The sequence below is a fragment of the Dipteris shenzhenensis genome, chromosome 3 (assembly GCF_047967505.1).
Source record: "Dipteris shenzhenensis isolate YYH24624 ecotype China chromosome 3, Dip_SZ_1.0, whole genome shotgun sequence".
Lineage (NCBI taxonomy): Eukaryota > Viridiplantae > Streptophyta > Polypodiopsida > Gleicheniales > Dipteridaceae > Dipteris > Dipteris shenzhenensis.
In genome coordinates this window covers 46,631,854-46,703,942 of record NC_141598.1, presented here as the reverse complement: position 1 = coordinate 46,703,942, position 72,089 = coordinate 46,631,854, and the positions used below count along the sequence as shown (strand labels likewise).

General features: G+C 44.5%; 1 protein-coding gene across 1 annotated transcript; it reads left to right on the top strand.

Annotated features, from left to right (window-relative positions):
• Positions 1-17,993: 17,993 nt before the first annotated feature.
• On the top strand, positions 17,994-47,465 carry LOC147903894 (uncharacterized). The gene is made up of 6 exons (XM_087372357.1): positions 17,994-18,074; positions 18,162-18,227; positions 19,017-19,073; positions 41,569-41,613; positions 45,611-45,667; positions 47,319-47,465. The coding sequence occupies exons 1-6, from the start codon at positions 18,024-18,026 to the stop codon at positions 47,463-47,465; spliced, it is 423 nt and encodes a 140-aa protein (XP_087228483.1). The 5' UTR covers positions 17,994-18,023.
• Positions 47,466-72,089: the final 24,624 nt, after the last annotated feature.

Here is a 72,089-nt window from a genome sequence, read left to right as displayed (position 1 = left end):
CTATGACATAGGCCCAATTGTGAAATTTTAACCCTTTCAGTTTTAGAATGGTTGTTTCAAACAATGTACATGTTCTTGATGAAAGAAGAGCCATTGGAGAGATAGCGCGATTGATGATGTATTGAAAGTAGAGTAATCTTCAAAACAATGTTGGATGTGAAGTGAAATGATCTTACCTTGGTCACGCTAAGTGATGATATATGTCCCATGCATCAATAGATGTGGAGAGACAAAAGATATCAACCAATTATGTGAAATTGCTCCTATAGTGATGCAGTACAATATGAAAATTGTTCAACAAAATAGTGTTGGTATAGTAATACTGAAGAAGACCATTGGCAGCATGTGGATTCAATAATATGGAGGTAGAGCACAAAAGTGTTAAATAAAGAGAGTGCAGTTAGAATGTGAGGTTTCTAGGAGAGAGAAATTTAATGGGGGGTGCAGGGAGGTGACGAGGGGGTGCCGAGGGGGGGGGGGGCAAATAAGAACTAGAAATGAAAGTAGAGTAAAATAAAAAATGGAGAGAGAGAAAGTTAAGCTATGCAAGGAACAGATCACATTAGGGATGGGTAAAGTGAAAACCATTAGGATCGTTAGAGGAGAAAAGCAATTACAGGAGGCTAATTAGCCCTTCTTAATAAAATAAAAGTAGGAAGCGGCTTTCTCCTCCCCCACCACCCTAGCACCCAAAAAGGAAACAAGAAAAACTAGAACAGTAGCAAAAGGGTATTTCAAACATTATGGTTTGGGAGACGTATCCTAGTAGCCACACCAAAAATGTATGTCATTTGCAAGCCATAAGATTCTGTAGATAGGATGATCATGTTTGCCCATTTGTATTTGCCCATTCATCGTGGCATATTTCAAGAGAGATGATGCAAGAGAGGCTCATGTGGAGGAAGAGAAAAAGACGAGGATAAATATAATGTGAGAGAGAGTGAGAGAAAAGTAAAAGACATAGATGGAGGAAGAGAGAAAAGATGTAGCTTGCCAATCAAATGTTCTAGGTGTTGATCTTGGTTAGTCTCCCAAATGACTCTAGCAAGTAATTTGGATTGTATTGAGAGGTTGGACCCCTATGATGCCACATTACTCTCTTCCCATCCAACCAATATGCTAGAGAGATCATGTCAATGGAGGCAATGTGCCAACCCTTTGTCGAGAGAGATCATGTCAATGGAGAAGATGTGCCAACCCTTTGTCAAGCAAGAAAATATAGTACAAGTGGAAACCCATCAAATCCACCTCAATCATGCAATAATGTTGAGGAAGCATTGCTATCTCCAATGAGCTACCTAGAATCCCCATAGTTAGTGCAAGATAGTCTCCATTTCCCTACTCAATAACAATGGCAAATACCATCTACTCGCATCGGCTTCAACCAAGAGCCCACTTGTAGGCATCTGTGTGCTAGTAGACCAAAGGATTAGGAGATCTGCCTTGGCTAGAAGCTTTTTAAGCGGCATGAACAAAACCTACTAAGAGCCTGCTAAGGTCTAAAGAGATGCTAGTATCTAGGATCCTCCTAAGGCACTTGCTACTAGAGCTATTATCTAGCTCACGATGAGGTCTAATATCAGCTGAAGATGCATGCCAATATATGTAGTGTGGGAGAAGAATGGAATTTGATCAACGCTCTCCTTCTATCCTACCCTTGATGGCTAGCACCACTCTCTTGGGTCCCACGATGACTCCCTCAATGGGTAGCCTTCTTAGAGCTAGAGCCTACACTGAGTGAGCTCATGCATGCATAGTTGGGGATCTATGTTCCATCTCCTCCACAACTTTCTCGCTACTTTGATCCTTGTCCACTCAAGGGAGTGCAACTTTGTGAATATTCACCTGTAATTTTTTTTAAAATTAATTATTATGTGTTTCAAATTGCCATTTATCAAGATCAATCTATAAAATTTTCCTTTTAATAGGTCAACACCCTTTAAAAACTTGTTTTCTTTCTCTTTTGGATCCAAAAGTGCTTGCTTTATCAATATACTAGGAGGTAGTTCCTTGTGCACTTGTGCACTCTTGTTTCTTGTTGATATTACTTTCTATGTTTTGATTTTTGTTACTGTAGAGAATTTCCAATTTTCATGGGATGATCCTAAGAACTTGCTTTTTGGATGGTAATGGGAGAGCAACGGATAGCACACATTTGAGGAATATGTTTGAAAGTGATATTGACACAAGATGTGAGTTTTTCATATAAGGAATGATCTATGAGAGAGTTTATCAAACTAATATCTAGGGATACATTTCTAGAAATGGGAGAAAAGACAAACATATATTACTTAGTCTCATTGAGAATCCCTCTAAGAATAACGAGATCTTGTGCTCCATATTCATTGACATATGGGTAATCACCTCTCTTTGTGAGACATAAGTTTGTGTACTTGATTATCAAAGGTACCTATGATTTAGTACACAGCCACCATTTGACCGTTTTGCCATTTTGTGGCTCTCTTTTGGACATGTATTCAAAATTTACACATAATCTCTTTTGAAGGGAACTTTTGTAATATATGATGTGAGATTTTATGTAATATTTTTGTAAGGCAACCAAAGACCATGGAATAATCCACATGGAACTTGAAATTGATTTTGGCTTTTAATTTAGAAGTGGACTCCCTAGGAACTTGTAATATCTTTGATTTCTTACCTCACATCAGGATAGTATTCGCAGCCATGTTTGGACATTTCTCGCAAAATGACCAACCTTCTTGAATATGAAATATGCATCGGGGAAGGGTCTGAACCTGACCTATTGCACAATGGAAGAACTTGATCCCCACAAACTCCCAAATTGTCTCTGAGAGGATCTGCGCCCTACTACAATAACAATTTGCTTGCGCACATGGAGGCTCCAACAAAACCATGCCCAATGATGAAGCGATGCTATGAACCTTCTCCCCAAGCCACTGCAGTCTCAATGAAAAAGACTTGCCAGATTATTATTGGGCTGAAGCAGTTGCTACAGTAGTCTACATAATGAAGAGGACTCCCACTGTAGCAATACATGGCATGATGCCAGAGGAAAGCTATACTGGTAGGAAACCAGGTATTTCTCATTTGAAAGTTTTTGGTTGCATTGCCTATGTTCATGTGCCAGATGAGTTGAGATCCAAGTTGGATCCAAAAGCTGAGAAGTGCATCTTTATTGGTTATTCTCTGCAGCAGAAAGGGTATAGATGCTATAACCCTTCTAGTCATAAGTTTACAGTGAGCAGAGATGTTGTTTTTTATGAGATGAGCAATTGGTATAAACCAGTAAATGTGATTGATGATGTAGATGCACAAAATGGTAATGCTGCATAGAATTCACTGCAGCAATCACAAAATATTAGTGGACCTGTAGTGTCCTCTTGCAGTGGTTCACATACCTCGCCATGGACAGGCCGATTGAGAATAGGAGGATCTCCTTAAAGCAATGCAGATAGTGGTATGCAAGTATCATAAAAAGGAAAAGAGAAAGTAGATCAGCCCATGGTTGATGTGAATGCAGGCCACTCTTATGTGGATGGTGAATCCAGTGGCTTAGAATAGAGCCTGGATGATGAGTTGGGTATTCCTTCTATTGTTACAATTGGAGTAAGTAAGACAAGGGATGTTTTGGGAGCACCTGGTAGTGAGCCTATTTTGCGTAGGTCTACCAGAGCTAGGTATCTTGTGGATAGGCTGAAATATGATGGATTTACAGCCATTCACTATGCCTATATGGTCAAAGTGATACATGAACCAGAACCCACTTCTTTTGAGCAAGCCATGGGAAAAGAAAAATGGGAGAAAGCCATGGATGAAGAAATGGATGCCTTGGAAGCAAATGCTACATGGGAATTGGTGACTTTGCCTAAAGACAAGAATGCAATTGGCTGCAATTGGGTTTATAAGGTGAAGCACAATGCAGATGGTTCTGTGAACAGATACAAGGCAAGATTAGTTGTCAAGGGGTATGCACAGACATATGGCATTGATTACGAAGAAACATTTAGTCCGGTTGCAAGGATGGCAACTGTAAGAGTAGTCATTGCTATGGCTGCATCGAAGGGATGGTCTTTACATTAGATGGATGTAAAGAATGCTTTCTTGCATGGTGATTTGCAAGAAGAGGTCTATATGGACCAGCCACCAGGTTATGTTCATGTTGTTCATCCTGAGTTTGTTTGCAGGTTCAAGAAAGCCTTGTATGGCTTGAAGCAAGCACCCAGAGCATGGTTTGACAAGATAGGACAGTATCTTGTCACTATTGGCTTTCAGATTTCCAAGGTAGATTTCTCACTTTATGTGAGAATAACAGAGAAAGGCATTATGCTCCTTGTCATTTATGTTGATGATTTAATCATCACAGGTGATAGTGATGAAGATATCCTTCATGTGAAAATGCTATTGAAGCAGAAGTTTGAGATGACGGATTTGGGAGAGCTGCGTTACTTCTTGGGCATTGAGGTGATTAGATCCACAAGTGGGATATGGCTCTTGTAGAGGCAGTATGGATTGGACATGCTGTCCAAATATGGGATGACAGGCTATAAGCCTATTTCAGTTCCTCTGGAGCAGAATGTGAAGTTGAGCGTAGATGCAGGTGAGCTTTTGGAAGACCCAACTATGTACAGACGCATAGTAGGAAGTTTGATTTATATGACTATTACCAGGCTAGATTTGAGCTATGTTGTTGGGTTGGTAAGTCGGTTTATGCGGGCTCCAAGGAAACTGCATTTGGATGCGGCTAGATGCATATTGAGGTATGTGAAGTCCACATTGCAGTATGGACTATTTTATGAGACTCGGGTTCAAATACAGTTGCATGGATACACTGATGCTGATTGGGCTGGTAGTATTTCTGATAGATGATCTACAAGTGGATATATGTTCTCTTTTAGGAGTGCTGCAGTCACTTGGAGTAGCAAGAAACAGCCTACAGTTGCCTTGTCGAGCATAGAGGCTGAGTACAGGGGTGCAACAATGGCTGCATGTGAGGTAGCTTGGTTGCATAAGCTACTTTATGATATGCATCAGTCTACAAATGGGCCAGTTGTCATTTATTGTGACAACATGAGCAGTATACACTTAGCAAATAACCCAGTCTATCATGCTAGAACAAAGCACATTGAGGTGCATTATCACTATGTGCGGGAGAAGGTTTTAGTAGGTTTTATTGATCTAGTTTATGTTAGCACAGAGGATCAGGTAGCTGACATATTCACGAAGGCATTGGGTGCAGAGAAGCTACGCAAGTTCAGAGACCTGCTCGGTGTGCAAGAATTGGGATTGAGCTCGAGGGGGAGTGTTGAGATATCGAGCTCCACTCGTGATATGCCAGGGTGACCGTTGTGCATTTATGTCACTGACTTGTTAGCTGCAGATGTGGTTGGTACACCGCCCATGAATAATAGCTGGATGATAGCTATCTTTATGTACTCTAGTTAGTGGCTCAGTTAGTATGCCACCTTAGTTAGCTGAGTTTGGTTTTAGACCCACATATAGGGTTCACCTATTCTTTTGTACTTAGAGTTCTTTTGGCTTTCACAACTAAGGAGGAAAACTGTTTTCAGCCTCCACCTTTGTGTATATTTCCCCATTATGTATGTGAGAAAGCTGCAAGTGAGACTCCTTCCTTCTCTCCCACTCTCTTCACAATATATATAAACACACACAAACATACATATACACACGCACGCGCACACACACACACATACACTCTTGCTCTCTCATTACCATCCAAAAAGAAAGCTCCATAGGATACGTAGCATTGAACAAATGAACATTTTGAATATTGTAGAATAACTCAAAATAAAATTATAAATCAAGTAATGGTGAACCAGAAATAAAAAACAAGAACTTGTACAAGATAAGGCTAGGTATCTATAAATATTCATAACACTTTAAAGTAGCTAGATGAGGACACCCAATAATGAGTGAGAGGACCTAAACAAGAACTAGTGCTAGCAAGGAGATGGAGGCTAGGTTTGTTTAGGTATAATTTGGATCAAGTGAAAGTCTTACTTAAAGCTCTTTTTGAAACAAAAAACATGCAAAAAAGTTGTTAGAACAAATTGATGAAGGTATACCTATGGTTGTGCATGTGTGCTTGTGTGTCCATGTGTGTGACCACCTGTGGGGTGAGTGTGCCTGTAGTAGGTGTGATTGATGATGTGTTAGTCAGTAGGTGTGAGTGTGGAAGGTTCAAGTGGATGATTGAGAGATTCATGGAGAGATCAATGGAGTGATTTGTGGATCTGATGTGCTCTGTGTCTTGAGCTCACATACAATGTATCACTGGCCTATATATTGGAACTTCCTCTCATGAATAAACTACCCTTTCTCCTTCATTGTTGATCTCATCATGACTTCTTTTCAATTCCTTCATTTGGTATCAGAGCCACATCCTCCTTGAGCTCCTAGCCTCCATTTTTTGCCATGTCATCACTCCTACCACCTCCTTTCTTCTTATTCACTAGTTTGCCCTCTTCTCATCCAAAATTGCAAGAGCTTGTTCTCCCTCTACATATGACTATTACACAAACCCTTTGAGTTGAAGAACCATCTTCCTAGGGTGCACTCCCATCTCAAAGCATTTTCCAAGATTTTGCTCCTGCTACCCATGCCAGTAGCTTCTTCACTTGGCAACTTTCTACAAGATTCCACTTGTAGACTCAACCATTTGCAAAACCCTCTTAGGGGAGGCTGGGCGATGTTATGAGCTAGCATCTAACAAAGTTTGAGTGCATTTGGTCCATAGGAGAAGGAGAAAAGGCAGAAAAACTAGTCAAAATTAGCAACACTCCCACAAACCATGTTGCGTGAAAATGCACCTCTTCTTCATGCTGGACATTCTCCATAGTAAGGGCTTCCATTCCACCAGAAAGCCCTTTGTTTTCTGCTCTAGAAGTCTTCAATTGAGTCCTCCAACTTCAAACTATTTAGTTTAGGGGAAAACGGTCAAATATATGGTCAAAGGTCAAAACTCTAAAGGGGCAAGGTGGTCAAAAGTTTCCTTGTTCATCATTTGTCAGTTTTGCTTTCGATCATCTGCTCATATAATGTCTTCTAGCATTGATTCAAGATTGATCTTTGGGTTTTTGTCCAGTTTGACTATGTTTGGATGATGAGCTTCATTGACAACAATGATGTAGCCTATTCAATGCTTGAAGGTGACTCAGTTTGATGAATGTAGTTTCTATCATGATAGTTGAAGGCTATTTGCCCTTGGATGGTCATATTTTGCCTTACATTCATGTATTGCCTTATGAGTCATATGAGCCTTACCTTTAGTAGACACTGCCCTTGCAATGACAAGTGGTAAGACCCTCTTCATATTCAATCTATTTGAAGGCATATGGGATGCATGAAAGATCAAAGAGAAAAGGAGTTACAAGATTGGCTACACCAAGAACCTCTCCAATGACCATGAACCTCACATTATGGTAACTTGGAAGAGAAGAAGGAAAAGGACAAGACATGCCATCAAAGGGGGGTATTTCCCCACATCTTCAATTTAGATTTTTTGTGTGTGTGGTCAATAAGGGTTCTCAGCCTTGGGATGTCCCCCTGAAAATATTGTATTGGGTTTTGTAAGGGTTGCTAGTCATTTTGTCAAGAAACCTCCAAGAGAGATTGTAAACTAGGGGCCAAAATTGGAGTAAGATCATGTTGGAGCTAGGGTGTCCAAATGAGTCTGAACCCTTTAGCAACCAAACATGCCTTCTTAGGCACATCATCACCTGTGACCTTCATGTTGTAGACCCATTTACATGGCAATGCTTTCTTTCCATGTGGCAAAGAAACAAAGTCCCAAGTCTTATTCTTCATGAGTGAACTCATCTCTGATTGCATAGCATACTCCCACTTGCAGTGATCCTCACGCATCATAGCCTCCGTGTAGAAGGAAGGCTCCCCACAATTAGTAAGTATCACATAGTTTGCCCTGCCCTTGGAACAAATCTATCAGGCAGTCTACACACTCTAGTTGATCTTCTCAAGGGAATTTCAACTTGCTGTCTTACCTGCATATCAGCCACATTTGGTTCATTATTTCCACCAATAGATGATCCATCATCTGCCCTTGATTGTGTACCTGTATGAGTACATGGTGGCACCATTTCTTGCACATTCGGTGCATGGATAGCTTGCTTTGTCTATCAACATTTGCAGGTGGATTCACATCTTGAAAAGTGATTCTTCTCATTTTCACATCCCTCATGGGTGTCTTATGCATCTTTTTCTCATTAAAGACCACATCATAAATTCATATGATCTTCTTTGCTTCTGGATCCTAGAGACGATAGCCCATCTCTCCACTTTCACCATAACCCTAAAAGATGCATTTCCTAGACTTAGATCTAGCTTCTTCCGAATCTCTTTTGGCACATGTGCATATGCCTCACATCCAAATATATGCAAATGAGAGTAAGAGGGCTTCTTGCCACTCCATGCCTCTTGAGGAATACCACCATCCAAACTCTTACTAGGTGATCTATTGATTAGATGCACTGTAGTCTTCATTGCCTCAGCCCAAAAACCACCAGAAAGACTTGCATTGGAAAGTATACATCGTAACCTTTCCTGAATGGTGCTATTCATCTATTCTGCAACTTGATTTTGCTCTGGAATACGAGGAGACATGAGCTCCCTCTTGATTCCATGTGTAACACATAAATATGTTGAAAGTCATGAGAGAGATACTCTCCACCATTATCAGTAAGCATCACATAGTCTGCCCCTGGAACAAATCTATCAGGTGGTCTAGACACTCTAGCTGATCTTCTCAAGGGCATTTCAAGTTGTTGTCTCGCTTGCATATCAGCCACATGTGGCTCATCATGTCCACCAACAGACGATCCATCATCTGCCCTTGATTGTGTACCTATGGGAGCACTTGATGGCACCATTTCCTAAACATTTGACACATGAACAACTTACTGTCTATCAACAGATGCAGGTGGATTCACATCTTGGAAAGTGATTCTCCTCATTTTCACATCCCTCATGGGTGTCTTGTGCATCTTCTTCTCATTGAAAACCACATCATGGCTTTGTATGATCTTCTTTGCTTCTGGATCATAGAGACGATAGACCTTCTCTCCACTTTCACCATAAACATAAAAGATGCATTTCCTAGACTTAGGATCTAGCTTCTTCTGAAGCTCTTTTGGCACATGTGCATATGCCTCACACCCAAATATATGCAAATGAGAGTAAGAGGGCTTCTTGCCACTCCATGCCTCTTTAGGAATACCACCATCCAAACTCATGCTAGGTGATCTATTGATCACATGCACTACAGTCTTCATTGCCTTAGCCCAAAGACAACAAGAAAGACTTGCATTTGAGAGCATACATTGCAACCTTTCCTAAATGGTGTGGTTCATCTGTTTTATAGCTAGAGTTTGCGCTCCCTCTTAATTCCACGTGTATCATAGAAATGCTGAAAAATCATGAGAGAGATACTCTCCACTATTGTTAGTCCGTAGGCATTTAAGCATTCTACCTGATTGATTTTCAACCAAATCCAGCCATTTCTAAAATACCTAGAACACATCACTCTTTCGAGCTATAGCATAAGCCCACACTTTCCTAGTTGCATCATCAATGAATGTCACATAGTATTCAGCCCTGCCTAATGACCGTGTAGGCATGGGACCACATACATCTAAATGCACCAAACCAAGATTTTCAAGCTCTTTCTTTCCCCTTATTTTATGGGCTGATTTAGTATGGTTCCCATAGAGACAATGCTCACAAAATTCAAAGTCAGATAAACTCAAATGGAGTACATAGCCCAAACGGGATAAGAGTTTCATTCCATTTTGGCTCATGTGCCCCAATCAGCAATGCCACAAAGAAGTACTTGGATGCTTGGTTATTACAACAACATGATCAGACACCCTTGATTCATGTAAGGTATATAAGGTCTCACACTTGGTACCTCTTGCCAAAACCATAGATCCCTCTTGAATTTTCTAACTCTTGAAGCTAAAGGTGGTCTAAAACTAGCATCATCTAGCTAACCCTCTGAAATGAGACTGTTGGTCAGCTTAAGCACATGTCTCACATTTTCCAAAACAAAAGTAGACCCATTTGCAAAAGAAAACTTTATGCAATGCATAATTATTTCCAAGATGCACATAACCTGTCTTTCCACTGTCATAAGTGGAGAACCATCCCCTATGGGAAGTAACATGAAATGAAGCATCATAATCTAATATTAAATCCTCGGAATATGCATCATTATATTAGATTTAAAACCAAAAATTTATGACTCTCTATGTGTGACTGTTTCTTTTTCAGAAATTTTTCCCCCCCCAGTCCTACATTATGAGCCCTCCACATGGGATGAGATTAAGTTTCCTAATCCTCCCCTAATCCATTCCTTATGAGGCCCTTTTGAGACTCCATTTCTCCCCTAATTCATAGGTTGCCATTTTGGATTCCATCTGTTCCGGTGGCTTGGGAACTGGACAAAACTTCTACTTGCAAAGTTCGGAGCAGTTTCATTAACTGTGTACAAAGTTAGAGTTCTCTGTGTACTCGAGCTTTTCTCTATTCATCTCTATTACGTGGTTTTACCTTCGTAGGGTTTTCAAACCTTAGTTTTATGACACATGGCAATGGATAAACCTTACCCCTTGGTGTTATTTTACCTAAGGTTAAATTGCACGATTAATTGCAAGGGTTGACTCCCTGTTTCTCATTCATAGGTTGAGATTTCAGAGTTTCAGTAGAAGAGAGAGATTTGCACATTGTCTTGCTGAGTCCGATTATGTAGTGATGCCTATGTTTAGAGGCATCGCAGGTTCTATTTTCACTACCTATCAGTGCCATGGGGCCGTTATTTTTTTGATATACCTTATGGAGATCACTCTGGTTGTAGTTTGACTCGTTTGTGCTCATTCATGGTTTGCATTAGGTTGCAGTGGATGCTTTACAGGCCATTTGGATGCATTTTGGTCCTTGTTGGATGCATTGATAGTCCTAGATTGCCTTGTGGGATGCTTTATTGATGGATGCTTAGCACACAGATGCTATTTTATGTTGAGAGATAGCTTTGACACAATACAGTTGATGCACTGATAGTGCTATGATCTCTTGGATGAGACATTGATGATGCTTATGCCCATGGATGATGTTTATGCTTGAGGCATTTGGCTCTTATTAGCATTGGGTTTGCCATTGTTTTGTCATTGCAGATTGACACTTTCTTTTGGGTCAAATTTGCTATATGGATGCATAGTATATGCACGAGTCAGTTGCATTTTGATGCTTCGATCTTGTAAGGTTTGGTGATATTACCTTCCATTATGGCATACATATTTGGGTGCACCTAGTATTGGGTGTGATTTCTCTATTGTAGGCACTAGCATTTGGGATTTTGCTTTATTTGCATCATGGCATCCTCTTCCATGTCTGAAAAGGAGTTTTTCAGCATTAAAATTTTTGATGGGACAAACTTTTCTTTGTGGAAAGAACAAATGAGGGATGTGCTTATTCAAAAGAAGCAGATTAAACCCTTGGAAGGGATTGTAGCTAAGCCTATAGCTATGTCTGAGGATGATTGGAATGAGTTGGATGCATTAGCAAAGTCTACTGTTAGACTTCATCTTGTAGAGTCAGTTTATTTCACAGTAGTAAATGAGAATACTACAGAAGATTTGTGGAAGAAATTATGTGCCACTTATGAGAAGGAAACTGCCTGTGATAAAGTTTACCTCATGAAGAAGTTGTTCGAGCTGTAGATGAAGGAAGGGGAAGCTGAATTTTGATGCGGAGACTAAGGCAATATTCCTCTTGTGTCCATTGCCATCCTCATCATGGGATACTGTCTGTACATCTGTCAGTAACTATGTACCTGGTGGAGTACTAAAGTTTGATGATGTTGTGGGTAGCTTGTTGGTTGAGGAGATTAGACAGAAGTCTATGGATGGCAACAAGTAGGATGCAGCCTTAAATGTGTAAAGGGGCAGATCACAATTCAAGGGGAAGTCCCAAGAAAGAGGGAAGTCTCGTAGAAAATCCAAGGCACGAAACATTGAGTGTTACCATTGTGGCAAGAAGGGCCACATGAAAAAGGATTGCTACAAGCCAAAAAGAGAGCAAAAGGATAAGAAAAAGAATGCAAATTGGGGTACAAATAAGAAGGAAGAGAGTCCAACGGAGGACAAAGGAAAAGTGAAGATCGAGGAGATGAATGTAGTCATTGATAATAGTGACAATGACATTTTCTTCATGTCTAGTCTACCTGCAGAGTTGCTTACCACTTCAGAGGATACATATTTTGATCATGTTGTTGCGATAACTGAGCAGCCAAGTACTTCTTTATGGCATTGCCAGTTAGGGCACGTGAGCCAGAATGGAATGAGACTCTTATGCCATTTGGGTTATATACCGCATTTGAGCTTTTTTAATTTTGAATTTTGTCAACATTGTCTCTATGCGAAGAAGACTAAATCAACCCATAAAATAAGGGAAAAGAAAGAGCTTGAAAAGCTTGATTTGGTGTATTTAGACGTAAGTGGTCCCATACGTACATGGTCATTAGGTGGGGCTGAATACTATGTGACATTCATTGATGATGCAACTAGGAAAGTGTGGGCTTATGCTATAGCTCGGAAGAGCGATGTGTTCCAAGTATTTTACAAATGGTTCGCTTTGGTTGAAAATTAGTCAAGTAGAACAATTAAATGCTTACGGACTGAAAATGGTGGAGAGTATCTCTCTCATGACTTTCAGCATATTTATGTGATACATGTGGAATCAAGAGGGAGCTCACATCCCCTCATATTTCAGAGCAAAATCAAGTTGCAAAATAGATGAATAGCACCATTCAGGAAAGGTTGCAATGTATGCTTTCCAATGCAAGTCTTTCTAGTGGTTTTTGAGCTGAGGCAATGAAGACTGCAGTGCATCTAATCAATAGATCACATAGTAAGAGTTTGGATGGTGGTATTCCTAAAGAGTCATGGAGTGGCAAGAAGCCCTCTTACTCTCATTTGCGTATATTTGGATATGAGGCATATGCACATGTGCCAAAAGAGATTCGTTAGAAGCTAGATCTAAGTCTAGGAAATGCATCTTTCAGGGTTATGGTGAAAGTGGAGAGATGGGCTATGATCATTGGGATCCAGAAGCAAAGAAGATCATGTGAATCCATGATGTGGTCTTCAATGAGAAGAAGATGCATAAGACACCCATGAGGGATGTGAAAATGAGAAGAATCACTTTTCAAGATGTGAATCCACCTGTAGATGTTGATAGACAAAGCAAGCTATCCATGCATCAAATGTGCAAGAAATGGTGCCACCAGGTACTCCCACAAGTACACAATCAAGGGTAGATGATGGTTCATCTGTTGGTGGAAATGATGAAGCAAATATGGCTTATATGCAGGTGGGACAGCAAGCTGAAATGCCCATGAGAAGATCAGCTAGAGTGTCTAGACCACCTAATAGATTTGTTCCAGGGGGAGGGCAGACTATGTGATGCTTACTAATTGCGGGGAGCCTTCCTGCTATAGGGAGGCTATGATGCGCGAGGATCATTGCAAGTGGGAGTATGCTATTATGCAATCAGAGATGAGTTCACTCATGAAGAATAAGACTTGGGACTTTGTTTCTTTGCTACATGGAAAGAAAGCATTGCCATGTAGATGGGTCTACAACATGAAGGTCACATGTGATGATGTGCTTAAGTACATGGCCCGGTTGGTTGCTAAAGGGTTCAAGCAAGAGAACGGTATGGGCTTTGATGAGATCTTCTTTGTGGTTGTGAAGATGACTACACTTAGATGTGTACTTGGACTTGTGGCAGCAAAGGATATGGAGCTTATGTAGATGGATGGCAATGCAGCGGGGATCTGCATGAGGAAATTTACATGGTACATCTGGAAGGCTTTGAAGAAAAGAGCAAAGAGAATTTGGTTTGCAAGTTGAAAAAAAGTCTCTATGTCCTTAAGGAAGTGCCTAGAGAATGGTATTCGAAGTTTGATGCTTTTATTTGGTCCCAGGTTTCATAAGAAGTGAGATTGATCACTGCCTCTACACTAAAAGGGCTAAGGATAATAGCCTGATACTCCTGGCACTTTATGTGGATCATATGCTATAGGTTGGCAAGAACACTTATGAGTTGGATGCATTGAAGGCCAAGTTGCATGAGGCCTTTGACATTAATGATTTGGGACCTGTAGGTCATATTCTTGGTATGCACATCACGCATGACTAGAGTAGGAAAATCATTTGGCTTTTAGAGAAGGAGCATGTTACAAAAGTATTGTAGCGTTTTAATATGGAGTGGGGGAAAGCTGTAAGTACTCCATTGCCTCCGTATATGGAACTAAGTGAGGCAAATAGTCCCAAATTAGATGAGGAGAGGGCCATGATGGCCAAGGTTCTTTATGCATCAACGGTTGGGGAGTCTTATGTATGCAATGATAGCTACTAGACCGGGCATTGCATTTGCAGTGGGAGTTGTTAGACGGTATATGGCTACTCCAAGAAAGAGGTATTGGGAGGCAGTTAAATGCATCATGAGGTATATGAAGGGTACCAAGGAGATGCATATTTTTTTTGGTAGAGGAGAGATGTGTGTACTTGGGTACACAGATTTAGACTATGCAGGGCATAATGAAGATGGCAGGAGATCCACTTCACCTTTGCAAGTGGTGCAGTGTCATGGATGTCTCGCACACAAAAGTGCATTGCTTTGTCTCTACCATTGAGGCCGAGTATGTTACAGCCACAGAGGGTTGCAAGGAGGCTATATGGCTTGATTAACTAGTGGGAGATTTAGGCATTTATACAGGTGTATCGGCATTGCATAACGATTCCATAAGTGCTATTCAACTAGCACGAAGTCTGGTCTTTCATGCAAAAACCAAACACATTGAGATCAGGTACCATTTCATCACGGAGGTACTTGAGAACAAGTGCATAGATCTTGCAAAGGTTCATACAAATGATAACCCTATAAATATGCTGACAAAGAGTCTCCCTAGTCAGCCGTTTGAGTATTGTCATGTATTGATGGGCATTGGAGAGTATGCTCTCTGACTGTTCTCCCTTAAAGGCACATTGGCCTTTAAGTGGGAGGCTATGTGGGTTAAAGGCCATTGTGCCTTAATCCCGGTTATGCACAATACTCAAACACATATATATATGGATGTCATAGAAGATTAGGGTGTTCTGCACCCACCAAAACTTGTGTGAGTCTCTTTTGGGTCTCCCTCTCTCTCACCCTCTTCCGTTCTGCTTTCACTGAGAGCACTCTCACTCCCCCCCCCGGCTTCCTCACTCCCTCTGTCCCTCCCAACTATCCCTCAAATATCATCTCTCTCTCTCTCTCTCTCTCTCTCTCTCTCTCTCTCTCTCTCCAACTATCCCTCAAACATCATCTCTCTCTCTCCCTCCAACTATCCCTCAAACATCACCTCTCTCTCTCTCTCTCTCTCTCTCTCTCTCCAACTATCCCACTCATTTCTGTCCCTCCCTACCTCTCTCTCTCTCTCTTTCTCTCTCTCTCTCTCTCTCTCTCTCTCCCCCCCCCCCTTTATTTCATATCCTATCAAAATAAATCAATAGTCCTTATTGTTAGTGTTATTGCACCATGACATTCTCTTTGTTATTGCACCATGACATTCTCTTCGTTATTGCACTATGACATTCTCTTTGTCACTCTATCACTCCCTCCTCTCTACCCCCTCTTCCAAATACACAATTGTATTATGTCACACCTTCACATAGCAAAGTTTATTCATGATCATTCATAGAAACAAAAGCAAATGCTAGATGTAAATGGGGGGGGAAACGATGAAAATGCAGCAACAACCAACATGTGAGAGCCACTCATGGGTAACTTTTCCGCCATCAATAGCATGGGTTGATGGACAAACATATGATTATTTTGATGGAGACCCTCACACTTAAAAAAAACATGAATCGGATGCTCTTGCATGCTAACTATGGTTTTAAGGACTAAAGCTATTTTTAAAAGTATAGGAATGTACACATAGGCCTCACACATCTATGCATGTCATAATCCATTACATGCAATGAATAATCCATAGAGTTAGTACCAACACCTTACGCTATGCGTCATCAAACCACTCTCTTGATGAGGATCATGCCTCATAAGACAATATGCAAAGGATATGCTCATGTTCTGCTTGTAATATACCACATTTACAAGATCTTCCTTGAGGCAGGGCCCATTATGGACATTTTCATGACAAAGAGCTTGCCCTTATGTGGCCCCTCGATGTGCTTCCACATGCATCAACTTGATTTTGTGATGGCCTACATTGTATATAGTCACCATAAATGCACCAATTCACCATACTAAAGCATTGAAATGATGTACTTAATAAGAAAGGGAGAATAGAAAACAATGAACGTGGTGAATGTTGTTGTAGAAAATCAGTTTTTAGATGCATGGGTATTGCCTCATACCTTCATTGATGATGTAAGAATCCTTGCCTTTCATGTTGCGGTATAAGGTTAGGTCTTGCATGAGTTAATCCTTCCCGTTGCCTTGTATGACCACCAATGTAGTGAACGTTACTTTTTTCTTGCTAGTTTTTTGTGGTATGTTTTACTTATGGTGGCTTAACCATTGTCTAGAGCAACAAAAAAATAGGATTTAATTCAAGGGTACAACATTACAATGGTGGTTCAAATATAGACAATGGAGGCATTAGCTCCTATGAGAGGGGGAAGCTGGCCTAAGAGAGTGGAGGATGGAAACTACTAGAGGGGAAAGCTAGCCTAAGAGAGTAGAAGGAGAGAAATTACTAGCAAACAAAAGAGGAGAGCAAGTAGCAAGAGATAAGCTTCCATTTTCCCTATAAGGGAAAATACATTCAAGTTGAATTTGTTGCTACGTCAGGGCCAATAGTCCTTTTTCATGTGAAGCTTACGCTATCAAAAGTGGCTTAGACTACCTTAATTATACTAAAAGGTTTATTTAGTATTAATGGTGACTTTAGCATGAGAATGTATGAAAATGAGCTCCATACCTTGGTCCTTTCTCTCTTTCACCTCTCTCCTCCCCTCCCTTTTCACTCATCTTCCCCTCCCCATATGTATTGACCTTCGCTTGGTCTTTCCTCTCTCCTCTCCTTCCAATCTACATAGTCCTTTGGTCTTTCTCTTTTACAAGTTATTGGACGATTTTATTTTGGTGTCACTTTACATTTTTGTTATAGGGGGACTTAGAGGCCATTCCCGCTTCGCGTCTGCTAAGCGTAAATGCCACAAAATGCCAAGGATGCTTACATTCCCACCCACTGTTCTGCAATCTTAGGTGCTAGAATTGAATGCTTGTTTGGAGACTAATGTTTTCTGTCCATGAGCTGCCCTGGGGCTACATTGCCATTTGTCAATACCAACATTAGCTTTTGTTAGAGTTTGTCAGCTTCATAAGTAGGTTAGGTCATCCTTACAAGGAGGCAAGATGGGCACACAACCATGGAAACACTAGAGAAGCATTTCCACTAATGGGCATTTCCGTTGAATTGTTGAGTGGGAACACTCTGTTTGGATGTGTGCACACACGTTTGACAGGCCATTGTCGATCTCCACTCAGGTGGCGTTAATTTTGCGCCTCCTTAAATCGAGATGCTAATTGGAGGGTTTTTCAAGCCAAATGGGGGGTAGAGGGGGCCAAGAAGGGGGGGGTAGACTCTACAGCCTCCTCAATTGACCATTTGGAGTGGCAAGACGGCCCCTAAAAAACCAACCATAAAAGGGCGTTTGAAAGGGGCAGCCAATTGCAGCAACCAGTGCGCCAACTAGTAGAGCCACGCACAAACTGGTTGGTGTAGAGTGACTCTTAGTGGTTGTGCTAGTTTTTGCGCTGGTTTGTTGGGTAAGGTATAAAGACGATACTCGAAGGTCTATAGGGGAAAGCATGAGTGTGAAGACGTTTAAAGGAAGGACATTCCCGCTGTGCTGAAAGGAGTTACCGTTGGGGCGAGCTTTCCCACCTTCATAACCAACTGCACACTCACTCACTCTTTTGCACACTCCATTCTGTTTGTTATGGCTTCAGCTCCTCGCGAGAGACCCGCCTTCCTCAAACCTGAGGATGGGGTCAGCATTTCCTTTTCCCCCTTTTGCCTCTCTCTGCTCTTGCCTACCTCTCTTTGTCGCGCTCACTTTGGATTGCTCGCTCTTTAGGTTCTTCTTTCAAGCCCCGAAGCAGACTACATGGTGGAACATCTTAAGGCATTCGACATCGAGCAGGTTAGTTCCCCCCCCCCAGCTAACGCTGTTGTCAAGCCCCTTTGCACCTCACGAGCTCACTGCATACATTGCGTTGCTTAATGTACGCTTAGCCTGCTGTATAAGAGTGAATTAATTTTGAGCCCGTTTTAATTTCACTGCGGCACGCCTACATCAATTCGCACAAAAAGGTTGTGTGAGAGTAGTAGTCTTATCAAATCACGTTATACGTCACGTTTGATCAAGATATAAGATTCCCAAAGTGAACTATGCTACCGACCGTTTATCGCCACAGCCATCTAAACCTATGTAGAATAACCTGCAGTTCATATGCTGGAGATGTTCTTACTAACATTGTGAACATCTCCTTGGAGCCGAGGCTTCAAGTTTCTGAGATAATTAACCTCCTTAAAGAAGAAGTAACGCTTATTTTGTGACATTCTTTTATGAAAAGATTGTGGAGCGCTCTGCTATGACACTTGCGAGTTCACACAGAAACTGCAATTTATGAGTTCATGTTAGAACTCTATTCTTAAGCGTAAAACGCTTATTTGTTCAAGGACGAACAATCGAGTCGATTGGCCATATTCAATCATAGTCAAGAACCAAACTGTAGAAAGAACAAGTCATCTCTTTTCTATATAAAAATTTTCTCCTAGTATCTGTCATGTGAGCTTGGAGGCATAAAAACATGTTAGAGATGCTAATTCCACCTGTATAATATAATAGGTGTGTGTGTGTGCGCACACACACACAAGCAGGATTGCGTGCTTGCAAAACTGTAATTAAGAATGTTTAATGCTTGAGCAGGTGGGGAGCGTGGACTGGTTGACACAACATGAAAATTTGGAAAAACTCAACCTTCAGGTCTGTAACCCTACGTTTTCTTGAAAGAAATGATCTTCTCCCTTATTTGTTTAGTTTGAGATTGGTTGAAGAAAAATTGGGATTACTCAGCTCTCTTAGTAGATGCAAAAAAAGAAGAAGTTATTATCTGCTTTCCAGTTTTATAGATAGAGTTCTTTTACCCAAAAATTATAGACACAATTCTTGCTGGTTAGCAGAATGCTCACAAGTTAAACGTTATCCTTTATGTTCTAGCTTTCTATAAGTCCATGTTCCCAAGACTCAAAATATACTCTTGAGAGTTGCTTAGCAGGCTCTTGTTGTTGATAAGAATCACAAGATCATTGAAAAATCTCTTTCAACATTCATGAGTCCACGCAGGTTGACAGTAGGGTCTTTGTGCACTGAGTGTAAATATTTGGAAAGGTGTTGAGAAATGGGAATCCCAAAGTTGTAAAAGCAGCCTTTTAATATGTTCTCCTTATTTTCTTTCACCCATTGCTCCCAACCTGCTTACTACTGCGTAAACTGCTCCTCCCATCTTGCTCCTCTATCTCGACTTACCCAGAAAGTGCTCTCTGGGTATGCTTGCAGCTCTCCCTGCCTCAATCCTCAATCCTCGACTCACATCTATCCAATAGCAATCCTCAATCAAGGTATTGGGGCTTGATGATCGGAGTCCATACTCCGATACTCTCAAGAAATGCTCGTGGTAGACTGGATCTTGGTAGGGAACTCCTGGTCCCCCCAAGTTCAAGACATATTGAGCTGGAGGAGGTCTAACGAGATGAGATTGACTCTAGCAGTGCATCCTATACTAAAATGGGGGAAGCCAGTTGTTGGAATATGAAGCTTAAGTGAGTAAAAAATGAGTGTACTAGGTGTCTAGTAGGTGTTTTATAGTCTAGTGAGTCCTATGGATGCCACGTGTCATATTGGGAGCTATCCCATATGCATAGGTGTTCAAATGTGTGTGTGTGCTCTTATATAAGAGCTGTACTTGTCTAGTGTCAAATCAATCAAGTATCAAGCTACAAGCGCTTTGGTCTACATGTGAGTACTTTCATTTTGGTTCATTGCTCTATATAGTCATTTCATTTCCATTTCATTATGTCGAGATCTTTGAGTATCACTTCCTCTCTCCGTAGTCTACTCTGTCTCTCTCTCTCCACCATGTTCCTTCATATGGTATCAAAGCCTCACCATGGTTCCTCGCCATCAAGTACCCTGGTGTCCTAGTGATTGCTCATGGTCCTCGTTTGTGAGTTCAGCTCACTCCTGCATCAGTTCGTGGTTCTCCCTCAGCATTGGCGGACATTCCTCGTCAGTTGGTCGCCAAAAACTCAGTCCAGCGGTTGTTTTTTGACCTTTTGAGGTTCGATTTATCGGAAGGCGATTCCGTGCAGTTTTAGGCTACCTTTGGTATTTTTTGCTTAGATTTGGACTCCCGTGACCTCCACCAGTGATTTGAGCTTCTCGAGCTTACCCACAAGTCATTTCAACTGTATGGACACTCCGGTACATAGACTTGAGGCTTCCGATAGCGGGGAATAGTCTTTCCACACCTCGTCATCTCCTACAGTAGTACATTTTCGCTCATTTTTTTGAGCCTCTTCTGCTCATTCGGTGACTCTCTGATCGGCACATTGGTACATAGACTTGAGGCTTCCGATAGCGGGGAATAGTCTTTCCACAACTCGTCATCTCCTACAGTACATTTTCGCTCATTTTTTTGAGCACTTTTGCTCATTTTTTTGAGCCTCTTCTGCTCATTCAGTGACTCTCTAATTGGCACATTGAGAGTCATGACGTGATCTCCCTTGGTAGTTGCTCCTATGGTCTTCATCGACACATCTTTTGGTACATGGACTTGAGGCTTCCGACAGCGGGGAATAGTCTTTCCACACCTCGTCATCTCCTACAGTACATTTTCGCTCATTTTTTTGAGCACTTTTGCTCATTTTTTTGAGCCTCTTCTGCTCATTCGGTGACTCTCTGATCGGCACATTGAGAGTCATGACGTGATCTCCCTTGGTAGTTGCTCCTATGGTCTTCATCGACACATCTTTTGGTACATAGACTTGAGGCTTCCGACAGCGGGGAATAGTCTTTCCACACCTCGTCATCTCCTACAGTACATTTTCGCTCATTTTTTTGAGCCTCTTCTGCTCATTCGGTAACTCTCTGATTGGCACATTGAGAGTCATGACGTGATCTCCCTTGGTAGCTGCTCCTATGGTCTTCATTGACACATCTTCCGAGGCATCCTCGACATGAGCATCTTCGACACATCATCGACGAGTAAGATGTGCACACTTTTATGCGGCAGCTACTTCGGGCACATGGGTTCTCTACCCTTTCTATGCGTAAAATGAATGAAATATATCTTTAGTACTTTCTTGTTTTAGTCAAGTGTACTCTATCCTAGGTTGTCCCCCTCGAGGCATCCTCGACATGAGCATCTTCGACACATCATTGATGAGCAGGATGTGTACACTTTTGTGCGGCAGCTACTTTGGGCACATGGGTTCTCTGCCCTTGCTATGCATAAAATGAATAAAATATATCGTTACTACTTTCTTGTTTGAGGCAAGGGTACTTAACCCTAGGTTGTCCCCCTCGAGGCATGCTCGACATGAGCATCTTCGACACATCATCGACGAGTAAGATGTGTACACTTTTGTGCAGTAGCTACTTTGGGCACTTTTTTTTTTTTTCCCAAAAAGAGACTTCTATTAAGTAAGAAAGAAACTCGCTAGAGCAAGCTCTGTGCGGAAATACAACATGCTAAGCATGTAATAAAAAACACCTCAGAAGAATGAGGTAGAAAGAAACCAAGACTGAGGCTGAAAATGCCAACTCAACCCTCTAGATGTCTCAGCAAAGAAGGGAGAGTCTCTCCAATCTCTGAGAAAAGCAACTCTCTTGGAGGAGGCTGCTCGAGAGGAGCCTTGCATGGTCGCCCAAATGGCCATCAGAGTGTGTACCATATCTGTCCAAGTACTGGCCAAGATCTGAGAAGGGTGAACCTGTCCAAGTACTGGCCAAGATCTGTGCGGAAATACAACATGCTAAGCATGTAATAAAAAACACCTCAGAAGAATGAGGTAGAAAGAAACCAAGACTGAGGCTGAAAATGCCAACTCAACCCTCTAGATGTCTCAGCAAAGAAGGGAGAGTCTCTCCAATCTCTGAGAAAAGCAACTCTCTTGGAGGAGGCTGCTCGAGAGGAGCCCTGGTCGCCCAAATGGCCATCAGAGTGTGTACCATATCTGTCCAAGTACTGGCCAAGATCTGAGAAGGGTGAACCTGTCCAAGTACTGACTGGCCAAGATCTGAGAAGGGTGAACCTGAGAACCCTCCAAAGCCTCAGTGCATCTCTCCAAATGTGCCATGCTGCAATGCTAGCTAAGATCTCCCATGGAGAGTCAACTGAGGAATGAGCAGCCCTAAAGAGAGTGGCCGGAACATCCTCTAGAGAGCACGACTCTACAAGGTGTCATCGGATGTGAAGAGCCCAAGAGGAGTCATGTCTCTCAAAGAAAACCTGGGGCCCTGAGAGAGTGAGCCAAGCCACTAATCCCCAGGTCATACCCTAGGTCATATAGAAGGGGAGGCGAACAAAAGTGCTGAAAAGTCTTGCAATCCCCTTCCATACGATTCTCGCATGTCTGCAATCCCAAAGGCAGTGCTGTATTGTCTCCGAAGCAGAAAGGCAACGAGGGCAAGTAGGGTCAGCCCCGAACTTGGATCTCCAATGAATGGTTCACTGCTATCCCACCATGAATAGAAAGCCAAAAGAAGAGAGTGATTTTTCTATTCCGGTGGGATTTCTAGAGCCTCTGCCAAAAAATTTTATGCAAGTCAGCAGAAATCTGAAAGTTCTCCCAATGAGGAGCTCTGGTAGGCCTCCAACCCCTAGAGATGAGCTGGAATTTCCTGGCATTACTGACCATGTAACGAAAGAAGGGGATGTCCTTCTCTCGGTGCCCTTCATCTATCCATTCCCATTCCCTAGGGTCCCACTACAAAAACTTAATTGGGACACCTTCATAGAGCCACAGCCTCCATGAGCCCAGTCCAATGAGAAGTAGGTCAGGATCCAAGTACCACTATGAAAGAGAGCCATGCTCCATGAAGCCCACTATCCTGACTGGCTGAAACGGTACCTCCAACAAGATATCTTCTGTGGATCTGGACAGCCTCCCCCCCAAAGAAACATCAAAGACTAAGGCATCCTCATGTGTGTCATGAAAAGCAATCACCTATAAAGGAACTCCCAATCTGGAAAATGCCCCCATCCAGGTGGAGCAAGAAATAGGCATGTCATTTGTGTCCACCCAATCCAAGGGCAAGGCTGCATCAAGCTTGCACTTCCTCTGAGATTAAGAACCATCTGTGCCTGTTGGTCTGCAGGAAGCTTCTTGAATGCTTTCCATGCTCCCACGGTAGAAGCAGGGCCCCTCTCCCATCTTGGCCACTGCATGTAAGGAGAAGCTCCAAGTGGTTTGCCATGCTCATCCAAAATACTATCATTCCACATGATAGCCGCCTTTCAATCTCTTCACGGGTGGATGGGGGAATCCTGCGAAGTGTACTCCTGAAGCTGGCCCATGCTTTCAGGATAGCAACCATAAGAGGGGAAGAGGGAGATCTGAGGTGGGCTGTGGTGAAAACCCATCTGGTGCTATGTGTCCACTCCTATCCTGAAGTGTGCGTGTGAGACTGTATGCATCTGATAAAGAAATCCTTCCAAGGCTCTTGCCCTGGCATAAGTCCTCTCGCAACAACCTTGCAGAGTAAGGCTCTGCACTGTAGATCCGGGTCGATGATATTCAAACCCCCTTCTCTTGTAGGAAGAATCAAGGTCTCCCAAGCCACCCTAGCTGTAACATTAGTCGTGCCATCTAGACCACTCCATAAAAAGTTTCGTACGGGCTGTGGTGAAAACCCATCTGGTGCTATGTGTCCACTCCTCTCCTGAAGTGTGCATGTGAGACTGTATGCATCTGATAAAGAAATCCTTCCAAGGCTCTTGCCTTGGCATAAGTCCTCTGCACTGTAGATCCGGGTGGATGATATTCAAACCCCCTTCTCTTGTAGGAAGAATCAAGGTCTCCCAAGCCACCCTAGCTGTAACATTATTGTGCCATCTAGACCACTCCATAAAAAGTTTCGTACGGGCCTCTTAAGCTGAGTGATACAATCCCTAGAGTGGCACCAACAAGAGCAAACAAACCATGCTGTGGCTAGAAGAACCTGATTAACCACCACCACCCTCGAAGCCAAGTCAAGCTTGGCTGAGCTCCAGAAAAGGAGCTTTCTTCTGATGCTCTCCAACACCGGAGTAAACTGTTGTGAGGGAGAGATGCCCACCCGAACCTGGCAGCCAAATATCTGATAGAGACGCCCCTCTTTACCCAAGTGAAGGCAATATCATTACCCCAATCTGGGGTGTCACCATCACAAATCCTAAAACCATTGGATTTATGCCAATTAATGTGTGCACCCTCAAAGCCAAGTCAAGCTTGGCTGAGCTCCAGAAAAGAAGCTTTCTTCTGATGCTCTCCAACACCGGAGTAAACTGTTGTGAGGGAGAGATGCCCACCCGAACCTGGCAGCCAAATATCCGATAGAGACGCCCCTCTTTACCCAAGTGAAGGCAATATCATTACCCCAATCTGGGGTGTCACCATCACAAATCCTAAAACCATTGGATTTATGCCAATTAATGTGTGCACCTTGTTAGAAATGACCCAACAGAGGGTACACGCAACGGAAGACTTATAGTAATGCCCAGGAGCTCACACAGTGTGCGGTGTGGGTGTGGAATCACAAACTTCTTTACTTATGTGCATTCAATAGATGTGCAGACTCATCAATAGACAATGAACCGGCCAGATAGAGAAACCACCAAAAAATATATATTTTTGTCCAAAACTATGGACACAATACAAAAGAGATAGATCCAGAGTCCCACCAATGGTGTGGTCCTCTGATCTTACCACAAGGTCCTTCTCCTATCAGCTGGCTATCTCTAGACTCGAGCCCGCATGCTCCACCTCGAGCTTCTGTAGACTTTCCGTCCAGATCCCTTCCACCTTGCTGTCTTTGCACCACTGCCTAGGTGGGCAGCTCTTCCAGCTCTCAGTCTGCAGCTCCTTGTCACCTTCTTCGCCTCTTGATATATAGGCCCAAGAGAGGGTTCCTTGGCTGCTCCAATCTGCTGGTTCCTGCTGCTGCAAGTGATGTGAAGTGAGGCCTCAAGGACCTCCTTTTATAGGGTCCCAAGGGGTGGTAAAAATACCGACCAGCCTGCAGCAGACTGGCCGACTAGACTGGCCGACCAGTCTGTGGCTGGTCCAACCCTATAAGGGCTCACAACCCGGGGCTTTTATGGCCCAAACTTCCAGGGCCTTTGGCCCTCCATTCAAGGCAGGGGTCCAGCCTATATAAGGCATGCCTTCTGCCCACTGACAGCCATATTTGCTGCTCCGCATCTGCTCACATCCTGCCATAACTGCGCCTCTGCCAGGCCCTCTCCCAGTTCCGTACAGAGCCGTACACCCTGTAGATGTCAGCGCCATGTGATTGCTTCTTATTCTGGGTTCCTTGTGCTAGCTACTGCTTCGCATTTTGCTGCTGCACATCCATCCTAGCTCTAGGTACCCTCCATCTCTTTGATTCTTGCCCACATGGCATCCAATCAGATGCCCATGTGACAGACACTCAAACCCTAGGTTCACCCCCCCCATGCTCTCCTCATATGGGGGCTTACAGATGGGGAGGTGACCTTTCCAACACACATGTAGCCGTGCAAAATAAATCCAAGGCTGTCCGGAAGGAAGTGAGTGTTCTGGGGGTGGCATACAAAAAAACAGCCGTGTCATCTGCCAGCTCACTATCCAGGAGCTCTTCTTTCCGGCAGATAGGAAGCCTCAGACCATAAATATCAGCTTGAGATCTAAGGTAGATACTCATAGCTTCCACCACAAACAGAAAAAGAAAAGGGGCAAGAGGACATCCCTAGTGGACTGATCTCGAAATTTGAAACCTGTCCCCTCTTACCCCCCCCAATGAGCTCCTGGCTATGGGCTGATCTGTAGAGAGAGGATACTCCTCTAATCCATGCATCTGAAAAACCAAAGTGGGATAGAGTACCCTCTAAAAAATCCCAGTCTACTCTGTCATAAGCTTTCTCAAAGTCCAAGAGTAGAATGGCCAATCTCTGGCGGCTCTGCATGGCCCATTCTGAGGCCTCCCAAAATGAGAAAATGTTATCAAATATACTTTTGCCATGCACAAACCCTGTCTACGTGTCATGAATCAAATCTGGAAGAAAAACCTGCAGCTGCAGACTGATGGCTTTCGCCAGAATCTTGTAAAAAGTGCCCAATAGACTATGGGACTGAGGGCTTACTCCGAATCATCCTAGATGTCATGGTCACTTGTAGCCTCTCAAATTTCTTCCACTCTGTCGTCGGGAGATCACACCCTTAGAAAGGTGCTGCATACATAGCAGCCGGCCTCACTAAGGTGTCAAAAAGCCAGCCCTTTGTTGGTGGATCTTGAAAGTGAGCTTGAAAACATTGTCTCTCTAGTCGGGCTAGAGCACCCCGTCCTCGTGTGAGTTGTGCTTTGGCTGCGTGGGTCATCGTGAAGCTGATCCTGTGAAAACTCTCCCTAAGTATGTGTAGGGCTGCACTATATAGCTCCACTGGCTTCCCTCGGTAAGTGAAGCTCTGTCAACGAAGTACTATTGGTGAGGTGTTGAAGATCATAACCTTGGTCTTCCCAAGGTTAACTACGAAGTCTCTCTCTTTACAAAACACCTCTAGGGCCTCTAAATATCTATGTAGTCCCTCCACTAAAGATGGTATGAGGACTATGTCATCTACATATAGTAGTATCTATATCATCAAATCAGCAACAAGTACTGACCCCTCGCCACCTAGGTGGTCTATGAAGGATGTGATCTCATCAATGTAGAGTCCGAAAAGAGTCGGTGAAAGGGGGCATCCTTGCTTCACACCGATCGTTCTCTCAACCCAATCTGATAGGCCTTCTCGAGCACAAACTCTCCCTCTGATGGACTCATACATGCTCATCACCCCCAAAATTCGGATCTCTGGAATCTACATCTCTTGTAGCCTCTTGATCATGCAGGATCATGGGATAGTGTCGAAGGCCTTTCGAAAGTCTACGAAGCAAGCATAGAAATTTTGACATCTAGACCTCGCCTCCTCAATGATTGCCCTCAGAGTGAAGATGTGTTCTAGGGTGGAGTGATGTCTTCAAAAACCTGCTTGACCTAGAGCCCTCTGTCTTTTTTTGTTTTTTGTTTTTGTTCAAAGAAAGGAACCTTCTATTAATATGCTTGAAAGAAAACCTCATACAAAATAGCAGCCCTGAAGGTGCTGAGTATGGGAAAAACCGGAAAAGGTTGAAAGAAGAAACCAACCTATTCCAGAGAAACCCAGCTCACTGCCTAGGGAATCTCTGGTACAGGGGCTAACAGCCAAGTAGGGGGACTATACAACCATAGTCGCTCTGGAGCCTGGAGTCTCACGCTCCTAGGTGGACCGTAGAGTGTAAATGATATCCTGCCAGATGGCAACTAGGGTAGCTTGCATCACAACTTGGAACATTTGGGTGGCTCTGAGATACTGGGAGGGTCAATGTGCCACTCTTTCCCCAAACATCCCACCACTCTGATCATCTGCCAGTGAATCCCATCAAGACTCCCATCCATCTCGGGGCCTCTCTTAGTGAGAGGCTGGAGTAGGCCTCCAGGTCCTACACGGAAGAAGCCGGGGTGTGTGTTGCCTCGCCGCATCGACATCCTCAAGGGAACACCAATACGGGAAAACTACCCCAACCATTTGTTGTCTCTCCAAACGCGAAGTCCTTCCCACCAAGACTCGGGAATGGCTAAGTCAATCTCTCCCATCCGTTGCCCTGTGCCTCGCAGATGCGCTAGGGCCTCGCCTCTGCCTCCATGGGTAATCTGCTCCAATGGTCAAAGGACCGTGCTGGACCACTGTCCCACTGTGCCCAACCAATGTGAATCCTCTATCCTAGCATATGTCCCTCTTAATCTCTGATCTCTGGGTGCCACATGAGGGGCTGGTGCTCAAACTCCTCTCTGCATCTGGGCGGAGCACGGACCCCCTGCCAGTCTCTGCCAGACCCTGTGAAGGCTCCTCATCAAGGGGGAACCCTTCCCCGTAAGGGGGCCCTGTGAGAAGATCCATCTATGTGAAGGCTGCCATTGTCCCCCTAGAGCCCTCTGAACCATAAATCTTGGCCAAGGATCTTCTACTTTTTGTATCGGTACAATGGTGCTAGTACTCCAAGCAGGTGGGAAGCTGTGGCATACCGCATGGTTGAACATCTGTGCTAGGATTAGAGTCAATACCTCCTGATGTACGAAATGCTTAGTTCGTATTTCTTCATGGTCTCTTTGGCTATGAAGCCGACAGAGTACATGTAACCAGCCTTCGAAACCCCAAAGGGTGGTAAACCACAACTAACTCTGATTACACCATCAATGACTGCCACTTAGCATCCATTTAAACTCACCACAACAGATAGCATAAATGAAAGTATAGGTGAGGCTAGAATGCCCCTACTCAATGATCACACGACGACACCGATTGGCCCAAACACTTGGCGCTCCTTGTAGTATTTCTTTATTCTTCTTTAGTGAAAAGTAATAGAAGAAACTACTACAGGGTTGAGGTGGCACTTTCAGCCTTAGCCTTGGTTGTTTTCCACCTCACTCTGAGGGGGTTTTTTATTTATCCTTATGATTTCATGATGTATTCCGCTTTGAGCTTGCTCTCGCGGGTTTTTTCTCTTACTTAATAGAAGTCTTTTTCTTGAAAAAAAAAAAAGTAATAGAAAAATTACAACTAGGGTGCACCCTGAACTGTTCCCACTGGCATCATTGTTCACCGGCCCACACTGCATCAAACTGGCAAACCGTGCATCCCAACTGCTAGAGCAAGGCATAGGCTGATATCAACAACCTGGTATCAACTGGCAAACCGTGCATCCCAACTGCTAGAGTAAGGCAAGGCATAGATCAACTGCTAGAGCAAGGCATAGGCATCCTCTAACCTCAACAACCTGGTATCAACCTGGGTTCACCCTCTGTAACTGGGTGATTGCAACAAACCCAAGGAATCGCGTAGAGAATCTCAAATAGAAAAACTAAAAATAAATCCCACAGTGAAAAGAAAGAGAAACTGGGTTGGAATTCTGGGATTGCGCGTCAATAGCACGGGCTGCAACCAACAACCCTTGCTCCACATAGAACAGGTGCCCATGGTATCCAGAACCCTGCCAAAGACCTCAAAACAGGGATTCGCAAGCAAGAAACCCTAATCCGAAGCAACCAAAAGTCTGCCTTAGATTGCGTGCAAGTGCAAAATGCCTGCTAGAGCAAGGCATAGGCATCCTCTGACCTCAACAACCTGGTATCAACTTGCGTTCACCCTCTATAAGTGGGTGATTGTAACAAACCCAAGGAATCCCGTAGAGAATCTCAAATAGAAAAACTACAAATAAATCCCACAATGAAAAGAAAGAGAAACTGGGCTGGAATTTCGGGATTGCGCGCCCACAGCACGGGCTGCAACCAACAACCCAGGTGCCCGTGGTATCCAAAACCCCGCCAAAGACCTCAAAACAGAGATTCTCAGCAAGAAACCCTAATTCAAGGCAACCAAAAGTCTGCCTCAGGCTGCGTGCAAGTTCAAAACGCTTGCAACAAAGTCCGTACAGGCTGTGGCTGTATGACATGTCCGTACAGTCCGTACACAGGTACCCGCAGCAGGAAATGATTACGTACAGCAGTAGATCAGCACCAGGATGGCCTCCGACAACTCGCAGTTGATGCTCCCTAGCCTGGACTGCATGCAACAGGAAGGGAGAGCCAGGAAAAGCAACTAGATAGCAGCCTGCAGCCTGGAGAAGGTCTCGCGCAGCAAATAGGAGGAGATGGCAAATTCCAGAACAGGCTCCAGAATTGGACGCTAGTTGCTCCCTAATATGAGGGAGATGCTAAAATTGGAGTTGGTAGGCTGCATGCCTGACACGTGGCACATTAATGCCCCTAACCCCCTGTACCAAGGAAACATTGGTTTCATAGGGGAACTTTTGTTTTTTTTTTCCAAGAAAGAGACTTCTATTATGTAAGAGAAAAAACCCGCAAGAGCAAGCTCAAAGTGGAATACATAATGAAATCATGAGGATAAATAAACCTCCTCAGAATGAGGTGGAAAACAACCAAGGCTGAGGCTGAAAGTGCCACCTCAACCCTGAAGAAGTCTCAGAGAAGAAAGGAGAATCCTTCCATTCCCTGAAGAAAGAAGCCCTCCTAGTTGAGGCTGCACAGGATCTCCTTGCATACTCGTCCATACGTCCATCAAGGTATGTACAGTGTCTGTCCAGATGTCTGTCCAGATACTAGCCAATGTGTGTGAGGGATGAACCTGAGTTACCTCCAATGCCTCTGTGCATCTGGCTCTTTAGATATGCCAGGCTGCTATGCTCTCTAGAATCTCCCAAGAGGTATCCACAGAGGCATGTACAGCTGCAAAAGGAAGGTGTGGTATCACATCCAAAGAACATGACTCAACCTGATGACTTCGAATCGAAATGGCGTGAGAGGAGTCAAGTCTCTCATAGAATACCTGAGGCCCTGTAATAGAAAGCCAAGCCACTGAGCCCCATGTCATAAAGAATGGGAAGTGGGGAAAGTGACTGAAAATTCTGGCTACCCCCATCCAAATCATCCTCGCCTGTCTGCAATCCCATAAGCAATGCTGAATAAACTCCAAAGCAGAGAGGCAAGGAGGGCAAGTAGGGCGGCTCCGAACCTAGATCTCCAAAGGTTCACTGCAATCCCACCATGGATAGAAAGCCAAAAGAAAAGAGTGATCTTTCTATTCCTGTGGGATTTCCAGAGTCTCTCATCCAGAAGCACCTCTGCAAATCCGCAGTGATATCAAATGTCTCCTCGTGAGGAACTTTGGAAGGTCTCCAACCTCTACTACTGAGCTAGGATCTTCTGGCATTACTGTCTGCAATCCCATAAGCAATGCTGAATAGTCTCCAAAGCAGAGAGGCAAGGAGGGCAAGTAGGGTCGGCTCCGAACCTAGATCTCCAAAGGTTCATTGCAATCCCACCATGGATAGAAAGCCAAAAGAAAAGAGTGATCTTTCTATTTCTGTGGGATTTCCAGAGTCTGTTCCAGAAGCACCTCTGTAAATCCGCGGTGATATCAAATGTCTCCTAATGAGGAACTTTGGAAGGTCTCCAACCTCTACTACTGAGCTAGAACCTCCTGGCATTACTGACCGTGTAACAAAAGAAGGGATGCTCTTCTCTCGATGCCCTGCGTCAATCCACTCCCACTCTCTAGGGTCCCACTGCAAATACCTAATGGGAACTCCCCCGTAGAGCCAAAGTCTCCAAGATCCAGTGGAGAGAAGCCGGGGGTCTAGGTTGAGGAACCACTCTGAATCTGATCCCTGCACTAAAAGACCTACAACCCTGATAGGTTGAAAAGCAGACTCAAGCAAGATGTCCTCTGTGGACCTGAGCAGTCTGCCACCATCATGCACACTAAAAACCAAAGCATCCTCATGTGCATCTCGAAAGGCCAAAACCTGAAGAGGAACACTGCCTGTCATAAAAGTACCTACCCAAGTGGAGCAAGTGAGGAACCACTTTGAATCTGATCCCTGCACCAAAAGACCTACAACCCTGATAGGCTGAAATTCAAGCAGACTCAAGCAAGATGTCCTCTGTGGACCTGAGCAATCCACCACCATCATGCACACTAAAAACCAAAGCATCCTCATGTGCATCTCGAAGGCCAAAACCTGAAGAGGAACACCGCCTGTCACAAAAGTACCTGCCCAAGTGGAGCAAGTGAGTGGCATATCATCTGTGTCTACCCAATCCGCTGGAAGGTGCGGAAGGGCTGCCTCAATCTGCAAGATCCTCCCTGCACTCCCTCTAAGATGTCCTGTCAACTAAGATTTGGTCTCCTCTGGAAGCCTGCGGAAAGCTTTCCATGACCCCAATGATGAGGCGGGTCCCCTCTCCCACCTGGACCACTGCATGTAGAGTGAGGCACCAAGTGGTCTACCATGATCATCCAATATTCTGTCATTCCACATGATCGGTTGCCTATCAATCTCTTCACGAGAGGAAGGGGGAATCCTTCGAAGAGTGCTCCTGAAACTGGCCAATGCTTTTAGTATGGCAACCATGAGAGGGGATGAAGGTGATTTGAGGTAAGCTGCGGTGAAAATCCACCTAATCCTGCTCATGCAGTCTCCTCTTGAAGAAGGTGTGCACGCCTGTATGCTGCTAATAAAAAATGCCTTCCACGGCTCTTGCCTTGGCATAAGTCCCCGCACCACCATGTTGCAGAGTAAAGCTCTGCACTGTAAATTTGGATCAATAATATTGAGACCCCCTTCCTGTGTAGGGAGGATGAGGGTCTCCCAAGCCACCCTGGCTAATGCATCTACTGTGCCATCAAGCCCACTCCAAATAAAATTTCTGATCGGTCTCTTGAGCTGAGTGATGCAGTCCCTAGAATGGCACCAGCATGAACAAACGAACCAGGCCGTGGCCAAGAGGACCTAGTTGACCACCACAACTCTAGAGGCAAGATTCAGTTTGGCTGAGCTCCAAAAAAGGAGCTTCCTCCTGATGCTCTCCAACACGGGAGCAAAGTGCTGCAAGCCCACTCCAAAGAAAATTTCTGATCGGTCTCTTGAGCTGAGTGATGCAGTCCCTAGAACGGCACTAGCATGAACAAACGAACCACCATAACTCTAGAGGCAAGATTCAGTTTGGCTGAGCTCCAAAAAAGGAGCTTCCTCCTGATGCTCTCCAACACAAGAGCAAACTGCTGCGTGGAAGAAATATCCAAGCCGACCTGGCAGCCCAAATACCTAATTGGCACACCCCTCTGAACCCAAGCTGGCAGCCCAAATACCTGATTGGCACACCCCTCTGAATCCTATGTCAAGCCCCCAAATTGGAGTGTCCTCATCACTGATCGAAAAGCCATTGGATTTATGCCAATTTATCTGTGCCCCCGCCACCAAGCAAAATAAATCCAATGCTGTCCTGAAAGAAGTGAGCATCTGTGGTGTGGTATCCAAGTAAACTGCTGTGTCATCTGCCAACTCACTGTCAAGTAGCTCCTTTTCCCGTCTGATGGGAAGTCTCAGCCCAAAGATGTCAACTTGAGATCTAACATAGATACCCATAGTTTCAGCCACGAACAAAAAAAGAAAAGGAGCAAGGGGGCATCCTTTACAGACTGATTTGGAAATCTGAAATCTCTGACCCCTTACCCCACCAATAAGGACCTGGTTGTGGGCTGATCTATACAAAGAGGAAACACCTTTGATCCAAGCATCAGTAAAACCAAAACGTAGAAGGGGACTTATGCCAGGGCAGGAACCGTGGAAGGCCTTTCTTATTAGCAACATACAAAGGTGCACACCTTCTTCAGGAGGAGATTGGATGAGCAGTATTAGGTGGATCTTCACCATAGCACACCTCATATCACCTTTGTCCCCTCTCATGGTTGCCATTCTGAAAGCATGGGCCAGTTTTAGGAGCACTCTTCGGAGGATTCCTCCTTCCTCTCGTGAAGAGATTGATAGGCAACCCATCATGTGGAATGACAATATTTTAGATGATCATGGCAGACCACTTGGTGCCTCACTCTACATGCAGTGGTCTAGGTGGGAGAGGGGACCTACATCATCTTTGGGGTCTTGGAAAGCTTTCTGGAGGCTTCCAGAGGAGACCAAGTCTCAGTTGACAGGACATTTCAGAGGGAGTGCAGGGAGGATCTTGCAGATTGAGGTAGCCCTTCTAGAGGAGTGGGTAGACACAGAAGATATGCCACTCACTTGCTCCACTTGGGCAGGTACTTTTACGAGAGGCGGTGTTCCGTTTCAGGTTTTGGCCTTTTGAGATGCACAGGAGGATGCTTTAGTTTTTACTGTACAGGATGGTGGCAGATTGCTCAGATCCACAGAGGACATCTTGCTTGAGTCTGCTTTTCAGCCTATCAGGGTTGTAGGTCTTTTGGTGCAGGGATCAGATTCAGAGTGGTTCCTCGACCCAGGACCCCGGCTTCTCTCCACCGGGTCTTGGAGGCTTTGGCTTTACGGGGGAGTTCCCATTAGGTATTTGCAGTGGGACCCTGGAGAGTGGGAGTGGATTGACGCAGGGCATCGAGAGAAGAGCATCCCCTTCTTTTGTTACACGGTCAGTAATGCCAGGAGATTTCAGCTCAGTGGTAGAGGTTGGAGACCTTCGAGAGTTCCTCATTGGGAGACATTTGATATTATTGCGGATCTGTAGGAGTGAGGTCTGGGGGGAGAGCCGCAAGCATCTAGTCTCTGGCTTGGGATTTGGAAGAGTGAGACCTAAAGCTGCGTGCGAGCAACGTGGTAGAGCATTCAATCTCTATGTCCCTCTTGAGCTGCTGCAGCTCGTCTTTAGATAAAGTAATAGTTTTCGCGGCCGGTGGAGGTGGAGTAGGATTGGCTTATGGAATATCCATCGCCAATCGAGGTGAGGAGGCCGATTCGAACACTCTTGAGGCTCCGTCCGCTTCAAAAAGTGCTACGGGAGAAGGAAGAGGGGGGAGACAGGAAGAAGAGGAGGGGAGTAGAGGAGAGGGCTAAGGCGGGGGGATAGGGAGCAGGGGAGAGGAGAGGGGGGTAGAGGAGAGGGCTGAAGCGACGGGGGGGAGGGAGCGAGGTAGAGGAGAGGGGGGTAGAGGGGAGGGAGGTAGAGGCGGGGGATAGGGCGCGGGTAGAGGGGAGGGGGTAGAGGGGAGGGGGTAGAGGGGAGGGGGGTGGAGGCAGGGGGTAGGGAGCGGGATAGAGGGAGTGTGTCCCAAGAAGTGGATTTCAGCCATCAATAATTCACTCTTTTTGGCATTTATAACCAGCTTGTGCTTGCGCAGCTCTTCAAAAACTGTGGCCAAATGCTTCTCATGCTTTGCCTCACTCTTAGAGTACACAATGATATCATCGAAGAATGTGCCAACATACTCCCAATGATTTCGGAAAATTATGTCCAGGGGGGTGGAGGCAGGGGGTAGGGAGCGGGATAGAGGGAGTGTGTCCCAAGAAGTGGATTTCAGCCATCAATAATTCACTCTTTTTGGCATTTATAACCAGCTTGTGCTTGCGCAGCTCTTCAAAAACTGTGGCCAAATGCTTCTCATGCTTTGCCTCACTCTTAGAGTACACAATGATATCATCGAAGAATGTGCCAACATACTCCCAATGATTTCGGAAAATTATGTCCATCATCCTGTTGAATGTGGTAGGAGCATCGTTAACCCAAAAGGCATTACTAAAACCTCATAAAGCCCAAAGGTTGTCTTGAAAGCTGTTTTGTGCTCATCCCCTGGCCGTGTGCGTATTTGGTGATACCCACTTTTCAAATCAATACGGCTGAATATTGTGGACCCTTCCAATCGATGGGAATTGGAAATCTATGTGTTCTTGTTCAGAGCCCTATAGTCAATGCACATCCGCCATGACCCATCCTTCTTCTAAACAAGAAGCAATGGGGAGCAATAAGGAGAGGAACTTGCCTGTATCAGCCCTATTTCTGGCAGCTCCTTCACCTGGCTCATGATTTCTTCCTGTTGGGCTGCATTAACCCGATACAGAGGCTTGCTGGGTGGTGAGCTACCTAGAATCACATCAATGTCATGATCCTCTGGCCTTTCAGGTCGCAGTTCTTGTGGCAAAGCATCAGAAAAACAATCCTGAGATTGCAAAAGAAAATCTGTCCTGTTTCTATCAAGCTCTGAAAGGCTTGGATTTTCCTCAAGTAAGCTGAAAGATGCTTTTTCATTATATTAGTAATAGCATAAGCTGATACAATAGGGACTCGCTTTCCCTTATGTTTTACATCAAGAACATGGGTCTTGCCCTGATGAGTAAGTGTCAACTTCTTGTTTCTGGTGTCAAGCACACATCCAACTCGGTAACACCAAGGAATCCCCAACAAAATGTCACACTGAGGTAGTGGCATAATGTAGAACTCTTCTGTGTCCACATAGTTCTGAATGTGCAGCCGCAACTTCCCGATGATCAGAGTGACAAGAGTGACCAACTCGGGATTAGCCATGTTTGCTTCACACTGAGCTCCCATATCTTCTACACGTATACCCAACTTTGCTGCGAGCTCAGGTGAAATGCAATTTCTCGGGCTCCCGGATCAAAGAAAATAAGACAAGATTGATCCCTGACTTTACCCAAGCCCTGCATAACTTTGTTTTCTCCGATTCATGCGTGCCTCCAATAACATCAGGCAACAGACCAGCACTCGGCTTTGGCTTTTTCCCCCTTGTGTCATCTTTCTTTTCCTCCTTATGCTCATGCTTTTCTTCTGCAAAAGACTCTCTTCGGATGTGGGCATTCATGGGCTCTATGGCCTTCCTGCTTGCAAATGTAACTCTTGTGGGCTTCAAACTTTGCCTGCTTCTCCTCAGGAGACAACTGAGGTCATGACGTAGGCTGTCCACGCCTTTGGCCTGCAACAGAGGCTGATTTTGCTGGTTTTTCGAACCGCTTAGCCTTTTTAAAATCTTCCTTGGCATTTCCTTTGTTTCACGAGCTGTTTTTAAACCCAGTGGAATCACAAACTTCTTAAACTTATGTGTATAGATGTGCAAGCTAGTAAATAGACAATGCTCAGAGACAAATATAGAAGCAACACTTTATATTTCCGTCCGTCCACAAAGTAGGACAGGATACAATACCAAAAGGTTCCCCTACTAGATGTCAAGCGCTTCTAGATCTGTGAGCCCGCGTGCTCCACCTCGAGCAAATGTAGACTCTCTGTCTAGTGATCCTCTCCACCTTGCTGCATATAGATCAGCCTAGGTGGGCAACCCTTCAAGCTCCGTCTGCAGCTTCTCTAGGTCTGTTGGTCCTCCAAAGTATAGGCTCCAATCCAAGATGGGTAGAAGACTGCTCCTGTTGCTTGTGTGAAGGCTGCTCCAGATGATGTGTTAGGAGGCCACATGCCTTCTCTTTTATAGGCCCCCAAGGGGCAGCAAGCCTCATCCAAGCTGAGCAGATTGGCCGACCAGTCTGCTTGCTGGCCAACTTGGTTGGCTGGCCCTGCCCTAGCCAGGCCCTTTTGGGTTGCTGCTAGGCTGCACACCTGTCTTCAGAACCCTGCCACGCAGCCGTACTGCAGCCGTACAGGTCCGTACCTATCCCGCCATGTTCAAGACCTGCTGCAGGCCATAACCCTGCGCACAAGCCGTACAGGTCCGTACCTGTCCTGCCATGTTCAAGACCTGCTGCAGGCTCCAATCCAAGATGGGTAGAAGACTGCTCCTGCTGCTTGTGTGAAGGCTGCTCCAGATGATGTGTTAGGAGGCCACATGCCTTCTCTTTTATAGGCCCCCAAGGGGCTGTCGTAGAACCGACCAGCCAGCCAGCCTCATCCTGGCCGAGCAGATTGGCCAACCAGTCTGCTTGCTGGCCGACTTGGTTGGCTGGCCCTGCCCTAGCCAGGCCCTTTTGCATTGCTGCTAGGCTGCACACCTGTCCTCAGACCCCTGCCACGTAGCCGTACTGCAGCCGTACAGGTCCGTACCTATCCCGCCATGTTCAAGACCTGTTGCAGGCCATAACCCTGCGCACAAGCCTGCCCAAACAGGTCGCCATGCTGCGCCTCCAATTGCGCCCTGTTTCGCCATTGTATAGCCTCTGCCAGGCCCTTCCTTGGCACCTGGTTTCCATAGCTTTGTGCTGCCCACATGACAGCTCATGTGCTGCCCATGTGGCAACCCCATTCTCTGCCCATGTGGAAGTCTATACTTCCCTAGGTCCACCTCCCCCATGCTCTCCTTGTATGAGGGCTTACAGATGGGGAGTTGATCATTCCAACAAAGGGAACCTGACGATAAGAGCTGACTGGTAACAAGGCATCCCAAAATTTCTTGTTGTATTCATCCAAATTTCTGCAACCCTCTGCATTAAGCTGATGCCACTGAGTCATAATGTCCACTTCAAACGTGGTGGTCAGCCATGCCGCTGAACATAACTGCTTAAACTCAACCCATGTCGCGGGAGCTCTTCCTCGTAAAAGTAAATTAGTCCACCACTGAAGGGCATTACCCTTCAATAAAGTGGCGGCTTTTTTTATTTTTGAGCTCTTAGTGAAACTACCTCCGATGTACGTAGCATCAAACTGTTGCAAAAACATCAAAGCTTTCAACCGGTCCTGCATCCCACTGAATCCTCCTCGGAGCTATCACTCTGAACCACAAATGCTTGTGGTCGCTTTGGTTGAGAGGAGGTAGACAGTTACGAACTTTGATCGGGGTCTCATTTTTTGCTGAGGCTGTGCACTGAATCCTCCTCGGAGCATTATAGACACTCGAACAAGCATCTAAGCCTCCTTTGCTCTATGAAAGATTTGGCATCATTGGAAAGTGCATAAGTCGATGGAGGTGGCTACACAAGCTCCAAAGATGGTGAGTGGGGCTGCATTGGTACTCTTCTACTTCTATTTCATGTCATGCATTGAATCTTCCTCGGAGCATCACTCTGAACCACAAATGCTTGCGGTTGCTTTGGTTGAGAGGAGATAGATGGCTGCAAACTTTGGTCGAGCTCTCGTTTTTGCTGAGGTTGTGCACTGAATCCTCCTTTGAGCCATCACTCTGAACCACAAATGCTTGCGGTTAGTTGAGAGAAGGTAGACGGCTGTGAACTTTGGCTAGGGTCTCGTTTTTACTGAGGCTGTGGACTCTTTCGTCTAATCTTCGTTATTAGTTGGTATGTAAATGTGATAAGTTGTGTGTGTAGTGTGAGAGATGTGAATTCAGCTCATGCTTTGGAATGAAAGTGTGTGACAGTTTTTTATTGATGCAATTTACTATGTGCCTATGCGAAATTGTGTGAGTGCATGTGAGTGTACGACTCAATTATCACCTCTAAGACCTAGGTTGAAATTGATTGATCCTCCTATATGTGCTAACACGAACATAAGGAGTGAGTGCACGTGTAACAATCTAGTCCTAACTAATAAAATTTTGGGATTTTCAAATCTTTTATTTTATGTATGTTGGCTTACGAGTTGTCGTGGATGAGTTGCCAGTTGTCTAGTAGCGCTTGAGTCTGCTGACATTGATCGTTGAGCTGAATTGCAGCTCCATAGCACATTCCTAATGGGTTTGATTTTCTTGACTTTATAAGGTCCTTGGTCTTGATACTCTAATTTGCCCTTGTGGACGTTGGCCTTGATACTTTAATTTGCCCTTGAGATTCCTATTCGTTTTTTTTTGGGGTACAGTTACCGATCCCATCGTCGCCTCCTCCGTCTGTGCTCCTGCAGCATCCTCTGAGGACCAGCCCATGTTTTCCTTGCCGCTCCATCGAGCCCGTTGAGGTACTATCCGCATACAGGGCACAGCCCTGGCTTAGTCTCTGCCTCACATGGTGGGCTCCCGTCACTCAAGGACCTTGTGGCTTTGATCTTAATTTCAAATTGGGTGTAGATTCTTCTCTCAGTACAGATTCGACAATGATACTCGTTCAGCCGGATAGTAGACGCCTCGCCTTTCTCTACTGCAGCCCTCAACGCTTGTCAGTGTGGTTATACCTCCTCGGCGATACTGGATAGGATCACTTGACACAGTTACCACCCGATCATGTCCATTGTTTTTGTAGCTTCTTCTTTGTCCCTTCTAGCTGACTGCCCTCCCCTCCATGAGAACGATATGCTGGACGATTATATAGCATCATTATTTTGGCAGTCTTTCTTAATTGGGGCACAGTGGTGGGTGCAGACTAAAGATTATCAAAAACACCTAGGCGAGCTCAAATGCAGAAAGTCCCTCGTTGTCGTAGAGGAGGACGACCTTGACTAGATCATGACAGGCCCCTTGTGCAACGTCTTGACAGACGGCTCTATTAGATCCACAGCTCTTGCTTGTTTTCTTGATATGGATACCCTTGCATGGGTGGAGAATGTAGACCTTGTGGAGAATAGGGCCATGGCAAGCGTTTTTAAGGGTAGTAGCACAACGTTAGGCTAGCTACGTACAACTATAAAAGAGTGCATCGTGGTGAGTATACAAGCAACGAGCATACGAGTAGTGGTAAACCGAGTAGTGAGGAAAGAAGACCGTCAACAGTCAGTACCAAGGCACGACGAAGTGCAGGAGGAGGAGCTAGTTGATATGAGGGCAAAGTGGATTAGCGGGGGGACAAGGAGTTGTGGAGCCAGAGCCACAAAGACCACAATCAAGACAGAGACAAGCTAGAGCACGCACGATGGTCGTCCATCCTATCTTGGCTCTATTTAGAGAGGATTGTCAGAGTCATGGTATCCTCTTGAGATGGCCACCGGACATAGCGAAAGACGACCCTCATATCCCATTGGAGGACCATGATCATAGTTGATCACATCTTCTATTTTCTCTCAAGATTTTGAGCTTTGAGTTCTAGCTACAGTTTTTGAATTTCTTAGTGTAGCACTCAGTAAGGGCCCTAGCAAGCCCTACATCAGCCCATGGTGGCTGTCTAAGGGGAGGGGGGTTCCTATCACTGCGGATCACTCATGACAACAAGAGGACCTGGAGCCTCTCCACTCAAGCCCAATCTGCTGTCTCTGATAGGTTAAGCCCCCAGCAAGGGATTGCCATATATGCCCACTGGGCGGACCAAGGAGCCAAAGAGAATGACTTGGTTTGGGGGCTTTCAACTGTTGACATAAAGAGATCTTTCATTTTCCAAGAATCTAGTAGCATCATCCTGTAAGTAACTTGATTTTCATAAGGAAAAATTATAGCACTTCACTGCCAGTTTTACTTATTTGCTATGACCTCTAATTGATTTAATCCTCCATTTATCAATCTTTAGAAGAACCCAATCTCTTGCTTGGAAATGCGCATCTCTTTGCTTCTCATTGCTGCTTCTTATATTGGGATTGAGTTATCTTAATTTGTTCTTCAGCATACTCGAGTACTTGTGGCATATTCTTGCAGTCAACGGCTGCAAGAACTATTTCTCTATGGGTGTGGATGGACTTGGGAGGGTTTGACCATACATACTTTTGGATTGATACTTTTAGTGGATGTATGGGTAGTGTTATGGTAGGCAAACTCTGGTGAGGGAAAATATTGATTCCATCGTCTAAGCTGTTCATGGACATAGGCTCGTGGCATACCAATGTGTAGAATTGCAAGATAGTCAATCATGAGTAAGGAAAGGTGTCTTCAATTTGATGTTTAAAATATCATGATCATCATAATTTCTATTATCTCAATAATCACATACAATGCTAAAAATCTTACTTATATATGTCTTCTAAGGTTAAGAATAATGATGCTATGGCTTGAAGTTGTATGCTATGAATTACTTAACTAGAATATGATTTTGATGTCAACGTATTTATCAAACTTGTTCGTTTTTCCAGGCACATTACAACACCATGGCACATTGTGATGAGTTTGTGATGGCGGTAATTATTTATCTATCTATAGCAGTTGTTCTAAAAACGGTTTTTAGTTTTTAGTTTTGGTATAGGCCCTTTAGGCTTCCAAAGACTTTTAATAAACTTTCTTCCTTTCTCCCTCCCCCCCCTCCCCTCTCTCTCTGTCTCAGTTACTAAAGAGCCCAAAATTATGAAAGCAAAATGAAAGTCAAGACGAAAGCACCCTCCAAGGAGGCTTAGTAATGGTTCAAGGTAGTAAATGGACAGAAACTAATTTAGGAGACCTTTGAGGAGGAGACTTCAAGGCAGAGCAAGGCCCTTAAGCACAAGATAGTGGGGGTTGAGTATGTAACCAACCCTTTGGAGACAGCCACAAAATACATGGATAGTGTTGGAATATGAAGCCAAAGTGAGTCAAAAATGAGTGTACTAGGTGTCTAGGGGCTGTTTTATAGTCTAGTGAGTCCTAGACATGCCACGTGTCATATTGGGAGATATCCCATAGACATTGTGACTTTCTAGAGTCTAGTGGCATACTACATAGTGTTGTACTTGTCTATTGTCAAATACATCAGTCAACATCAAGCTTTATATCATGTGACTATTTTGGTTATCATTGCCTAGCACTCGTACTTTCATTTGCTTTCCATTTTGCCATTATGCTTTCCCTATTTCCATTCTGTTCCTAGTTAGCTTGGCATTCTCCTACTACCATGTCTCTTCAGATAGAAAGTTTGGAGTGGAGCAAGTCTACATTGTGACAAAAAGAGCAATGAGGACCTCACACATGCAGATCGAACAACATAAGAAGGGTCTCAAGAAAGTCATGGAGGCTAGGGCTATGGACAAATGGGCTATATATAGGTTGGAAGAGTCATCCCAAATGGGCTATATACTCCCCTCCCAAGTAGGATATGCCATTTGTGTAACCATCAATGCTTTATCAGTGCATATGGAAGAGAGACTCTTGGTCCTTAGGCAATCTTGCCAAGACTTTCTGTGGGAAAGATCCCATTGTATAGATGGAGAGCCTAGAGAGAGGGTTACACTACGGCACACGGATAAACAAGGCTTTCCACACATTTGATAGAGGCCCGTACGAATGGGGGAGTATGATGGTCAAGAGGGTGGCAATTCTATTCTGCTCACATCTCCAACTGCAGATTTTTATCACGAGCAGCATGGATTAGTATGCTATATACATGTGGATTTTATTCAAGAGGCCCTTGGCCACAAATGTATACAGTGCAGCATACTTTCCTCCACATAGATCCAGTTATGCCATGACTTTTACAAGGGGGGACATGTATTAGCCATTCCTAGCAATTTGCAAGGACATCGAGACACACATGCAATAGGGTGAGGTTACACACATGCAATAGGGTGAGGTTCTGGTTCTAGGGGACTTCAACGCAAAGACAACAAATGTGCAAGCAAAGATTTTGAACTTTGAAGAGGATGCTATCTTATTCCCACAAATATACACACCTTGATAGGTCCAATCACACGTAATGGGAGATACTGGCTAGACATGTGCGCCACCAACAAGCTGATCATTTGCATTTGTTTGCAAAGATGACTAGGATCAAAGAGGTCTACATGCCCACATGGAGGCGGCCACAGCATAGTAAACCATGTCATGAGATCCCCTACCTACACAACACAAATTTCCAGTCTCATAGTGCATGTAGTTAATGCTGAGGTCAATCACATTTTGATAAGCACGCCATGGATGCTGCGATTGAATGAGCCTCAAACATATCAAGATGCATAGGATCATCTGTTATGGCAGGTTCACTCTTTGTGTCTACTCCGCTTGCAATGCCATTGTCTCTCACACAGCCCCTTCTCTGCAATACTTACATAAAAGGCCTTTAGGAGACCCAATCATTTTCTTCTCAAAAGGAGAAGGATCTTGAATTTGCCATGGCTTTGAAAACTCTATCCTGTGCCTCCATAGATGCTTCAGCTGCCTCTTTTATTGATTCCAGTTCTTCTTCTACTACAAGATTTGCATGATTTTTGTCTTGTTCTTGTGCCATTTTCTTATAGCACTTATCCTCTCTATGGCCAAGTTGTTTACAAAATTGGCACCTGATGTGAATAGTGTCTTTCTTCCTTTCCAACTTTTGACTGTCATTTCTTTGGCGGTGTTGTAGATCTTGTCAATTCGTTCTTTGATCCTTCGGTCTTCTCCTATGATTATTGCTGTCATATCGTCAAGAGGGGTTCTCTTGCTACTCCGAGATAAGTGTTAATCTCTATGTACTTCAGAGGTTTCCTTATGCTAGACAAGAGAACCACCTTCTTGTCATCTTCATCCACCTCTACACCCAGCATGGTGAGTTGTTGAAGAATTGATCCTAGGTTGCTGAGATGTTCACCCAAACTATCGGCTTCAATCATTTTCAAGATAAACAGTTTTGGCTTGAGATAAACCTTAATGGACCTCAGAATTAATTATTTTATTCCTGAACAAGGTCTGCAATACTTCCTGTACCTTTAGAGATTAAAGAATCATATTCAACTTCCATGGCTTCTTGCCATTGACTCTTTTGCGCAGAAGAGATAGCTTCTGTATAAGTAGTAGGGTCTTCATGAGCAACGGTCATTGCATGATCAATGATGTCAAAGTCATCAACACAATCATGAGGAGAACCATGTTCAAAATCAATAGGCATATCTACATAAATATCCATTTCAATCGCCTCATCCTCTTACTCCTCCGTGATCTTTCCGCCCACAACCGCCCCATCGACGACCGCATTCACAATCTGACCAATAGATGGTCTTCAACCCCGATGTTGGTCCCACTCAGCTCCAAGACCTCCGCCTCTACCTCCGCGTTTGCAACCTCCACGGCCATCACCTCCGCACTTACAAGGATATGCATGCCACCCATTTTTGGAAGTCACATCTGGACCGCTACGCCATCCTGTAGTCAGTCCTCTCTACCAACCTCCTCCAGTGCGGCTGACCCGAGGACGGATCAGCAACAGGAAGGGGGGCATGTTAACATCCACAGAGTACAACCGCCAAATGCAGGGTAATCAATGAGTAAAGATAAACAATAGGACAAGCTCAAGGGAGTTTGATACCCAAATACACTAAGGTCAATGATTACAAGCAATGTACACATGGAAGGAGTATAGCTCAAACTCAGGGAGTTTGATCCCCAAATACCCAAAGCCCGTTCCAAAGTCCAAGGATCCAAAGATTCCAGGCAACATGCACAGGCTGTATGATCCAGCTGCCCCCGCCCAGAACAAGGAGATGCATACCAGGAACAAGGAGATGCACACTTCTGGCGCACAAAGAGTGCATGCGCCTTGCACTTTTCAGCTCCACATCCACAAGAATTAGCGACGCCAACGAAAATAGCCATGAAAGGAGTACAGCTCAAACTCAGGGAGTTTGTTCCCCAAATATCATCTTGAGACAGAGTTACCATAGAGTGTCTCGACGAAGCTGAGCCTCGCTACTTCAGGTTTGAGTCTCATGCATCATGCATCACCACAAACACGCAAGGCCACATGAGATAGACTAGTTGATTGGTTCAATGTGGCACACATCTCCTTCATCCATGATGGATGTGTGTGGGGGCTTGTCACATCATGTGGGCTCTTCAAAATCATCCTTGTCCATGACATAACATGATGGATGTTCTAACACTCTTTTCAACCTTTAATCAATCCTAATTGAGGATTTTGCCAAGGATATTTTAATGAACTAATGTCATAGCTCATCATTTTTTCCAACATTGGCTTATTACTCTTTTAAAAACTAATATCTGGTACTATAGTATTTCTTACAATATCTATGCATTTAAAAGGATATGTTGTTGCAAATGACATGTTGTCAACTGCGATGTTAAAAACATCCTCATATTGTCAGACTAGATATCCTGCAATGAATAAGTATCTCCAAAGTTTAATTTGTGAACCAAAAATAAACTTGATAAGATCCTTATTTGAATGTTGAACTTGCTGATAAATTTTTTAACGATGGATATTTTCTCCTCCAGGCTTTAATATCGCATGGCAAGATGGGATTATTGATTCATGAGATCTTGGTCATTGAGGTACCTTTTTTGAATTCGACATCATGTAATTTGGTTTAGGCTTTAGGTTTGGAGCAGAGTAGACAGTTCAGAAATATTCGAATGATTGTTTACAAGGAAAAAATAGTACAAAGGTTAAATGTAATCTTGATTCTGCATCAACTTTGCTTCTTCTCTTACCTCCAACTTCTAGCTATCTAAGCTTTCTAGTCAATTGCATTGCGCAGCAACCTTTTCTTTTGTTTTCTGCTTGTTTAAATGCAACGTTTAGGTCCCTTTTGTCTTTTGATTCTATCTGGTCAGATCAATGGATTTGCAATCCATGTTTCTAGCCTAGATACATATATACTCCTGCCATCAGTGGCAGGAGAAATTCAATCCTACCTTCACTCATTGCAGCTTCAATAGCTTTTCCACGGAGAATATGATTTGTATCATTGCGAAAATAAGCCTAATGTTCCAAGCCTTTAGGGCATTCCTTTTCGAGATTCAAATGTCCACCAGGTGGCTGTCGAGGTGGCTGTCGGCTTGCTTTCAGAGCTGTTCAAAAATATGTTGAAGAGAAGGAGCATTGCAAGTCTTTTGTCAAAAAAAGATCCTTTTCTTAGTGTAAAATACGCAACGCACAAGGTCAAGGGAGCAAAACAAGGGTAAAATGTTAAGGCAAATTCTTGCACCGATGTTGACCAGGGTATCAAATGGAAGTAAAACTGGAAAATGGAAAGAATGGAGGGGACTGTAAACTAGCAACTGGAAAGACACACCTTGATGGCAGTGGCTACAAATGCCAAGTAGAGTTGTGTCCTTTGCTTGCACCTAAAGGATCTGGGTTAGGAGCATGCGACACCATACAGATGATGCTTCCAGCAATCTTCCAACTTGAGCCATTATCACCCTTAGTATTGGAAGGATGTACGCTGTGCCACCGCTATAGAGAGAGGATGCAGAAAACATACACACGCTTGGCCCATAACAGTGTGGGACAGCTGCAAACCAACTTGAAGCAATCACGTGGAAAAACAACAGACATATGTTGACATGACAAGCAACAATGAGTAACATAAACCACACATCCCTCCACAAACCTTATCAGAAAACAGCATGCAAAGGCCTCAGCTCACATACAAATGCATATTCTGACATACAAGCACCACACCAACAAGAATAAAACCACACACCGAAAACCCAAAGAAAATCCAACATTAGCTTTATAATAATTCTTTGTCTATGCACTTGGACGTTGCTATAGATACATTATTTTTCTCAAAAATGAGTGCGCATAAGCTTCATTAAGTGCTTGGACATCGCTATAGATACATCATTTTTTTCAAAAATAAATGCACTTAACATAGTTCAGCATTACCAAAAGTTCCAAACAATATTACTTTGAAATTGTTCTGTTTTCTATGTACATTGTTTGTAACAAAGCCCTGAAAATAGATTAACCTTTTCCTAGAAACATAGTAATATGAAAGTCTTGCATACTTAAGTGGTGCAGTATGGCATCTTTTAAAAAAGTGACCATGCTTAACAGAAACTAAGGATCTATGGCAGTTCTCCATCCATACACTCTCACAACCTAACACCAAGCATTTTTTCAATAATGATAATGCTCAAGCATTTCCTTTTAATGTAAAAGCACTTATCAAACGTGGATTATGGATGCTTGCAGATCTGGATGGAGAAGATATTTCCATATATTATCAAAAACGTCACAAAAGATATTTCTACAGTTTCATTGAGTCTTACCATCCACCATGAAGCTTCCATTGCAAACTTACTAGAGGCAAGTTTTTTAGACTCATACAACTTGAGCTAGGTGTGTTGGATCATTGTTGTTTTGTGAAAATATGAATGAAAGAGTTTAAATAAAAGGGTATTCATGTGTGTAAGCTTGATTCATAGAAAGCCTCCCATGAATGGAAATGAAAGTAAGCCAAATCAGTGAAAATCATGATGATAATTTGGTCATGTAAGACAAATTAGTGATGAGCAGCTCTATACTAATAGCTTGTGAATGTTATGCATTTCTTAGTTTTGAAGAAGAATTGTCCCCCCCCCCCCCGCGCAAAAAAAAAAAAAACCATCTATTAGAATCTTTGAAAACAATAGAAGAGTTCAACAATCTATGAGGCGCATGAGGCGCTGTAAGTAAAGCGTTGGCTGCCTTGCAGCCTGCCTGTTAGGGTCCTAGCTTATCACCAGGAGATGATCTCAAAAGCCAATGCCAATAGCCAATGTGGAGGATGTTGGAAAAAGTGTTGAACTATGGCGTTAATTCACTAAATTAACCTTGGGGTAATTTGGGTCAAGATTAATTAAAAGTAAAAAAAGAGTGGTAGCTAGACCTTAGGTTCTAGGTTAGGACATCCATGATGTTATGTCATGGACATGGGTTGGAGATTTTTGTCACTCACTCTAAGGCAATCAATCGGATGCAACTACTGCATCTAGTGCATGCGTTTGACGTGTTTCGATTTGGCACACCGTGTCACTGCGCCACATAGGATAGGGCTGAAGCCCTGGCAGCCCCCAGGAAGCTTCTCCTCCTCAGCTCCTCACCTCCTCAATTAGGGATTGCTATACGTGAGGTTGATTGTGTGCTGTGCTCTGATAACATGAAAGAAAACAGAAACGGGAAGGCACGCTAGATTGCATTACCCTCCACAGGTGCATAGCTAGGAGTAGATGCGTGTTAATGGGCGTGCACACACACACACACACACACACACACACACACACAATGCAAGTGCTGCGAACTGAAATGCCAATCTTGGCTACAATCAAAGCATACGACTGAAAATGCAGCAAGCTTTTGATAGACCTGTGGACGAACACCCATTTGGGCAATCTTCTAGCACGCTGCACACACACTGAGCCAAGATATTCGAACCCATTGAGGCTCCCCTATAGGACTCAGTCTGAGAGGAGACCCTTGCAAAGTGTGCAGGGAAGTCCTATGAAATTCTAGATGAAGCGAAGCTCTCTGCAATTTGCAGAGGAAGAAGTTAGAACCAAGAAAAGATAGAGATAAAAGCAACACCAAGCGCCTGCAAAGAAATCTGCAAACTGCAGATCAGAGATGGCTAGCAGCTGTGCACAAGGGCTTGCGGCTGAGGATCTCATTGATTAATTGATTTGTGAAGGACAATACTTGTTGCGGCTTGTATTATGTGGGCCTTCTTTTACCCACTTGATCCTCATCATCTAGAGCTACTCTCATAAAATCATTTCGTATGTCGTTATCCTCTTGCAATGAGAGAAGGGCAATAGCCAGAAGATCCTCTCACATTGAGAGAAGAGCAACTTGGAGGTGGTTTTGGATTTGAGAGGGTGCATCATCATCATCTTGGTCGACTGAATAGAGGGGGCTTAAGCCTTATATTTCTATTTGGTATTTGGTTCACTGGGGCTTCAATTAGAAATTAACAATCATTTGCTTGAGTGTCATTACTTTCATTTGATTAATCTGCCCTATTAAATCAGACATTAAATCAGACACCACACTCACATTGCTAGTTAAGGCACGATGAGTCAGACCAATGAATGCCCCTTCCATAGAGTACTAGGTTAGATAAAAGCCACTGAAAATTTAAGCTTACAAATATTGGTAAAACTCGGACGCTATGGGTATTATTGATGGGATTGAAATAACATCCAAGTGAGAATTTCGGGAGTTATGATTAGAAGAGCCAACAGGATCATACTCCATAGATCTGAGAGCAAGGCTAACATTATCCCTGTTGTCAGAAACCTGAAAACACCACAAAAGCCTAGACGACATCATAAACCACCTGAGTAGGCTTAGAATGCAAGAGGTCAAAATGTGAATGACGATTTGAAACAGCTCAAAGGCCTGGTAGATCAACTAGCAATGCTTGGTGAGAAGAAGATGCCTAATCCATAGATAGTTGATCTTCTTCTCCACAATCTTCTAGACTGGAGGGACAATTTTGTCAACACAGTCTCTTTTAGAGAGCATTTTTCCACTTTAACTCAGCTACATGGATCATCATTGAGGAAACCAAAAGGCAAAGCAAGAAGTTTGGTAATCGGGATGACGCAGCCCTCATGGCTAAAAATAGAAGACAAAATCGGAATCCCCGATTCAGCTCTAAACAAAGAAGAACCCACTATCAACATGATTAAAAAAAGTTCATCATGATCAGAATGACACGGAGAAAAAAGAACTTTGCTTTTATTGTGGGAAGCCTAGCTACTTTGCTTCTGAATGTCGGAAGGAAATGACCGATATGACTAAAAACCTAGTGGTAAAGACACCACTAATGTAAACTTGTAATTATTTCGAAGCCTTAGCTATCTCAAAACCAAATACGTTAGCGAAGCTGATGAGTCATGGATCATTGACTCCCAAAGTCTCCACTCACTTCACTACAGTGCAAAAGTTACCCCACAGTTCCCAACGTAAGAAGTTTCGGAAATATAAGCCACATGTGCGGATGAAGCTCGATCAAGAGACTTGAGAAAAAGAAAGTCAAGAAGAGCCTAACAAATTGGTAAATGCAAATATGCCACCCAGTACACATGGCACATGTTAGGCTAGTTCAACATTATTAGAGGCCGATCTTCAAGAAGTGCCAGAATACTTCAAGAATTACACAAGTGGCAGTGCGCCAATAGCAATGCCAAGACCGCTAAGGGAATCTGAAGTTCAAGAAACCGATAGCATTAACCGATAGCATTGGAGAAACTCCAATCTATGAGGACCGGCAAAAACACGCACAATCAACCTCGCCCTTGAAGGGGAGGAAGAAAAACTGGTTTTCATTGGAAAACAGCTTCGACAAGAAGATGAAACCAAACTCAAAGCACTCCTAATGAAGTACCGTGACTGCCTAGCATGGTCATACAAAGAGATGAAAGGAATTTCACCAGACATGGAAGTACACACGATACCTATAAGGGAAGGTGCTCACCCTAAGGTATGTGGACCTTATCGCACAAATCCTAAATATGGCACCATGGTTTATGACGAGCTGAAAAAACTCCTAGATGTCGGATTCATCTATGAGATAGAGCACACTGATTGGGTTTCATCCTGGGTTTCACCCGTCGTCATTGTGCCTAAACACAACATGAAGCTTAAAATATGCGTAAAACTTAAAAAATGTGAATGCTGCCACAATTAGTGATCACTATTCCCTATCCTTAGCAGAAACAGTGTTGAAAAAGCTGGCGGGCTCCGAAATATATAGCTTCTTGGATGGCTTTAGTGGCTATAACCAAGTGCAAATTGCTCCTAAAGACCAATAAAAAACAACATTTGCTATAGAATGGGGTATTTTTGCATATAGAGTCATGCCATTGTATAGTGTAAAGAAATGGTGAGAGGCATGAGCAAAGAGACAATGGAGGGAATAGATGTTAGGATGGAGCTCATAGAAGGTTAAGTGGGTGGTAGCAACAACGGTAAGTGAGGTTATGAGGTTATCATGAACTGCATAGGTGGGATGTCGGTTATGTCGTGCCTTGCAAATAATAGTAATGGCCTTTGTAGCAATGGCAACAAACCTGCAATAACCCTGAGAGGAGGACTACCCATGAGTCATACATATGCAATGAAAGCATCCGTCCTGAGTGCTATAAACCCAGCATGTGTAGACAGGCAGAAGATATGTTTCTCATCTTCGGACAAGTCTTGGCAAATAATGCGTAGGATTTTGGTTCGTATGGAACATTTCCATTTGATTGTTGGATGAGCAGATACGATCCTTATTTGGAGTTGCTTCCATTGGATAACCACCCGTGTGTTGAGGTGATCTTCTACTTGTAGAGCATCCACAAGCTCTTCGTACACCACTGTTGTGCATTGTAGTGGGGCTTCATTGGTGTTGTCTTCCAATGCCTCATTGTTGTGCATTAGCAATTGGAGTTCAAGCTTGGAGATGATTATCTTTTGGCAGTGCAACTCATTCATTTTTTCTTTGTATTGCTAGTAGATGGTTGTATATGCTGCTTAAGCTTTCTCATTTGCAAGGTGACCTTTGCCTGTTCAGGAATATCTTCAATGGTAATGGTCTTTGTAGCAATGGCAATAAATCTGCAATAACGCTGAGGGGAGGACTACCCATGAATACATATGCAATGAAAGCATCCGTCCTGAGCGCTATAAACCCGGCATGTGTAGACAGGCAGAAGATATGTTTCTCATCTTCGGACAAGTCTTGGCAAATAATGCGTAGGATTTTGGTTCGTATGGAACATTTCCATTTGATTGTTGGATGAGCAGATATGATCCTTATTTGAAGTTGCTTCCATTGGATAACCACGCATGTGTTGAGGTGATCTTCTACTTGTAGAGCATCCACAAGCTCTTGATACACCACTGTTGTGCATTGTAGTGGGGCTTCATTGGTGTTGTCCTGAGCGCTATAAACCCGGCATGTGTAGAGAGGCAGAAGATATGTTTCTCATCTTCGGACAAGTCTTGGCAAATAATGCGTAGGATTTTGGTTCGTATGAAACATTTCCATTTGATTGTTGGATGAGCAGATATGATCCTTATTTGGAGTTGCTTCCATTGGATAACCACGCGTGTGTTGAGGTGATCTTCTACTTGTAGAGCATCCACAAGCTCTTGATACACCACTGTTGTGCATTGTAGTGGGGCTTCATTGGTGTTGTTTTCCAATGCCTCATTGTTGTGCATTAGCAATTGGAGTTCAAGCTTGGAGATGATTATCTTTTGGCAGTGCAACTAATTCATTTTTTCTTTGTATTGCTAGTAGATGGTTGTATATGCTGCTTAAGCTTTCTCATTTGCAAGGTGACCTTTGCCTGTTCATGAATATCTTCAATGGTATTGGACCATTGGTCCAAGACTTATGCTTGTGAAGTGCTGGCCTCTTGAGCGGTAGCAAGTTGGTCCTTTAAGATTCTGCATTCCCTTGTAAGCTCGTCAATGCTGAAGGCAAGTACGAGCTTACAAGGGACCTTTGCCTGTTCATGAATATCTTCAATGGTGACCTTTGTCTGTTCATGAATATCTTCAATGTATTGGACCATTGGTCCAAGACTTATGCTTGTGAAGTGCTGGCCTCTTGAGCGGTAGCAAGTTGGTCCTTTAAGATTCTGCATTCCCTTGTAAGCTCGTCAATGCTGAAGGCAAGTACTATCAAAGATTGTTTCATGTCTTCAAGCTTGTCTTTGCAATATGTCTTCAAGCTTGTCTTTGCAATATGTCTTCAAGCTTGTCTTTGCAATCCTGGAGCTCTTCTTCTTTGTGAATTAGAGTGAGTCGAGCTTGTGCCACTACCTCCGTCTGTTGAACATGTGCGGATGTCAAGGAGTTATAGTAGGTCTGTAGGATTGCCGTTGCTTGTACTGTTGCTGTCAGTAGTGTTTGACTTTGGTGGAAGTTTGAGCTCACATCCCTCACTGCCTTCTCTTGAGCTTGGAGAGCTTGGTTCATGCGCACTTCTTCTACCTCCTTCTCATCTATCTGCGCCCGAAGTGCCTTGACCTCTATGGCGATTGCCTGGAATTGGTCTTCGATTTCTGTTGCAGTCTGTTTGTCCAATTCTCTTGCATATTCTTCCTTGGCCAAGCTTGTCTTTGCAATATGTCTTCAAGCTTGTCTTTGCAATCCTGGAGCTCTTCTTCTTTGTGAATTAGAGTGAGTCGAGCTTGTGCCACTACCTCCGTCTGTTGAACATGTGCGGATGTCAAGGAGTTATAGTAGGTCTGTAGGATTGCCGTTGCTTGTACTGTTGCTGTCAGTAGTGTTTGCCTTTGGTGAAAGTTTGAGCTCACATGCCTCACTGCCTTCTCTTGAGCTTGGAGAGCTTGGTTCATGCGCACTTCTTCTACCTCCTTCTCATCTATCTGCGCCCGAAGTGCCTTGACCTCTATGGCGATTGCCTGGAATTGGTCTTCGATTTCTGTTGCAGTCTGTTTGTCCAATTCTCTTGCATATTCTTCTTTGGCCAAGCTAGAGAATAGTTCTGACATTTGGGTCATTTGGCTAGCTTGATGTTGGAGAATGACAGATGGTGATGAGATCTGGCGATACTGCTGATACAAGTAGTGTCCATGTAGCCATCTCATCTATCTGCGCCCGAAGTGCCTTGACCTCTATGGCGATTGCCTGGAATTGGTCTTCGATTTCTGTTGCAGTCTGTTTGTCCAATTCTCTTGCATATTCTTCCTTGGCCAAGCTAGAGAATAGTTCTCCTTCTCATCTATCTGCGCCCGAAGTGCCTTGACCTCTATGGCGATTGCCTGGAATTGGTCTTCGATTTCTGTTGCAGTCTGTTTGTCCAATTCTCTTGCATATTCTTCCTTGGCCAAGCTAGAGAATAGTTCTGACATTTGGGTCATTTGGCTAGCTTGATGTTGGAGAATGACAGATGGTGATGAGATCTGGCGATACTGCTGATACAAGTAGTGTCCATGTAGCCATCTCATCTATCTGCGCCCGAAGTGCCTTGACCTCTATGGCGATTGCCTGGAATTGGTCTTCGATTTCTGTTGCAGTCTGTTTGTCCAATTCTCTTGCATATTCTTCCTTGGCCAAGCTAGAGAATAGTTCTGACATTTGGGTCATTTGGCTAGCTTGATGTTGAAGAATGACAGATGGTGATGAGATCTGGCAATACTGCTGATACAAGTAGTGTCCATGTAGCCATCTCATCTATCTGCGCGCGAAGTGCCTTGACCTCTATGGCGATTGCCTGGAATTGGTCTTCGATTTCTGTTGCAGAGAGAATAGTTCTGACATTTGGGTCATTTGGCTAGCTTGATGTTGGAGAATGACAGATGGTGATGAGATCTGGCGATACTGCTGATACAAGTAGTGTCCATGTAGCCATCTCATCTATCTGCGCCCGAAGTGCCTTGACCTCTATGGCGATTGCCTGGAATTGGTCTTCGATTTCTGTTGCAGTCTGTTTGTCCAATTCTCTTGCATATTCTTCCTTGGCCAAGCTAGAGAATAGTTCTGACATTTGGGTCATTTGGCTAGCTTGATGTTGAAGAATGACAGATGGTGATGAGATCTGGCAATACTGCTGATACAAGTAGTGTCCATGTAGCCATCTCATCTATCTGCGCGCGAAGTGCCTTGACCTCTATGGCGATTGCCTGGAATTGGTCTTCGATTTCTGTTGCAGTCTGTTTGTCCAATTCTCTTTCATATTCTTCCTTGGTTAAGCTAGAGAATAGTTCTGACATTTGGGTCATTTGGCTAGCTTGATGTTGGAGAATGACAGATGGTGATGAGATCTGGCGATACTGCTGATACAAGTAGTGTCCATGTAGCCATCTCGATGATTCTGTAGTACTTGAGAGAGGTTGTTCCAATGGTATTTCAGTCCCTTGTGTTCCAATGGTATTTCAGTCCATTGTGTATAATAGTCATACTGTTTATCTGGCACTAGCTCCCCTTATGGCTCATCGACTGGCATGGCGTCGACGGGCGGTTCTAGTGATGATATAGCCTTAGGCTCTGGTGTCGATCTTTCCTCAAGTTCTGGTGCCGATCTTGCCTTAGGTTCTGATTGCTGCTGTTGTTGGAGATATATTAGTTGCAGTTGTGCACAGAGCTGTAGCATCTCGTGGGAGTAGCACAACGGTGGTGTACCAAGAGTTTGTGGCTGCTCTACAAGTAGAAGATCACCTCAACACACGCGTGCTTATCTAATAGTCATACTGTTTATCTGGCACTAGCTCTCCTTATGGCTCATCGACTGGCATGGCGTCGACGGGCGGTTCTAGTGATGATGTAGCCTTAGGCTCTGGTGTCGATCTTTCCTCAAGTTCTGGTGCCGATCTTGCCTTAGGTTCTGATTGCTGCTGTTGTTGGAGATATATTAGTTGCAGTTGTGCACCGAGCTGTAGTATCTCGTGGGAGTAGCACAACGGTGGTGTACCAAGAGCTTGTGGCTGCTCTACAAGTAGAAGATCACCTCAACACACGCGTGCTTATCCAATGGAAGCAACTCCAAATCAGGATCATATCTGCTCATCTAAGAATCAAATGAGAACGTTCGATAGCAACCAAAACCCTGCGCATAATTGGCGAAGACTTGTCGAAAGATGAGAAAAATAACTTCTGACTATCTACACATGCCGAGTTCATAGCACTCAGGACTCTACACATGCCGGGTTTGTAGCACTTAGGACGAATTCTTTCATTGCATATGTATGCCTCATGGGTAGTCCTCCCCTCAGGGTTATTGCAGGTTTGTTGCCATTGCTACAAAGGCCATCACTATTATTTGCAAGGCACGACATAACCGACATAACCGACATCCCACCCATGCAGCTGATGATCCCATCACACTAGCAAAAAGAAGTGTTGAAAGATGATAGAGCCTATCTCACATCCAACTTTCCATATCTAACGTCTTTTTTTGCCAACCTCATAACCTCACTTACCCTTACCACCCTCGTAACCTTCCTCGAGCTCCATCCTAACATCTATTCCCTCCATTGTCTCTTTGCTCATGCTTCTCTCCCCTCAGGGTTATTGCAGGTTTGTTGCCATTGCTACAAAGGCCATCACTATTATTTGCAAGGCACGACATAACCGACATAACCGACATCCCACCCATGCAGCTGATGATCCCATCACACTAGCAAAAAGAAGTGTTGAAAGATGATAGAGCCTATCTCACATCCAACTTTCCATATCTAACGTCTTTTTTTGCCAACCTCATAACCTCACTTACCCTTGTTGCTACCACCCTCGTAACCTTCCTCGAGCTCCATCCTAACATCTATTCCCTCCATTGTCTCTTTGCTCATGCTTCTCACCATTTCTTTATACTATATACCATTGCTAGGGCTTCTCTTTCTGTGGTGGTATAGTTGATCTCTACATCAGGGTAGTCCTCCCCTCAGGGTTATTGCGGTTTGTTGCCATTGCTACAAAGGCCATCACTATTATTTGCAAGGCACGACATAACCGACATAACCGACATCCCACCCATGCAGCTGATGATCCCATCACACTAGCAAAAAGAAGTGTTGAAAGATGATAGAGCCTATCTCACATCCAACTTTCCATATCTAACGACTTTTTCTGCCAACCTCATAACCTCACTTACCCTTGTTGCTACCACCCTCGTAACCTTCCTCGAGCTCCATCCTAACATCTATTCCCTCCATTGTCTCTTTGCTCATGCTTCTCACCATTTCTTTATACTATATACCATTGCTAGGGCTTCTCTTTCTGTGGTGGTATAGTTGATCTCTACATCATTGAGTTGTCGACTGGCGAAGTAGAATGGGTAGTCTTTCTTATGTTCACCAGGTTGACAAAGCACACTCCCAATTGCATACTTGGATCCATCAGTATGAACATGAAAATCAATATCCCAATTGGGAGATATAAGGATGGGTGCTGTGATTAGGCACCACTTTAAAAGCTTAGAGGCTTGGTCACACTCTTCCATCCATAAGAATTCCACTAATAATTTGTAAAGTGGTATAGCTATCATGGCGTACCGCAAAATAAATCTTCTATAATAGCCGTCATTTCCCATAAAGACCTGTACACCTGGAATTTGTAGGAGGAGGCAATTCCATGATGATTTTGATTTTGTCCATCTCAGTTGCAATCCCATGTTGAGAGACGATGTCCCCCAAAACAACTCCATGGGTGACCATGAACTAGCATTTTGTTAGATTTAGGGAGATGCCGTACTCTCTACATTTAATTAGTATTGCTTCAAGATAATTGAAGTGGTCTTTTTTGTCTGAAGTAGTATTAGACCCTCTGCATCTTCTACATAGTACACTGGGTACTCTGTTTCATACTCAAATGACGAGTCTACTTCTTTCGCTTGTAATTGATGTATTGGAACTGCTTGTTTTGAGGAGCACGATTTGGTGCTCTTGGATATGGTCGTGGATTCGAATTCCTGAGTAGTTGTGGGACTTATGTCCGAATAGGAACATGATTTAGTCTCGGAGCTTGGGATGCGAGCGAAGTTACGCGGCGTAAAGATACGAGCGAAGTTATGCGAAATGAGCCCTTCACAGGGGCGCAAATGAGCGAGTGGTAGGGATGCCGAAATGGTGTACAATGGGCTGAAAAAATACCTCGTAGCACGTGGTGTTTTCGTGTGTGAAATCTTGGTTTAAACGGGGTCCAGTTTGGGTACCATTCAGACGCTTCATCAGTTAATGCCATGGGAAACCAAGCCACCTTGGTTTCATGGGATTGATCTTCACCTGCTCGACATGCGGCATCAAAATGCTGGAAGAATCGGGCTGGATCTCCCCTACCATTCTATTTGGAAAGTTTCAATTTTTCCAAGGGGTGCCTGTCGTGAGTGGCGTGGAGGAGTTAAAGGGAGTGATTGAATCTCAGAGGGAGATTCGGGGTAGAGGATTGTTCCCTTAGTTCCTCAACCCTTAATCTCCATGATCTACAAGGGAGACGAGTTCTCTACCATGTGCTCTACTCTAAACCTTGGAACCTCTTCTAAACTCTGAAACCTTCTTCTAAACCTTGGAACTTCTTTTAAACCTTGGAGCTCCTTCTAACCCTGGAACCTTTTCTAAACCGTGAAACCTTTTCTAAACCTTTTCTAAACTGAGACAAGTGAAGTTTTTCTTCCATGGCCTGCATCATGTCTTCTTTCAGCTTCATGGTCATGGCCTTTAGGCGATCTTCATTTGATGTTCGGCAGTGGACTTTTCTAAACCTTTTCTAAACTGAGACAAGTGAAGTTTTTCTTCCATGGCCTGCATCATGTCTTCTTTCAGCTTCATGGTCATGGCCTTTAGGCGATCTTCATTTGATGTTCGGCAGTCGACTTTTCTAAACCTTTTCTAAACTGAGACAAGTGAAGTTTTTCTTCCATGGCCTGCATCATGTCTTCTTTCAGCTTCATGGTCATGGCCTTTAGGCGATCTTCATTTGATGTTCGGCAGTGGACTTTGATTCACTGTTTTTCGAGCACGTATCTCGCGCACTAGACCTGCCATCATTACTGCTAGTGTCAGAGTCCGTCATGCCATCCTCGATGTCAATGGCTGCCGCATGAGCAGTACTGAACGTTTCATATCTGCTAATCTTTTTCATATCCTTTCGGATTCTTTCCTAGTTCTGCAATGAACCAGGCCGTGAGGTACTTTGCATTGGGATGTGGGTCACATTTGGCGATTAATCTTTTTATCTTACCTAGAGGTGTGTGCGTACATCTTCTCGACGGCCTTGTTCGATCTTGCTTAGTTGGAGAGCGAGATCATCTTGTAGCCTCTCTATTTGAAAGCGTTGTTTAAATTCTGTTTGAAGTAGGTCCCTCTTCCACTAGAAGGTCTAGGTACCATTCAAACGCTTCATCAGTTAAGGCCATGGAAAACCAAGCCACCTTGGTTTTATGGGATTGATCTCCACCTGCTCGGCATGCGGCATCAAAATGCTGGAGGAATTTGGCTGGATCTCCCCTACCATTATATTTGGGAAGTTCAAATTTTCTCAAAGGGCGCCTGCCTTGAGTGTTATTATTTCTTCGATTAAAGAAATTGTCACCCTCTGCATCGAGGTCGATATCCCCATCATTGTCGCGACAGCGTCTAGTCATGTTGTCGCGTGGAGGAGTTAAAGGGAGTGATTGAATCTCAGGGGGGATTAAGGGTAGAGGATTATTCCCTTAGTTCCTCAACTCTTAATCTCCATTATCTACAAGGGAGACGAGTTCTCCACCATGTACAGAGTTCTCCACCATGTACTCTACTCTAAACCTTGGAACCTCTTCTAAACTCTGAAACCTCCTTCTAAACCTTGGACCTCCTTCTAAACCTTGGAACTCCTTTAACCCTGGAACCTTTTCTAAACCCTGAAACCTCTTCCTAACCCTTAAACTCCTCCTAAACCCTGGAACCCCCAATGAAGATGAAAGCCTTCATTACCTAAACCATGATGATACACATTCCTTTTACACATGCATGCACTATGTTTACTTACCACACTTAAGCCTACGTCTCTCACTGGAACACGACTCGAGGTCCTTAGCTACACGTATGCTACAAACGACAATCCCGATATATCTGTAGGTGACAAAAAGCCTCGGAACCCTGCAAACTGAGAAAACCTTGCTCTTCCCGCGGAAGCTGTGGAAAAGAGCCAACATTTGGTGCCGCTGTGAGGGAGACTAGCGTCTCAAGTAACGAGTAAACATACATAGGTATGTTTAAAAAATAAACTACTTCGAACTTTCACAAACATAACACTCAAGGGCAAGGAGAGTAAATTTTTTTCCATTTCTAGCCAAACATATCAATCCCAAGCATCAACCTTGGGTTACTACCTTAAGAAATTTTCTTTATTTCTTAAAAAGAAGCCACTTGATAAAGAATCGGGCTAGGTAGTGGACCCAAATGCGTAGAGCTTGCAATTTTGATCATTTCACGTTTTTGCAGAAGAGCAAACCGTACTAACCATAAAAAGTTACGGCTCAGGAAGAATTTACGGTTTAACACTAAACCTAAATCCATTTCCTATAAATACTCACTCTACCCCCTCATTCTTTATTCTTCACATCTTGCGTCCATTATCTTTTCCATTCCGAGGCCTACGCAAGACACTCCCACCTCTCCATCGACCACCACCCTACTCCCATCCTCACATGGTAAGTTACTTCGAGCCCATCTCGCAGCGATAACCTAGCTATCTACCCACCGTCCATTGGTCCTCAACAATCAAGAAAGACTTAGAGAGCATTCAGGTTCAGAGAAGATGCCGTCACTAAAGAGGATGCACAGAAAGAGCCCACCGCCTCAACCACGAGACCCCCTCCAGAGTTCGCAGTCATCTACATCCTCTCAACCATGACGACCACAGGCATTTATGATCCAGAGCAATAGCTCCGAAGAGGATTCAATGCATGACCAAGAAGAACAAATGCCACCCAGTCACCACCGACCTACATAGCCATTGATAGGGCCCAGTCGCTGGAACTTGTTTGGCCACCCACATTGACTTATGCTCTGTCCCAGGAAGCAACATCTTACTTAGAGCTAAGGGATCTAGGATGTTTGTATAAGAGCCTAAAATCCTTTGAGGACAATCCTACAATGACCACAAATATCAAAGACTTTCTTCATTCTTACCACTCTAGCAATGCAAAGGTTGGCAAGTACGGTAGAATCACTATATATCAGAGCCCACTAAACATTATCCTTGACAGTACAGTCATTCAAAGGGCTTTCTCACTACCAACACAAGGTGCCAAATATCCTACACGGCATAAAAAAAGAACCACAAGAAAGAGAAATGACTCTGCCCCAGTCACGAAAACCAATTGAGGAGTTGGACATACCCTACCAACTTCTCCTACTATCACATTGATAAGTGTAGAGAAATGACTCTGTCCCAGTCACCAAAACTAATTGAGGAGTTGGACATACCCTTCTCACCAGTTTAGGAGCGGTCATCTTCTTCTCCTACTATCATATTAATAAGTGCAGATGCCTTAGAAGAAGTACCTATTCTATAGATCGGGATTGAAGAATTGTCCCACGAGATGCTACAGCTCGGTGCACAACTGCAACTAATATATCTCCAATAACAGCAGCAACCAGAGTCTGAGGCAAGATCAGCACCACAGAATCTGAGGAAAGATCGGCACTAGAGCCTGAGGCTACATCATCACTAGAACCGCCCATCGACGCCATGTCAGTCGATGAGCCACAAGGGGAGCTAGTGCCAGATCAATAGTATGACTATTATATACAAGAGATTAAAATACCATTGGAACAACCTCCCCCAAGTACTACAGAATCATCGGGATGGCTACATGGACATCATCTGTATCAGCAGTAGCGCCAAACCTCATCACCGTCTGTCATTCACTAACATCAAGCTAGCCAAATGACCCACATGTCAGAACTATTCACTAGCTTGGCCAAGGAAGAATATGCAAGAGAATTGGACAGATAGATTGTAATAGAAATCGAAGACTAATTCTAGGCAATCGCCATAGTGGCAAGGCACTTCGGGCGCAGATAGATGATGAGGAGGTAGATGAACTGCGCATGAACCAAGCTCTTCAAGCTCAAGAGAAGGTAGTGAGAGATGTGACCTCCAACCTCTTCAAGCTCAAGAGAAGGTAGTGAGAGATGTGACCTCCACCAAAGTCAAACACAGCTGACAACAGTAGTACAAGCAATGGCAATCCTACAGACCTACTATAACTCCTTGACATCCGCACATGTTGAACAGACGAAGTTCGACCGACTCTAATTCACAAAGAAAAAGAGCTCCAGGATTGCAAAGACAAGCTTGAAGACATGAAACAATCTTTGGTAGTGCTTGCCTTCAGCTTTGACGAGCTTACAAGGGAATGCAGAATCTTAAAGGACCAACCGCTCAAGAGGCCAGCACTTCTCCACCAAAGTCAAACACAGCTGACAACAGTAGTACAAGCAATGGCAATCCTACAGACCTACTATAACTCCTTGACATCCGCACATGTTGAACAGACGAAGTTCGACCGACTCTAATTCACAAAGAAAAAGAGCTCCAGGATTGCAAAGACAAGCTTGAAGACATGAAACAATCTTTGGTAGTGCTTGCCTTCAGCTTTGACGAGCTTACAAGGGAATGCAGAATCTTAAAGGACTAACCGCTCAAGAGGCCAGCACTTCATGCAGATGTTCAACTGATGGAGGTAGTGGCACAAGTTCGACTGACTCTAATTAATAAAGAAAAAGAGCTCCATGATTGTAAAGACAAGCTTGAAGACATGAAACAATCTTTGGCAGTACTTGCCTTCAGCATTGACGAGCTCACAAGGGAATGCAGAATCTTAAAGGACCAACTTGCTACTGCTCAAGAGGCCAGCACTTCACAAGCATAAGTCTTGGACGAATGGTCCAATACTACTGAAGACATTTCTCAACAGGCAAAGGTCACTTTGCAAATGAGAAAGCTTAAGGAGGCATATACAACCATCTACCAGCAATACTCAGAAAAAATGAATGAGATGCACTCCCAAAAGATTATCATCTCCAAGCTTGAACTCTAATTGCTAATGCACAACAATGAGGCATTGGAAGACAGCACCAATGAAGCCCCACTACAATACACAACGGTGGTATATCAAGAGCTTGTGACTGCTCTACAAGTAGAAGATCACCTCAATACACGTGTGCTTATCCAATAAAAGCAACTCCAAATCAGGATCATATCTGCTCATCCAAGAATCAAATGAAAATGTTCTATAGGGATCAAAACCCTACGCATAATTTGTCAAGACTTGTGCGAAGATGAGAAAAATATCTTATGTCTGTCTACACATGCCGGGTTTATAGCACTCAGGACGGATGCTTTCATTGCATATGTATGTCTCATGGGTAGTCCTCCCCTGAGGATTATTGCAGGTTTGTTGCCATTGGTATAAAGGCCATCACTGTTATTTGCAAGGTACGACATAACCGACATCCCACCCATGTAGCTGATGATCCCATCGCACCTTGGAAGGCAGAGCAGAGGAATCAGCAAGGGAGGGGAAGAAGGTGTGAGGGGCTCATAAGTTTGTGACTGTTGGGTTAGTTAAAAATAGTGAGAGGCATGAGCAAAGAGACGATGGAGGGAATAGATGTTAGGATGGAGCCCGGGGAAGGTTAAGAGAGTGGTAGCAGCAAGGCTAAGTGAGATTATGAGGTTGGCAGAAAGAGTGGTTAGATATGGGAAGTTAGATGTGAGATAGGCCCTGTCATCTTTCGACACTTCTTTTTGCTAGTGCGATGGGATCATCAGCTGCATGGGTGGATGTCAGTTATGTCATGTCTTGCAAGTAATAGTGACGGCCTTTGTAGCAATGGCAACAAACCTGCAATGACCCTGAGGGGAGGACTACCCATGAGGCATACATATGCAATGAAAGAATCCGTCCTGAGCGCTATAAATCCGGCATGTGTAGACAGGCAGAACCTATTTTTCTCATCTTCGAACAAGTCTTGGCAAATTATGCGCAGGGTTTTGGTCCCTATGGAACGTTCCCATTTGATTGTTGGATGAGCGCATATGATTCTGATTTGGAGTTGCTTTCATTGGATAAGCACGCGTGTGTTGAGGTGATCTTCCACTTGTAGAGCAGCCACAAGCTCTTGGTACACCACCGTTGTGCATTGTACTGGAGCTTCATTGGTGTTGTCTTCCAATGCCTCATTGTTGTGCACTAGCAATTGGAGTTCAAGCTTGGAGATGATTATCTTTTGGAAGTGCATCTCATTCATTTTTTCTTTGTATTGCTGGTAGATGGTTGTATATGCCTCCTTAAGCTTTCTCATTTGTAAGGTGACCTTTCCCTGTTGAGGAGTGTCTTCAGTGGTATTGGACCATTGGTCCAAGACTTGTGCTTGTGAAGTCCTGGCCTCTTGAGCGGTAGTAAGCTGATCGTTTAAGATTCTACATTCCTTTGTAAGCTCGTTAATGCTGAAGATACATTGTGCTAGCAAAGATTGTTTCATGTCTTCAAGCTTGTCTTTGCAATCCTGGAGCTCTTCTTCTTTGTGAATTAGAGTGAGTTGAGCTTGTGCGACTACCTCCGTCTGTTGAACATATGCAGATGTCAACGAGTTATAGTAGGTCTATAGGATTGCCGTTGCTTGTACTGCTGCTGTCAGCTGTGTTTGACTTTGGTGGAGGTGGAGGTCACATCCCGCACTACCTTCTACCTCCTTCTTATCTATCTGCATCCGAAGTGCCTTGACCTCTATGGCGATTGCCTAGAATTGGTCTTCGATTTCTATTGCAGTCTGTCTATCCAATTCTCTTGCATATTCTTCCTTGGCCAAGCCAGTTAATAGTTCTGACATTTGGGTCATTTTGCTAGCTTGATGTTGGAGAATGACAGACGGTGATGAGATCTGGCGATACTGTTGATACAAGTGGTGTCCATGTTGCAGTCTGTCTATCCAATTCTCTTGCATATTCTTCCTTGGTCAAGCTAGTGAATAGTTCTGACATTTGGGTTATTTGGCTAGCTTGATGTTGGAGAATGACGGACGGTGATGAGATCTGGCCATCATGATGATTCTGTAGTACTTGGGGGAGGTTGTTCTAATGGCATTTCAGTCTCTTGTGTACAATAGTCATACTGTTGATCTAACACTAGCTCTCCTTGTGGCTCATCGACTGGCATGGCGTTGATGGGCGGTTCTAATGACGATGTAGCCTCAGGCACTGGTGCCGATCTTGCGTCAGGTTCTGGTGTCAATCTTGCCTCAGGCTCAAGTTGCTTCTGCTGTTGTTGGAGATATATTGGTTGCAGTTGTGCACCGAGCTGTAGCATCTGGTGGGGCAATTCCTCAATCCGGATCGACTGGCATGGCTCATCTTAGCTTCCCTTGTGGCTTATCGACTGGCATGGCGTCGATGGACGGTACTAGTGATGATGTAGCCTCAGACACTGGTGCCGATCTTTCCTCAGCTTTCTACTCAGTAAAACAAATGTGTGGAGTGAAAGTGATCGATTCTTGCCGCACTTAACCCCCAGGATTGTAGATAGCAATTGTGATGCTTCCTTGAGGCGATGGTTAAGAATTGTGCGAAGCAATATGCCGTCTCTATGGAACAGTGTGCCCTTGGTGAGGAGAGATTGTACTTCGAGAAACTTTGCATCGGCAGGCCGTGTACGATATTTGCTATCTTGTGTTGGCAGTGAGAAAGCTCTTTGAATGACTATATTGTCGAGGATAATGTTTAGTCGGCTTTGATGTATAGTGATTGTACCGTACTTGCTAACCTTTGCATTGCTGGAGTGGTAAGAATGGAGAAAGTCTTTGATGTATGTGGTCATTGTACGATTGTCCTCCAAGGATTTTTAGGCTCTCATGCAAACTGCATAGACCTCTTTGCTCTAAGTAAGATGTTGCTTCCTGGGATAGAGCATAAGTTGATGTAGGTGGCCAAACAAGTTCCAGTGACTGGGCCCCATCAATGGCTGTGTAGGTCGGTGGTGACTAGGGTGGCATTTGTTTTTCTTAATCATGCACTGAATCCTCTTCAGAGCTATCGCTTTGGACCACAAATGCCTGTGGTCGCCGTAGTTGAGAGGATGTAGATGGCTGCGAACTCTGGAGAGAGTCCTGTGGTTGAGGCGGTGGGCTCTTTCTGCACATCCTCTTCAGTGGCGGCATCTTTTCTGAACCTGCATCCATGTGCATGTGGTGTATCATTTATCAATAGATTGGTTGGCATGCAGGTATGACCTTTTTGTGTGTGTGTGTGTGGGAGATCTTATTTTTATACATGCTTTTAGAGTGTGGAATGAAAGTGTGTGGCACAATTATTCATGCAATCATCTATGTGTCTAAGTGAAAGCGTGTGAGTGCACGTGACCTAGAAGCTAGGTAGGCACTAACTATATGCTTTTTTTGTTGCTGGGATTTTCATAGGGCAGCTAGAACTCAGGCATTACTTCTGAGCCCTAGGTTAAAATCGATTGATTTGTCTCATCCCGAAAGGGGGAGACAAGACAGTCCTACGTAATTGGAGACCCAATACACTTCTAGGGACAACCTATAAGATCCTAGCGAAGACCTTGGCTCTTCGCCTAAAGCCTATGCTGCCAGATATCATCAGAGCTACTTAGACAGGAATTGTCCAAGATCGGAGTATCTTGGATAACATCATAGGGTGGACTGGGGTTTCTTAGAGGGCACTATGAGGAAGCTAGGCTTCAGTGATAGATGGATTTCCTGGGTCTCCTCACTTTACTCCCACTCTTCTAGCAGGATGGTGGTCTGTGGAGGCAGAGGACCGGCTTTTCAGCTATCCAGATCGGTACGACATGGATGCCCGCTTGCACCTTATCTTTTCATTTTCGTAGCGGAGGCTATGAGATACTTTATGCAGGCTACCAGTCATGGCACTTTAGGCCTCCATCTGCCGGCAGGAGCAGGAGCTTATGGACACTGAGTTTGCTGACGACACGGCACTGACAGTCAGAGGAGATGCGTTTAGTCTCGCTACTGCTGCGGATTCAACTGACATGTTCTGTCTAGCCTCCCTCAGGGGGACTTGTCAATTGGAACAAATCAAAAGGCATCTGGACTGGAGTTGAGTAGGATACCCCAGCATGGGGAGGAGACAGAGGCTTTATATTTCCTTTTCGTAGCGGAGGCTATGAGATACTTTATGCAGGCTACCAGTCATGGCACTTTAGGCCTCCATCTGCCTATCCGGCAGGAGCAGGAGCTTCTGGACACTGAGTTTGCTGACGACATGGCACTGACAGTCAGAGGAGATGCGTTTAGTCTCGCTACTGCTGCGGATTGACAAGTTCTGCCTAGCCTCAGGGGGACTTGTTAATTGGAATAAATCAAAAGGCATCTGGACTGGAGCTGAGTAGGATACCCCAGCATGAGTAGGAGACAGAGGCTTTGTATGGATTCCCAGAGGCACCTCCACGAGATATCTAGGCTTCCAGGTTGGCATTGAGGTGTCCCCGACGCAACAGTTTGTCCCAGTTCTTGAGAGTATCTGGAGAAAGCTAGCCTACTGGAGTATGGCTAGACTCTCTTTGGTCGGAAGAGCGCTGGTACTCAACCAGGTTCTACTAGCGACTATGTGTTACGTTGCGTCATGTTGGTGCCTTCATGTTGACTCGATTCGTCAGGTGAGGAGATTGCTCCGGAACTTTCTGTGGAGTGGTGGCGACAGTTCTGAGGACACTAGGGCCTGAGCTTCATGGGATACTATCACTTTACCCTCCTTGCAGGGAGGACTTGAGGTTCTTGATCCTGAGATGCAGAGCAGAGCCCTCTCGCGGAGCTCGATTGGGACCCAGGTGAGTGGAAGTGGCATGCTTCGGTGGCAGGCGGCCGTCCTCCTCTTTTTCCAGTACTCGACGAGGACAGGTTAAAGGCTTCAGCAGAGAGACTCTCATAACCTACCATCTGCCTCACAATATTGGCACGCACAGGGACTTACTGCAGAGCTGTTGCTGAGCTATTGGACTCACTTTTGGGGCATCAGTAGAGCCAGGAAAGTCTCCTATTTTCTTTGGCTCACTATACATAAGGGTATACCTGTGGGTACTTGGCTTCAGCAGATGGGTAGACCCTCCTTGTGTAAGCGTTGTCAGCTTGCAGAGGAATCTAGTAGGCATTGTTTATGGAGCTGCCCCAGCTCTAGAGTGGTATGGACAAGTATATTCAGGTTGTTCTCATATGATACATCCGAGTTCTTTCTAATGACATGGGGTGCTGCCCTTTGGGGCAGAGGATCTGGAGCCTTTGCTCTCTTTGAGTCAGAGCCAGGAGACCACGGTTTCTTCATGCAGCGTCGCCAGAGACGGGGTCCCACAGATGTCAGCATCATGGAGCCGCAGGATTTACTTTTGGTACCTGTACCTGCTCAGGATTCCATGCCTACTTCACCTACAGGGTCAGCCTGGGAGGTGATTTCCAGCATTACTCTATGGCGGATATGGTGTTCGCGATGTAGTGGTGTAGTGGTGCGGTGATCCAGCTCACCGGCACATGGAGAATTTACACCATCCTAACTAGAAGAGGCTGGCGAGTCAGAGAGTCAAGAAGTCGCCGTAGCCATCAAGAGAGCCAGCGGTGCAACGGCTATCCTCAACAGCTAAGGAGATAAGAGGATGACCAATGGAAAGAAAGGGGGAGATTCTCAGCGAAGAAGGGACCCTCTAAGGCGGGGGATGAGGATGAAGGAGAAGGTGGAGAGCGGAGAGGGGAGAGGAGAGCATTCAGCATTCGGCACTGTAGCGGAAGAAAGGAGAGTGTGAGGAGAGATAGAGGCTAGAGCTACGAGCTCGCCAAGGAGAGAGTGTGGAGAGACTTGTGTGTACCCTCTGTCTACTATGGGGATAGACCTGTGTATTCTTGTGACTTGCGACTTGTGACCTGGAGACACTAGTCCAGTGTGTACCCTCTAAGGCGGGGGATGAGGATGAAGGAGAAGGTGGAGAGCGGAGAGGGGAGAGGAGAGCATTCAGCATTCGGCACTGTAGCGGAAGAAAGGAGAGTGTGAGGAGAGATAGAGGCTAGAGCTACGAGCTCGCCAAGGAGAGAGTGTGGAGAGACTTGTGTGTACCCTCTGTCTACTATGGGGATAGACCTGTGTATTCTTGTGACTTGCGACTTGTGACCTGGAGACACTAGTCCAGTGATATGTACTTTGGCCAACTTGGTCACTTTCTCATTTCTCTTGTCTCTTCCCAATATGGGGATTGTTCACCACTGTATGACGAGATTTTCTTATTCTGCTTATGTTGTGGAGTTCTCAGGTGATTGTCATTTAGCATAGTACACTCATACAGTACACTCATACGTCTCGTTCACTGCAGTATAGCATACAACACTCGCACACCACTACACGGTGCACTCTACGCGATACATTGCATTAGAGCATTGCAACACTGATGCTTCTCACGCCAGTGGCCTTTGGCCTCCGGTAACACCTCCGGAAGTATAGGAATCCCTCCCCTCAAACAGTTTATGGCGATCACGGTGGGACACTGCTGGTGTAGAGTAGCACAAGTGAAGTGGTGATCTAGGGTCCTAGAGAGAGGTCTTATGCCGAGTAGTTCTGAAACTGTTAGAGGTTTGACTCCAGGAGATCAGCCGTGGAAGCAGTTCTTACTGCATGGGATTTACTAGTGGGTGTACCCCTAGAGCGGCATGCCAGTGGGCAGGTAGATCACGGTGGGACACTGCTGGTGTAGAGTAGCACGAGTGAAGTGGTGATCTAGGGTCCTAGAGAGAGGTCTTATGCCGAGTAGTTCTGAAACTGTTAGAGGTTTGACTCTAGGAGATCAGCCGTGGAAGCAGTTCTTACTGCATGGGATTTACTAGTGCACCCCTAGAGCGGCAGGCCAGTGGGCAGGTAGAGTCAGTTGGATCTTCCTGACGGACCAGCATTCTCAGCCTTCCTCACCACTTGTGAAAAGGCTTATTCAGATATGGGATCATTTTCCACAGCACCTTATCAGAGCAGTTCCCTCCTCCAGAGAGGAAATTGCTTGACAGCCACTTTATCATAACCCCCTGGTTCGGTATCAGGGATCTTCCCCTTGTACAGAACTTAGGACTCCCTTGGCCAGATGGCATGCTCAGGGGGTTGTGACAGTCGGAGATTGGTTCAGGGGAGGTGTGGAGATATCAGAGGAGGAGATCAGAGAGAGACACGGGCCACTTGGACAGATTGTTGCCACCAGATTACTGATCATGAGAGCTATTCCTCAGGAGTGGAGGGATATGGTTACAGATCCAGCCTATGCTCACCACTTGTGAAAAGGCTAATTCAGATATGGGATCATTTTCGACAGCACCTCATCAGAGTAGTTCCCTGCTCCAGAGAGGAAATTGCTCGACAGCCACTTTATCATAACCCCATGGTTCGGTATCAGGGATCTTCCCTCGGTACAGAACTTAGGACTCCCTTGGCCATATGGCATGCTCAGGGGGTTGTGACAGTCGGAGATTGGTTCAGGGGAGGTGTGGAGATATCAGAGGAGATCAGAGAGAGACACGGGCCACTTGGACAGATTGCTGCCACCAGATTACTGATCATGAGAGCTATTCCTCAGGAGTGGAGGGATATGCTTACAGATCCAGCCTATGTTCATCCCATCTCTACTTGGTCAGGTTGTTTTAGTGAGGCGGGACTATGCATTGGAGTTCGTTTAGACCGGCACCGTTTACTTATTATTATTATTTTTTTCCAAGAAAAAGACTTCTATTAAGTAAGAGAAAAAACCCGCGAGAGCAAGCTCAAAGCGGAATACATCATGAAATCATAAGGATAAATAAAAAAACCCCCTCAAAGTGAGGTGGAAAACAACCAAGGCTGAGGCTGAAAGTGCCACCTCAACCCTGTAGTAGTCTCAGAGAAGAAAGGAGAATCCTTCCATTCCTTGAAGAAAGAAGCCCTCCTAGCTGAGGCTGCACGGGAGTCTCCCTGCATACCCGTCCATACGGCCATCAAAGTATGTACGGTGTCTGTCCAGATACTAGCCAATGTGTGCGAGGGATGAACCTGAGTACCCTCCAAAGCCTCTGTGCATCTGGCTCTCTAGATATGCCAGGATGCTATGCTCGCTAGAATCCCCCAAGAAGTATCCACAGAGGCATGTACAGCTGTAAAAGGAAGGTGTGGTACCACATCCAACGAACAGGACTCAGTCCGATGACGTTGAACCGAAATGGCCTGAGAGGAGTCAACTCTCTCATAGAAAACCTGAGGTCCTGTAAGAGAAAGCCAAGCCACTGAGCCCCGTGTCATAAAAAATGGGGAGTGGGCAATGTGACTGAAAATCCTAGCTACCCCCATCCAAATCATCCTCGCCTGTGTGCAATCCCATAAGCAATGCTGAATAGTCTTTGAAGTAGAAAGGGATCGAGGGCAAGTAGGGTCGGCTCCGAACCTGGACCTCCAAAGGGTCACTGCAATCCCACCATGGATAGAAAGCCAAAAGAAGATAGTGATCTTTCTATTCCTGTGGGATTTCTAGAGTCTCCTCCAGAAGCACCTCTGCGGATCCGCAGTGATATCAGAAGTCTCCCAATGAGGAACTCTGGAAGGTCTCCAACCTCTACTACTGAGCTGATATCTCCTAGCATTACTGACCGTGTAACGAAAGAAGGGGATGCTCTTCTCTCGATGCCCTGCGTCAATCCACTCCCACTCTCCGTAGTCCCACTGCAAATACATGATGGGAACTCCCCCATAGAGCCAGAGCCTCCAAGACCCGGTGGAGAGTAGCCGGGGGTCTGGGTCTAGGAACACTCTGAATCTGATCCCTGCACCAACAGACCTACAACCCTGATAAGCTGAAAAGCAGACTCAAGCAAGATGTCCTCTGTGGATCTGAGCAATCTGCCACCATCCTGGACACTAAAAACCAAAGCATCCTCCTGTGCACCTCGAAAGGCCAAAACCTGAAGCGGAACACCGCCTCTCGAAAAAGTACCTGCCCAAGTGGAGGAAGTGAGTGGCATATCATCTGTGTCTACCCAAACCTCTGGAAGGGCTGCCTCAATCTGCAAGATCCTCCCTTGCACTCCCTCCGCCGAGATGCCTGTCAACCTTGATTTGGTCTCCTCTGGAAGCCTGCGGAAAGCTTTCCAAGACCCCATAGAAGATGCAAGTCCCCTCTCCCACCTGGACCACTGCATGTAGAGTGAGGCACCCAGTGGTCTGCCATGATCATCTAAAATACTGTCATTCCACATGATGGGTTGCCTATCAATCTCTTCCCGAGAGGAAGGAGGAATCCTCCGAAGAGTGCTTCTGAAACTGGCCCAAACTTTCAGAATGGCAACCATGAGAGGGGACGAAGGTGATCTGAGGTGTGCTGTGGTGAAGATCCACCTAACACTGCTCATCCAGTCTCCTCCTGAAGAAGGTGTGCACCTTTGTATGCTGCTGATAAGAAAGTCCTTCCACGGTTCCTGCCCTGGCATAAGTCCCCGCACCACCATCTTGCAAAGTAAA

Coding starts and splice junctions, on each gene's coding strand:
- LOC147903894 (XM_087372357.1), top strand. CDS start 18,024: ATGGCTTCAGCTCCTCGCGAGAGACCCGCCTTCCTCAAACCTGAGGAT. Junction 19,074..41,568: donor TGGAAAAACTCAACCTTCAG/GTCTGTAACCCT, acceptor TCGTTTTTCCAG/GCACATTACAACACCATGGC. Junction 41,614..45,610: donor GTGATGAGTTTGTGATGGCG/GTAATTATTTAT, acceptor TTTCTCCTCCAG/GCTTTAATATCGCATGGCAA.